Consider the following 59,630-nt stretch of genomic DNA (forward strand, 5'->3'; position numbering starts at 1 on the left):
AACAAGTACATTTTCTTCAGTAAAATATGCAGGGAAACTATCACTATCTGCAGCTGGGAAGTGGAACGACTGAACTAAGCTTAATCAGCATGTTCATAACTTAAAATAACCTCTTTCCAGGCCGAAAAGCTGTGTGATTCTCAGAGAAGTGAGCAAATTCTGCTGCACGGGAACAGGCCACCTGCCGAGTCATAATATAAAGAGACTAGAAGCGCTGATCACTGTGAAAGGTTCAGAAGTGAAGGTGAGATGAAAGGTCTTTGGATGCTGTTGGTGCTTGTGGCTGTAGCCAAAGCTGAGAGGGTCTTCAGTGGGTAAGTTGATCAGTGTTCTTGCTCTTTTACATTATTTAGTGGTGACTTTATTCTAGACTGATGTAGCAACAGGGTGTGGATTTTATTGACCCTTTCTACTGCAGGAGCTAATTATCTATATTTCTGCTTGAGTGGAAAATGTGCATGTGGGGAAAAACAACATCTGAGTCAGCATTTGGAACACCTACCCAGAAAAGGATATGGATCTGAGGTGTAAGGAGAGGTACTAGATGGACATTTTTACTTAATATATTTGACTCCAAATATTTTTTTTTCTTACCGTTACAGAACAACTTAACTTATATAGAAGAAATAAATTAATCTAAAGTTTGATCCCAGCAACACACTTCAGAAAAAAGCTGAGCTGGCTTTTGATAAAAAGGCCGGATGGTCTTTCTCATTGTTGACAAAAAAGCAGCTGAAACATGGGCTCATCTCAGTTGATGGCTTCATCTTTGTGCAGTACTGCTGTAGATTCTGGGTGGAGCTGCAGACTTGTTAAGTAAATATAGTTTTCCAAGGTGCTCCCAAGCCCACATGGCTGTATTTATCATAATTCCATGATGTTTCTTATGCACTGCAACATGGACCCTCCTAAATTCATTGCACTCACTTTGAGTAAAATACTCTGATAGTATTGGGCTTAAAATGGTGAGCTATGACTCTTCACCTCAAAAGATGGCATAGCCCTTATAATATGATTAAAATACTCAAGGAAACTTTGTGTGTGTGTGTGTGTATTTTTAATTTGTTTTTTTTACTGCTGGTGAAGAAAAAATTGAACCACCTAAAAATTACTACCAAAATACTATCCAACACATAATTAGGTCACAGAAAAAACTCAAACGATAAAGTTAAGAGACTAAAATGGATCTCTTTCCAGTGATCAGGTCATCAGGGTTGATGTACAGTCAGAGGAACAGATTCAGCTTCTTCAGGCTCTGGGGGCTGAAGATGAGCTGGAGGTACTATTGTTCCACTTGACTTTCCCATTTTCAGTACTTTTAAATCTTCGTGTGTCCATTTGTAGTCCATAGTGTGATTTCTCATTGCCTCTTTTGATTCCAGCTGGACTTCTGGCTTCACCCAGTCTCCACTGAACTTCCTGTAGACATCCGAGTGCCCCGTTCCAGTCTGAGCTCTGTGAAGGAGTACCTCCATGCTCACAGCGTCCCCTTCACTGTCATGATTGACAACCTCCAGGTTTGTAAACCTCTAAAGTCCTGAGTCAGGATTGGAGAATAAAGCAACACCAGATGTAAATTTTAGATCTCTTGTATCTTATTTAGGAGCTCCTTGATGAAGAGAAAGCTGAGATGGAGGAGAACCAGATGAAGGAGCGCAACACAAGGAGCTTCAACTTTGGAGCTTATCACCGTCTGGAAACAGTAAACTTTTTAAATGATCTCAACTTCAGAACTTTCTTCATAACTCAGATGAGCCTCATCGAACCCTGATTGGTTAGAAAAATACTGATGAATGATATTTAAGGTAGTGGATTGGCACATGCAAATATCCATCCATTCATCCAACTACCTGCTTATTCCAATAGAGGGTTGCAGGGAGGCTGTAGCCTATCCCGGCAGCTTAAAAGCGAGAGGCAGGGTACACCATAGAAAGGTCACCAGTCCATTGCACAGCATGTAAAAATACACAATATATTTGCTTGACCTAGTGTAATTATTTTAGATAGAGACTAATTTAAATGCTCACTCTTTCCACCCTGGATGGCCGGTGCCTGGCAGGGTTGGCGGCTGCCGATCTTGGCCCGCTGGGGCCTGTGCCTGGTGACCATCGGGGGCTCTGACTGGGGCCTTCTTCTGCCGCCCTCTGGGTGGGTCCGGGTGGTCTTCATGGTGGGGTGGCTGGGGTTCATGTTCTGGGATTGCTGCTGTTCGCCAAGGTCTCTGGGCCGCCTCATTCTACCTCTAGCCTCCGTAGAGGCGTGGTCGCATTTGCACGATAACACTTATTTCTGATCACTCCTCATTCCTCACACCGAGTTCTCCAGTGGGTTTATACATTACGAGCTACTTGTGTTTAGTTTTTCTTGTGTGTGTTTCTGCTTTGATTGTTGTTGTGATACTCCTGATGACTGCCTTGTTTTCTTGTAAAAGCTGTAGGAAACTCTCTATTGTGTTTCTGTACAGGTGTAGCAGTTGGTTGTTGTCTGGATTAAAGGGTTGTTGCCTTCTATCTGTTGTATCTTTGTCTCCACTTTCTTTTTTCTACTCTTCTTTTTACTTCTTTTAACTATTCTTTTTTTTTCTTCCCCCTCCGATCAGGTCCAGCAAGATTACATAAATTCCATAATTCATAATAAATAGATAAGATTTTTTTTCTTTTTAATCTGATTATCAACAGGAGCCTTTTACCCATACAGCTTCCTTTGACAAAGCCAATTTGTTTGACTCAACACAGCAGTCAGACCATCCTGCCATCATGCTGAACAGGACAAGTTTAAAAAAATGTTGTCTGGATGGCTCTCTTTTTCACAAAGGCAAACATATTAAATTTTTATTTCATGTGAACTTCTGAATATTTTTGCTGTTCAGTTATCTGTGTTGTACACCATGATCTTTCTCCATACAGATCTACAGCTGGATGGATACCCTGGTGGCTCAGTACCCAGACCTCATCAGCAAGCAGGACATTGGCAGGTCCTATGAAAACAGGCCCATGTACGTGCTCAAGGTAAGACAGTCCTGATCAGTTTCATACAAGAACACACCAGCCTTGCATATGTTTTAATATCCATGAGAGTGTTCTGGCATTGTAAGGTATGTTTTAGCACAGGACTGATAAGCAGTACCTCTTCTTTTCATAACTTGAAACCTGCTAGAGAAGACAAACCAATCATTCTTAGCTGTATGAAATATCTGCGTTCAGATCTATTGAGTTTGATTGTGTCAACTTTGTGTTTAGTTCAGCACTGGTGGCAACAAGCGCCCCGCTATCTGGATAGACACTGGTATTCACTCCAGAGAGTGGGTGTCTCAGGCTACAGGAGTGTGGACGGCCAACAAGGTACAGAATATCAAGCAGGCTGAGTAATTTGTCTCTTGCATAAAACTTTAAATAATATGTACAGACTTCTTTTTAGGAGTTCCGTAAAACCATGTCTTGTGTTTTTTGCTCAGATTGCCACTGATTATGGCAGTGACGCCTCCCTGACTTCTCTTTTGAACACTATGGACATCTACTTGCTGATCGCGGCCAATCCTGATGGTTATGTTTTCACCCACACCAATGTATGTGACCATTGCTTTATTCCAGTTTGAGTTCTTCCATTGTTTTCCAGAAATTAATAGAATGTGGGTTTGATTTTAAAGCATAAAAATTTTGAAGCATCATTAAAGTGGAAAAAAAAAATTTTACTGACTGATTGACAGAATCGTATGTGGCGGAAGACCCGTTCCAAGAACCCAGGCTCCACATGCATTGGAGTCGATCCCAACAGGAACTGGGATGCAGGCTTTGGTGGTCAGTATTGTACAAACATTAAATTATTTTTGTATTTAAATGAGACAGATGGTCATTTTCCTGTAAAAGATTAATATAATCTGGGATATCAGTTAGTGTTATTACTATTGAGTGCAACAAAAACATGAAGTTTTTGGTTGTTTCCATGACACCAGTGAGCATGACCACTCCTGAGTCCAATAAAGTCTTCCTTTAGATCTTTGTAGTCTGATCAGGGTTTAGATTTCTGTCTTTTTTCTGATTCTTTTTGGGTTATCCCACACCTCAACATCGATTTCCTCACTCCTGATAACTTTCATTACATCACCCTCTGAGAAAACAGGCATTTGAAAACAATTTGCCAGATTATTGCTTCTCCTGCTTTGTGGGCGTCTGTTCTTTTTGTTTGGTGGTTTTCATTTTATAGTCAGAACACCAGGAAGCTTCTTACTCCTTTTAGGATTTCCGTTTATCTTCTACTTACATAACTGTTCAACAGTAGCAAATTTCAAACAGGGCTGTGAGGAAATTATAAAATATTATTGTGATAAATGGATTAATAAAACTGTTTTTGTTTTTTTCTTTTATTGCTCTTAGTGGTCATTTTATTATGTGCAAGAATTGAACTGTTCCACAATAATTTCCTTCAGGAATTCTTCTTAAACTTTTGGTGTAAGAATATTATTAAGTATGGAAAACTTCACATAGGCATCATTGCATTACGTACTGTATGTCAAGTATGGATGACATTATCCTCTTGAATTGCACCACATATGAATCTAACATAATAATCTCTTCTGTTCAGGCCCTGGTGCCAGTCAAAACCCCTGCAGTGATTCTTATCATGGCCTCTCTGCTCACTCTGAGATTGAAGTGAAGAACGTGGTGGACCTGATCAAGAGCCATGGCAACTTCAAATCCTTCATCTCCGTCCATGCCTACTCCCAACTGCTTATGTACCCCTATGGATACACCTGCGGGGACGTGCCTGATCAACCTGAACTGGTATGGAAGGAGAAAAATGGAGTTAATGTGGAGAACATGACAAATGAAATCTTAAGACATCTTTCTTCTCTAAACAAAGATTCTTCCTGTGAAACTATGTTTATAGAGAAGTTATCACACATCAGAGATGCTGTGAAGTTTACTTTGTACAGAAATGTATCCTCAGGGAGACAAAAAGCTTTTGGTTTGATGAGCCAATCTGAGGTCTCATATCCTGCTTTTTAACTCCATTATTCACTGACAGCAATAGCTTGGGATTGCAATTTCTAACCTAATTAAAGTTTAATAACTAAAATTTTGAATAATTTCCCTAAAGGTCGATGAATTATGAACTCTTCTCTACTCAGATCAGTTCTTTCCCTTAACTCAGCCAGCTTTGCTCTTTATGCTTAAGCAGTACAAATGAACTCTGGGAATTTCCCTAATGGGCCCATAGTCCTGCAGTCATTCATGCACAACTAAACCCCCTTCCTGATAAAAACTAATAGCTTTGTGCTTTATTAATAAAACTGTTGTGCTGTAATTGCAAATGTTATGTCATACAACTCTCCTGTACAGAGGCTTTTTGATTTGACCTGGATGCTTTCATTTTTTTTTTTTTTTTTTCTGTTTTTCTTTTTTGAAAAGGGGCTTTCCTTGACTGGCCTTTCATTTGTAATACTTGCACAACATGCACCAGTATTATCTTTACATTTTTCCTAATTGCAATGTACTTTTTGCCTTCCTGCAGGACTCGGTTGGCAGAGCTGCAGTACAGAAACTCACTTCCCTCTATGGCACCAGATACAAGGTTGGAAGCATCTGCAAGATCATCTGTAAGTAACCGTGTCCACCTACTTGTTCATGCCACCACATCCTAACACGAATCCTAAAAATGACTTTATGCCTTCCTTTCCATTCAGATCAAGCCAGTGGTGGAAGCATTGACTGGTCTTACAATATGGGCATCAAATACTCCTTTGCTTTTGAGCTAAGGGACACCGGTTTATATGGTTTCATCCTGCCAGCCAATCAGATCATTCCCACTGCCACAGAGACTTGGCTGGCCCTGAAACACATCATGGAGTACGTCCGTGATCATCCCTATTAATGGCTCTATAATCATACATGGAGAATATGTCATCATCATGCCAATGATGCCAATAAACCTATGATGATAATGTTTGTGCTTCATTACTGCTTTTTGTCCTGCTATGTGAAATAGTTCTATGTAAGACATGCCTGTGAGGGTGTATTACAGACTGGTCAACAGCAACACATTTAATAGGTTTAGAAAATACCAAATTACGAACATACAAACTAAGATTATTTTGTTTATTATTGATAACATCACCTACTTTCCTGCAGTAAATGATGGTATATATCTAGTTCCTTTAGTCTTAGTTTTGGATTAGGTACAGTTATTATTATTATTATTAGAGTACTTGCATGTCATGCAAGCATTAACTATATATTTCATAATCTCATTACAGCCTTCATGTTTTTTCTTGTATAAAACACACACACAATTACATCTAAACATCTGTGTTATGCTTCTCAATTATTTGTGTTTCTTCTTGTATATATTTTCAATTGTTAGCCTGACCATATCTCTCTTATATCACTCTCAATTTATGTCCAATGATCATCTTATTAAGTACACCTTGCTAGTACTGGGTTGGACTCATCAGACCAGCCAATATTTTTCCATCTTCTCTTGTTTATTGCAATGGTTTCCACCTTATTTTTCCTTGAGGACCCCATTCCTGCAACTACCAAAAAACCACCAACCCTGATAGTCCCACCCACTCTAAAAACCATGCTTGGCTTTATGCTTTCATTAGCTAGCTTCTTGCCACAAACAATGGATTATGGAGTCTATTCTGTCTTTTGATAAAAACCAAAGTTAATTTTCAACATATAGCCTTATCCTTTTTGTTTTGTTATTGTGGATTTTTCTTTTCATTTTGTGCTTCATTAATGAAATGGTTTTTTTTAAGGATATATGTTTTAAAATATCATTATGTAGCAGATTTTGTTCACTTTCATCAATTCATTTTGGGATCCAGTTTCAAAAGTTATTGTTTTCAGGCTCCCATGACCCCGATTCCATGTGAACCAAATTTCCAACCAAATTAAGTGGATTCACCTCAACTTGCCTCTGTGTGGACATTGCTGTAATTTTAACAATCACATAGGCTTGGTAGTTAAATCTTTAAAGAATATTTTTAATTATATTGAAGATATATTCAAATATCTGACATGAGCAAAATTATATCGATTATTGTGGTTTTCTGCTGCTGTAGCCCATCTGCTACCTGTTAGTGTGAATATTAGTTTGGTTTTGGTTAACTTGTTACTTCCAACTCAATCTAATAAGATTAAAATATGCCACTGGGTAAACAAACAATCAAAACATTTTACAGAGACAAAAGCCTTCCCTGGAGTAAAAAATAAAGACCTTTGCCAGTACAAGGCTGTGTAATGAAAGCGGGACTAAGATATATTTATATATATATTTATGTTTTGACACCACTGTTTTAATACACTGATTCCAAACTTGTGATTTTCCTAAATTACTCGTTTATAGCAAAGTTTTTAACAGTGTTTTAATAGTATTATTGTTTGAATCCACTTGAGAATTATTATTATATTAAGAATCGGGTCTGCCTATATTTCCCGCCTCCGACGTTGTACTTAGAATTTCCGCCCCAATATTTAACAGAGAAACTGCTGGATGCAACTCAGTAAATCCGTTTAAGATGGGTTATCTTAAACAAATTGATATAGAAAACTTCAAGTCATGGCGCGGGAAGCAAGTTATTGGTCCATTTATGCGGTTTAACTGCATAATTGGACCAAATGGCTCTGGTAAGCAATCTTTAACTAGTTTACTTGCTAATTTTCTAGTTAGCTAACTGTAGTTGCTAAAACCGCTAGCTTGTTTAAAACAACATGAAAATCGTTGCCGCTGTGGAAGTACACGGTTTATACTGAAGGACCCGCTAAACCAACACGTTTTATATTCTCAGCTATATAAAAGGGTTGATCAGAGTCCAATAAGTGTTGGAGTTAAAACAACCTGACATACCATTTTACTTAATTAAAAATCAGACTAGAATATCAACTAGCTTACTTTTCGTTTGCTAGGATTAGCTTGATAGTATTTTTTGGATAAACTGTTAAAGAAAATATTTAAAACATTCGATTGTAACTAGAAGAATAGCTTTAAAATATGCACTGAAAATGTAAAACACACTAGGTAAGTCCAATGTGATGGATGCTCTGAGCTTCGCCATGGGGGAGCGGGCTGCTAACCTAAGAGTGAAGCATTTGAGAGAGCTGATCTATGGAGCCCACATCGGTCAGCCAGTGTCCGCCACCGCCCGTGTGGCTCTGCTGTACTGCAGCGATGAGGACCAGGAGACGGTCTTCTGTCGGATAATCACTGGTCAGTGTAACAATCCTCCATATTTATCTTAAGATTTCTGTGAAATACCTTTAAAACAATAATTACACATGGAAAAAACACTGTTAACGTAAGATACGGTGATTTAAACGTGTTTATAATGTGAAGTTAATGAACTTTTTTTATAATCTAGCCCAGAACACGGTTGCCACCATATATTAACTGCAGTTAAGTCAAGTCAGAAACATCCTAAACCTCCTAAACGTGATCTAATCTTTACATTCACCTTTTAACAAATTATTGTGAGTGTGATCCTAAAAAAAAGATGTAATTACGATCATAATACATGCTAGTTAAGCTGTTACCTCAACAGAAAACTTCACCTGTTTATAGAGCATTTGTTACATTAAGTCATGGTGTCTTATGTCTGAGATTAATAGATTTAATAGTGAATCTTAAAGCGTTCAGATCAGTATAATCTTAATTCGACTGTAATGCTTAATCAAAATTAAATTGGGGGGTTGACAACTGACAAAACCTATAAAGGACTGCCAGGGTGAAAGCCCTCTCTGATAGGATTTTATTTATGCTATTCATAAAATAAAAATGATGATGATGAATACAGTTGTCTCAGCGGATATCACTTTGCTTGGCATGCTTGTGGTTGAATTGTCTTAAAATATGTGTTGAATATTTTCAACTGTTCACTGTATTTTTTAGGGGATTCCTCTGAATATCGCATCAATGGTGTTCGTATTGCGTCTGCTGCGTACACTGAGGAGCTTGAGAAGATTGGCATTGTGACCAAAGCTCAGAACTGTCTGGTGTTCCAGGTAAATTGCAACACCACTGCACCTAAAATCCATCCTCTGCACCTATTTTATCATAGTCAGGTTCATGGGCAACAAGGGCGGCCAGTCACAACCTGGAGAGTTCATCAGTCTAATAATAATACATTTTATTTAAAAGGTTCTTTCAAAACCAACAAGAGCCCTGTACAATCAAAGCACAGAGCATTAAGCATAAAATTCCGATGACGAACAGGAAGATAAAAGAAAATAATATAAAAAAGCAGTTCTTTCAAAGGGGTAACAAGAAGGATGGGTAGCTCGAGCCATGTATTAAAGGAGAATAATGCACCCCCCTCATTATGCTGAAATACAGTATATACTGTACACTTGAAAACAAAACTGTGTTTCCTACATCAGTTTCCAACATGCACCTTACATATAAGCTAAATAAACAGGTGAAGTGAGTCTCTGCAACCATTATTCTGCAGGGCTGATTATAGCAGATGTTTGAAGGTGAAATTGTGTTTCCTACATCGAAACTGGTTTATTTTGACTTGACAGTGTAAGTTTGATACATTTAACTATAGACGGTTAATAAACAGGGATATAAATCTCAATGAATTTTAAATTGACACAGTAGTTTGTTCTTTAAAATAACGTTGTTTTTCTAATTAACATTCATGTTTCAAACAAACGTGTGATTACTACAGTATGTTTTAGCATGTAGAGTATTCTGTATACTTAAAACAGGTTGATTTATGAGACCTCATGTCTCAGTGAGATTTACCTTTATAAATAGAGGTGAAAAAAAAAAATCAGAAACGTCATTCATCATTGTTTATCACTCAGCCATCTTTTCTCTGCTTTGAGCACGGCCTGAAAGTACAGGAGCTTCTTTCCTGTTCCATACTGACATCCCTCCCCTAGCCAACAGAGGCAGACAACAGTGTACACTCATGCAACAGACAAAATCCAAGTAGGTTCATGGTAAAAATGTAAACTCAGCCTACATTTAGACTGGGAGCCTGCTTGGTGTGGGACGCTACAACAGTATCATTATACATAATGATAGTGTATCCTCCTAATGTATCATTAAAGACAACTATGAATTTTCATGAAATGAATTTTGCTGTATTTCAGTGGATAAATAGAAAAACCCTTATTCAATAAGATCGACTAAAAAGTTTACAGAATACGTTTTGTGGTTCAAGTATTCGGTGCAGTGTATATGAGAAATAAATTAACATAGTTTAAAAGATTATTGAAATGATGCTATAACCAGTTACAATCCCTAGAAATAATTTTAAAAAGCACAAACGGTGACCTATTATGTCTTTAACAAATGTACGAGTGATCATGGGCTAAGAAAATGACTTCTGATCATGTGCTCCTCACTAGGGGGCAGTGGAGTCCATCTGCATGAAGGACCCAAAGGAAAGGACCAAGATGCTGGAGTATATCAGCCAGTCTAAGGAGTATGCTGTGGAATACAACAGGAAGAGAGATGCAATGCTAAAAGCTAAAGAAGACACTCAGTTTCACTTCAACAAGAAAAAATCTGCCACTGTAGAGAAGAGGCAGATGTCCCAGGAAAAAATAGAGGTAAAGCAACAACAATGGTGTTAAAGTCTTTGTGTTTATGCTGCTGTAGATCTCATTATCATCTATAAAATCAGCAGACATGTCAGCTCTATTAATAATCAACTTGAGAGAAGATACAGTAAGTTTCTTAAAGAGACCAGGTGGCTCTAATTAGATTTTGTTACCAATCTGATTAAATCGAATGAAAATATCTCCTGAACTTATTCCAAATTATTCCTGCTTAGCTTTTTGCTAAAAATGTAACTTTAGCAGTCACTGGTAGCATGTAGTACACGCTGTAGTACACGCATTGTTTACTTTTTTCAGGATTTTCAGGTTTTTTTTTGTGTGTGTGCATGTGTTGTGACTGAAAATGGCAGATTTTTGTGGAAACTTAAGTGAAAGTTGCAACATAGGTTGTTGTAGTTTTTAGGGGTTCTTTTCTTACAAAAGAACATAAATTTAGTTAAAGTATTATTTATTATATTCCAACATTTTCACCATTCAGCAGAGTGCTGTTAAAGCTGCAACTTGTTCAAACAGACAGCACAAAATAAAAAAATCTGTGGATCCTATGGACTTATCATGATGATTTTACCTTATCTGTTCAAGTTTTCCACACATTTTCTGGCTGTGTTTTGTGGTATAAAATGTTTGGCAACTTTTGCTTGTCCACCACAATATGGCACACAGTACAAAACAGCTTTTCTCAGTTTTCATGGTTAACAACTTAGAAAGTAGTTTTAGGTTCTGGGGTCTTTATCAGACAACTGGTTGGCAGGAAAGAGAAAAAGAGGGTGTGACATGCATGTTGTGGACATATAAATAATCAGCTGTTGATAAATTCAAAATATTCTAAATCACCTGCTCGTGCATGTTCATTCTCATCTGCATTCAGAAACGTCCCCACTCAGCTGTATATGGTAACCACACATCCTTTCAGAAGTCATGTTTTGCCTTGGAGTAAATGAGAGGAGGAAAGAACTCGTTTCTGATTAGTTTGAAGACAACCAAACATCTCTGTTTAGTTCACTCATTTAAGTTCAGTTGACATTTATTTACAAAAATGAATTTAAAGCTGCATGGTGGTGTGGTGTTTAGCACCACAGCCTAACTGCAAGAAGGTTGCTGGTTTGAGCCTTGGCTGGGGGGAGGTTTGTACCTGGGGGGGTGGTGGCCTTTCTGTGTGGAGTTTGCATGTTCTCCACGTGTATGCATGTGTTCTCTCTGGCTTCCTTCTAAAGACATGCATGTTAAGATAATTGGTCACTCTAAATTCTCCCTAGGAGTGAGTGTGTGTGAATGGCCGTGTGTCTCTCTTTGTTGGCCCTGCGATGGACTGGTGACCTGTCTGTGGTGTACCCTGCCTCTCACCTGCTAAAATGCTGGGATAGGCTCCAGCTTCCCTTAATGGACGAAGCAGTACAGATAACGAATTAATTTAAAACTCACTTTCAAATGTTTTAAGCGCATGAGATAAATATGATTTCACAACTGAAACAATATACTGTGTAAAAAATGTGAACTAACAAAATAAATACACACTGCAGAGAAATATGACTGCAGTAAAGATTTGGCATCGAGGACAGATCTCTGTTACAAATGTTTAAAGTGAGAGAGCTTGTTAAATTGTCTCATATCAAATTGTATAAAAAAAAGAAAAAGACAGAAAAGAGGTTGCCATAGAAATGAGCCATGTCTGCAGCTGGAGGAGGACAAACATAACAGCATGTCTACTCCTGGATGATTCTGTGAAGCTCTTTGGTTAGCCTCAGTTGATTTTACATCTTCTGTAGAAATGAAGACACGTGATTTGATGTTATTTACACACACATTCGGAGCATCATTGCAGCACTATAATTTGATTTCTGTCTGATTTTGTATTAAGAGAAATACAGTAAATCTATATTTGTCCAGTAAGAAGACTGCATGCGGCATGGATGGTGTAATGCAGCTTAGTGATGGTCAGGGAATGTTCCTTCTGGCAAAGTTGTGTTAAAGTTGCGGTGATTGGACAAAATTGCAAGGACGTGCAGAAATTTGAAGGAACTGCTGAATTTGTTTTAATAGTTGCGATCGAAACATAGTGAAGTCTTGGTGGGACGACTTTTTTCACTTTTGGAGACAAAGTCATTCAAATTTACTAAATGTTATTATTTTTTTACAGATGCAAACATTTGAGTTTCCATCTTTTCCTGTACTTTTTTTTTTTTATGATTATCAGTCTCTGCTTTATTACTGCTTCACAACATGCCCACCACTGCTGAAATTTATCCTGTGTCACTAGCCTGATTCAGCTTCTCTTTCTTCCTTCTGCCCACCCTTTTTCCAGGCCCAGAGATACCAGGGATTGTTGGATGAACTTCACCAAAACCAACTACAGCTGAGCCTTGCTGAGCTTTACCACAATGAGAGGAGCATCGGTGGCATCAGTGACACATTGAAGGAGAAGCAGCTCGCTGCAGCAGCTAAAAACAATGACATGCTCAACTGGGAGCAGACGGTTAAAGCCCAAAAGAAAGAACATGGCCGCCTCACCAGAGAGCAGCTGCACATTGAGAAGGAGATCCGGTGTGTTTGTCTTTGTGTGTGGGGGCTTTTTAACTGTTACACAAAGCACGTTTTCATTTCACAGCTGTAAATAAACTGTGTCAGAATATCTGTATTTAAACCAGAATGTTCTGGTCTACTTTGACTCTGTTGCACAGTGGTCAGGAACGCATCATTTCCCAGTCTAAGTCTCAGTACATCAAGGCCAGAGTGAACATTTCTCATCACAAGAAAAAGGTTGAAGAGATCCGTGATACCGTGAAGAAGAGTCAGAAGCTGGTGGTTAAAAAAGAGCGGGAGCTGGCAGAAGGTCGGCAGGAAATCGCTGAGCTGCAGAGGACTTTGAAGAACTATGAGAAGCAGGCCCAGGAAGAGAGAGCTGCAAGGAGAGACATTGAGCTGGACAAGGATCAGGTGATGTTATGTATGCTCTTAAAGGATGAAATACACTCATGTTTAAATAGAAGGTTCTGTTTTTTGTTCTTATTTTTTCCTGTAAGTTTTTATTTAGTTTCGCATTAATCATCAAGTATCTTGAATCTGCAGATACTTTGAAAGCATAATTGAAAACAAACAATATTTGTATCACACTTTTGCTCATATTTCTATCAGTCAGAGAAATATAAAGAGCTGAAGGAGTTGGCCCGGAAACAGGGCGCTGTCCTGAGCCAGCAGGCAGAGAAGCTGCATTGGGAAGTGAGAGCAGAAGGTGAAAAGATGACTTTGGACCAGCACAGAAAGCAGGAAGTGGAGGTGTGGTACACATTTCTGTTAACACTGTGCATGTGTTTTCAGCTTAGATAGAGATTTAACATCTGCTGAAAACACATGCACTTTCTTACCTACATTTCATGCAACAGAATCTGTAATTAATAAATTCTAAAATACACTGTGCTGCACCTGGATTATCCTTTCTTGTAGGTTGCCATCCGAAACAGCCAAACTCATCTGGGAGATTTGACAGTTAGAGCAGAGAAGCTGGAGGAGTACACCAAGACCTGCAAGTAAGTCAGAAATACTGTCAGCCACAGTCATGGTAGCTGCTCTGATTGCCTATTGTCAAGCCCGGCTCGTGAGGGTTTGACAAGAAGGAAGCGGGACAACAAGGGATGCCAATTAAAGTATAATTTATTAAGAAAAGTGACCAAAGTAAATAAACGGAGATTGACAGTGTATCCTATGTGTATAATCTGTAGCATCAGTAGTGTATGGGAGTGTTGGTTGTGGGAGGGTGTTGTGTGTGAAAGCTAAAGTGGACAAACTAATGAGTGCACAAACAAAGGAACCGGAGCGCTGCAGGCGTGTAGCCTGGCGCAAGCCGAGAGCCTAAAGCCAGAGCGCAAGGTGTGAACGGCCTGGTATTTAATCCCAAGCGGGCCACGCCCCCGCCAGGTAGCGCGGGAGGACTGGATCAGCAGACTGGCCACCTGAGAAGAGGAGGACAGAGGCGGAGAGAGGAGGAGGCAGAGCAGGAGACAGAGCTGGAAGCAAAAGTTAAAGCCCCCATGAAACAGACAAAATACAGCCTGCTCTGGGGTTGTCACACTATTGAGACTCTGCTGATGTGCACAGCGTTCTGTTTAAAGGTACAGAGTGTAAGAATTACTGATGACTAGTGGTAAAGATGGGAATAACAAGTTGTGAATGGATGGTGAAAATTCTTCCAGATATAAGTGGATCCACCGGCCACAAGTGCAGGAATAACTGCTACAGCTAACTACTGTTGGTGCCTTTTGAGGTGTTACTTATCCCAAACAGTAGAAGATCAAATGAAGCCGGTACTGCAGTTTTAAAGCTCATAAGGTTGTCAGTTCACACACAGTTGTTCCTTTCAGAGACATCATAGTAAAATGGTGACACAAATATGGCAGCTGCCATGTATGAAGTCCCACAGTAGGTGGCTACAGATGGAATACCAGGAGTAGCAATAGAAACACAGTTTTTAATGATATATTACATTTTTCTGTCATCGACCTTTGATCTTGGTACACATCTTTAAAGTCGTGGAAGGATTGGTACCTCCATAAATTATCCTTCAAATAATAATGCAATAAAATTACTCCTTTTGAATATTTCTGTCATGGTGGCGATGTGGACGAAGGACCCGCTTGAATGATGGGGCCGGAGGCAGGTGGATGTGAGAAGAGATGATTCTGCTGAGTCTTTCCTCCAAAGATGTTTGATGTCCTTGTGTTTATATGGCACATACAGTCCGTGAGGGTTGCACATTTTGGGGCTGTATGTGTTTTAATGGCAGATTGGTGCAGATGACAAACTGAACGTCCCACAGGCCTTACGCAATAGCACATGCTGCTGCCCTGAATTCAGCTGTAGAACAAGCTGTTGTACAGTAACATCTAAAAGCTAGCTTCTTAACCTAACTTAAATAAATGCTAAGGTCTTCCCTGGAGGAGTGCCGTCAGCTGGAGAAGAACCTGAGTGCAGAGCTTGAGCGGGTCTGTCAGCGTAGCCAGGAGGTGAACCAGGAGCTGGGCCAGGTGATGGAGGAGCTGGGGAACGCTCGTCTGTACAGCCACGAGAGCAAACGCCAACTGCAGCGCAGAGAACTGCTCGAGAAGCTCCGCAGACTCTTTCCTGAAACTGTGGTAAGACACAGACAATAATGTGTGTGAATAATACCTTCAACTTCTGCTTATTCAGTCTGCTGCAATGCATCTGGCCCTCTTTTGGACTTGGGCGGTGTAGATGGAGTCCAGATCTGGTAGATGCCGGTCGACAATCCTCTGAGCTGTCCTCACCAACTCAGGCTAAGTTCCTTTTGTCCTGTGCTGTACAGCTGCCATACCACACCGCCACACTGAGACACAGGATGCTCTCAATGGTGGCTCTGTAAAAGTTAGTCCCATCCGCTTCACCTACCTGAAAAAGAAGATCCAACGAGGCCTTCTTCACCAGATGTGATGTGTTCACACTCCAGGAGAGGTCAGAGGAAATGTGGATGCTCAGGAACTTAATGCTGTCCACATGCTCCGCTGCCTCTCCGTGTATGCAGAGAGGATCTCAGTCCTCTTGGACCTCCTGTAATCTACTACGACCTCCCTTGTTGATGTTAAGAACCAGATTGGAAACTGTTTTGTGGTCAGATCATATAGGTGAGGCAGTGCTAATAAAAAAGGGATACCAAACAATGCTTAACATTTTTTATACGGCATATAAAGGCAGAATAAAAAAAATATATGAAAAAAAAGGCCAAAACAGGCCCAAAAGGGTTAAAATAATACAATTATATGAATTAATTGTGCAGATCCAACAAAACAAAATTAAGTATTCAACAGAAGTATAATTTATTCATGTTTACCCACAACTGGTGTCGGGTTTGGAAAAGAAAAACACAGAGCAAACTGGATTTGTTAGAATAAAACGTAAACTTGTAAAAAAAAACAAAAAAAAACTCCATAATAGAAAAACAGTTAATACTTTTACATGAGATCATTTTTTTTATTTCAGTTTTTTCTTTATGTTTAATAGAACACGTTCTGGCGCTTCTGGACTGATTACCTGTGTCCTCTTCATCATGCTTCTCATATTTTAGCATCATCAGACCAAGACGACTCATGGTATAATATCAGTGTTAGATTAATTTTTCACATTTTTCTAAAATTTAGTTGAATATCCTTCACTTGTTATTTTAATTGGCTGAATAGCTCAGTTGGCAAAGCATTCGTCTTCCCCATGGAAGACCTGAATCCAGTATAAGGCAATATAATCTTCCTGTCTGAGTCCTTAGGCTATACTCATACCACGAAGTTATACTGTCATCCACCCAAACAAGTGCTGATAAACCAAAGCACTAAAATAAACTAAAGTAGTTGAGGTTAAGATATCATTAAATGGTATTTATGATTATTACACTTAGTTTTTTTTGGATCAGCACATCTGAGCCATAGTAATTAACAGAGTAACTCATCAAGTTGACCATACAGGTACTTGTATTTGGTTCAGTCAACAAACGTCTTTCTCACTAAATTAAAGTATTTGATTTAGGTGGAAATTATTCCCTTAATTTTATAATGATCACCTAACATGATTTCTTTTTCAGTGTGCGGTAAAATTTCAAAGGATCATTTTTAAAAATTAGCCAATTATTTGTCAATATCCTCCATTCATTTCTCACTACTGTTAAGGTTCAGATCCGTTCATTAGATTTGTGTATTTTCTGTCCCAGTATGGCCGCCTGTGCGACCTGTGCAGTCCCATCCATAAGAAGTACCAGCTGGCGGTCACCAAGGTGTTTGGCAGCAACATGAATGCCATTGTGGTGACGACGGAGAAAGTGGCCCGTGACTGCATCATCTTCATCAAGGAGGAGCGAGGTGAACCAGAGACGTTTCTGCCCATCGACTACTTGGTTGTAAGTTGAAAGTGTTTCTCAGGCGAACAGACTTTCTGACATCTACCTGTGTAATAGGTAACTTATCACTGCTTTGTTCACAGGTAAATACCCTGAATGAACGACTGAGGGAAATTCCTGGTGCCAAGTTGGTGGTTGATGTTGTCCAGATTAATGCTGCTGCAGGCGCTGCCCAGCTGAAAAAGGTGGTTCAGTATGTCTGTGGCAACGCCTTGGTGTGTGAAACCATCAGAGACGCCAGGAGTGTGGCCTTCGACAGAGAGGAACGCTTAAGGGTAAAATTGCTTCTCACATGCATTAACCCTTAACGCTAGTGCTATCACTTATATTGTCAACAGTTTCTCAGGAATGGTAGTAATTCTGAGGTCAGTTGTGGTGGATAGCTTACCCTTTAGTTGCTCTACGGAGGTTTTCCAGGCATTTATATCCTGTCCCGGTTACAATCCAGCCACAGAGTGTAGTGTTTTGTCAGACTCTATTTGGTAAATCCACAATAAGTGATTTGTGATAAGACCATTATTTATCACACAATAATAAAAAAAAGATCACAATCATCACTGTGTTTTTAAAAGACTTCTATGTTGACCCAGAAGTTATGATGAAGCCACACCCTGTCAAACTTTTGACCAATTGGATTGCTTAAACTGATGGTCATGTCCAATCAGGAGCAGCCAAAGATCAACTAGTAAAAAGAAAAAGTCCTCTATGGCACATGGAATAAAGCATTTTTGATGTTGTGCCACCAAAATCGAGTTGAGTTAGAGTTGGATTTGTAAGGATAATCGATAAAGAGTAAATAACTGTAAATAGAAAAAAACAGCAGGAGGTAAAAAAAAGTCAAAATTTTTTGTCTCCTAAAAGCCAAGACTTGAGAGAATGATATGAAGATGAGAAAAGACTTGGTCACTGTTAATCTGTGTTGTTCCTACTAGGGCGGCAACGATTAGTCGACAATAAAACGAGTCTACAACAAACAACATCGTCTTCTTTTCCTCTCTTTGCTGAGAGTTGCACATGTGCAATAAAGTCCGCCAGGGGAAAAACATGGCAGGAAACAAAATGGCGGCAGAGGATGCAAAATGTCTTTGACTACTTCATGTTAAACTTACAAAATAAATTAAATACATGTGAGATTTGTAAAGTGGACCTTGGCTACCACGGATGAACATCTGCAATGCTCAAACATTTAAAGAGGAGGAAAGTCAGACTTACATAACAACCTGCAAGATTTAAAAGCTGAAAGTGAAATAAGTCGACTAAACGTTTTAATAGTCGCTGACTAATCAACCATCAGAATAGTCATTTGTTGCAGCCCTAATTCCTACAAAATACTGTCAGTAATAAATTGTGTTTTGTGTTTTTGGTTGGCCTTCATGCTGCTGTATCCATTGATAAACTCATTTTACATCACATTAGCATTTTAATCTGACTACTGAAAAAATAATGCCCATGTGTTGAATGTGCTTGAAAAGGTTGAGGTCTACATGCATAAAAAAAAAAAAACAGATGAACCAAAAATAGCAAAACATGGCTTGGAGTATTAAGAGTTAAAGAATGATAATTAAAAAAGGAGCAGCCAAATAATAGATTAAAGCTAAATCAGACATGTTAACGAGTTGTTTTGTCTACAGACAGTTACCCTGGATGGGACACTATTTAAAACTTCAGGTGTGATCTCGGGAGGTTCCAGTTATCTGCGGAGCAAAGCTCGCGCCTGGGATGAGAAGGACATGAAGCAGCTGAAGGAACGCAAGGATCAGTTGATGACTGAGTTGCGCGTGAGCTAATAGTCAATGCATGAAAATGACAGAAACTTAAAGTCTTGATTTAATTTATTTCTGCAAAAAAAAAATCTTTATTATAATTTTTATTGTTTATAATCTGTCAGAGTGCATGTTTATGGATAAATCATTTTTTGTCACATTGTTTTATCTGGCTTGTTTTGCAGGATTTGATAAGGCTGAAGAGGAAGGAGGCAGACTTAAAACAGGTCATTGCTGAAGCTCAGGGTGCTCAGACCCGCCTCAAATACTCCAAAACCGATTTGGAAAACCTTCAGAAAAAAACCATCCCAAGATGCCAAGCGGTACAGCTTCTGATCTCTGATCACATCAAGTTCAGTCAAATTCCAAAGCACAATAGAGAGTTTTACAAATGTGCAAAGGTGAACTGACATTTAACTGTTAGAACGTCTGTTATTTCTTCTGTCTTGCTGATTGATTTTAGGAGATCTCTCGTCTGGAGAGTGAACTGGCAAATCTGGACTATCAGATTCAGATGCAGCAGGAGAGTCTGGAGGCAAAGAATGAAGAAATGAAGAAGATTAAACAGCAGATTGACCAGGTGCTGCTGTCTGCACAGCTGTCACACCCTGTTACACCTTACTGACTGTTAGGGAAATTCTCCCCAACACAAGCACTGCAAAGCTAAACCTTTCAACACAAGAAGAACACAGAGCATTACTTCATGTATACAATTTTACTTGCAAGGAGTGTATGCACCACACGAGTTTCTTAGTGATTAAAATACAAACTGGTACAAAGTAGATACAAAGTAAATACCAAGTTAATTTCTAAAACTAATAAATGATTAGTTCAAAGTACAATATTGAATAAATATAAATCATGATGAAATATGATGAAAAAAATGATAATCCTTTTGATTTTCCTTACACTAACCTAGACCATATTTTCTCAGTTCACGTTTAAAAACTTGAATTAAGAAGACTAGAGCAGTACAAGGTAACAAACCTCAGCGTATGCTGAACAAGACAAATCTTGTGTTCAGACCCTGAGCTGTATTATATACAGAATGAATCACTTCTCAGCTGGGACATGGGCTGCTGCTGCTACAATGTTTATGCAGATTTATTCACAAGTTTTATGTAATTCTGCTAACAAACATATTTATTAACAATTTCATTCATTTAAAATGTCCAGCTAGAGATAGGCATCGCAACATTGCTGGTTCACTTAAACTGTGACTGCATGGTGTGTAACATCAGTTCACGCAGCAAACACTCTGGTGACTGTGGAGGCCGTTGGAGTACAGTGAACTCATCGTCATGTTCAAGAAACCAGCTGGAGACGATCTGAGCTTTGTGACATGGTGCACTATCCTGCTGGAAGTAGCCATCAGAGGATGCTACATTGCGGTCATAAAGGGATGGAAATGGTCAGCAACGGTTGTAGGTTGTGATGTTGCAGTAACATTTAAGAGGCCCAAAGTGTGTCAAGAAAATATTCCACACACTGTTACACCAACACCAGCCTGAGCTGTCGATTCAAACCAGTATTGATCCATGTTTTCATGCTTCCACCAAAATCTGAATGTTGCAGCTGAAATGGAGCCCAGACAACATTTTTCCACCTTTTATTGTCCAGTTTTGATGAGTCTGTTTGAATTGTAGCCTCAGCTTCCTGTTCTTAGCTGACAGAACCGACACCCAGTACATTATTCTGCTGCTGTAGCTCATCTACTTCAAGGTTGGCAGGGGTAATGGGAATCTGGCAAAACAAGCAGCCAATGATATTTTTCAGTGTTGATGTAGAATAACATACAGAAGTTTACCACATGCTACAGTCATGATGCAGATTTATAATTCTGTAAATGAGTGATGGTTAACTTTCTTTGTCAGACATGTCGCAATTTCATCCTTTGTCATACTGATAGAAGTAAAATTGGATGTATTGATCAGTGATGTTCTTCTATCTGACCTCAGCCTGCATCAGTTGCTGGCTTGACTGTGCTGAGGATTCCCAGTACACAACCTCTACTGGTTACTGATTAGTTGAGCGAAAGTATAGATCAGTGGTTAAAATGGTTATTTTAATCTTTTGCACATTTTAAAATGATGTAAATTTTTGTTTAGGAGCACTTTTGAAAAAAAGTGTTTTTAATATAGAAAAAGTTGTGGGTTCAACAGGACGTTAGTGTGGAAAAACGGTGTAATGTGTTCTGTTCAATAATATTGTGCTGAAATTACAGATCAATTATAAGGAACACCTTAAAAATGTCCAGGCTCAGGATTTTTTTTTTTTTTTGTGCCATCACCTCTGGGCTGGACGTGCTGTGTTCAGAGATGGTATTCTGCATGCTTTGATTGGAAACAGTGCTTATTTGAGTCCCTGTTGCCTTTATGTCACCAACCAGTTAACTATTGTCCTCTAACCTCTGACATCAACAAACCTTTTTGGTCCCGACGACTGCTGCCCACTGGATATTTTCTCTTTTTCAGACCATTCTCTGAAAACCCTGTGTGTGAAAAAAATCCCTGTAGATCAGCAGTTTGTGAAATACTCAGACCCAGGCCTGTCTGGCAGCAACAACTATGTTATGTTCAAAGTTACTTAAATCTCTTTCTTCCTTATTCTGATACTCAGACTGAGCTTCAGCAAGTCATTTTGACCATGTCTACATGGCGAAATGCACTGAGTTGCTGCCATGTGATTGGCTGATTAGATATTTGTGTGACCAGGTGTACCTAATTTAGTGACTGAGAGTGCACGTATCCCTATATAAAAATTTAATGTTAGATTATTAAAAAAAGTTCCTATGACTGGAAACTCTATGTATTTAACAGTACAGATGTTATGTTTAGATGGAGGACCTGGTGTTTTCTGACTTCTGTGCTGAGATCGGTGTGGACACCATCCGACAGTATGAACACGAGCACCTGAAACAGCAGACAGAGCATGACAAGAAACGGTACAACAAGCACAAACAACTTTGTTTCTGTGCTAAAGCAAACCTTCAGCTCTGGGAGCTTTGGGGAGCTTAGTACTCATATTTAAGTTCTGCTTATTTGTCTGCTCTAATACTTTAATACATCTCTCCCTTGAGGCTGGAGTTTGAAAGTCAGTATGTTCGCCTGAATGCACAACTTGAATATGAAGAGCACTGGCTGGAACAGGAGAGGAAGAAGCTTAGAAAAATGGAAGAAATCATCAGCAAGGATGAGAGAACTATGTCTGAGCAGAAAGAGGTAATCACTCATGCTGATATAAAACATTTTACTGCCATTAAGCTCTTTGTGTATTTTTCAATGAGCTATTTAAAAAGAAATGAAGATCATGGACTTTTCCGTGAAACATCAAAACATTCCAATAACTAAACAAACAAGTGGTGTTTGCAGTCTGCTTGGTTATTACAAACACTTTGAGCCCAGTGTTTCTGTTTACCTGTAGGAGGAGAAGAAGCAGCTGGAGGCAGTGGAGGAGGATCAGAAGAAGCTGCTGGATCTGAAAAACCAGCTGCTCTCTAAAAACAGCCAGGTGGCTGCTGAGAAAGCTGTGCTGAACCAGAAAACTCAAACCCTTCAGGAGATTAACAAGTAAAACTCATTCTTCCATCACTGTAGCAGTGCCATTTACACCTTCCTTTTGTTTTTAGAAGGTATGACTGTTTAGGATGATCAGTTATATTTTAACCACCAAACGGAGTTTCTGACACTACATAATAGATTCAACGTGTTCATCTGCGTCTCAAAGAAAGACATGAAGATAAATTGTAGCATAGGCTCTTTTATTCTGTCTTTATTTCTTCTAGAGAGCTGGTGAAGCTCCAGCGGGAGGTGATGTCTGCAGAGGCGGCCTTGGAGCAGAAACGCTTGGCGAGACACAACTTGCTGCTGGCGTGTAAAATCCAGGGCCTGCCCATCATCCTGCTGTCAGGGAGTCTGAATGAAATCAGTGAGGTGCAGGTAGGACACACTGATGCAACCACCTCATTCTGAAGGACCCCTAAAAACAAACGAGAACCTAAATAATCAGAATTTAAAAAGTAAGGAAATGAAAATAAAGTCTTGCCTGATGATGGACTTATGCAGCTGGATGTAGATTCGGAAAGCACGGCAGCATCTGTCGACATCTATGAGAGAGAGGCGCAGCTCATCATCGACTACTCCGAGCTGGAGGCAGATTTTACGGTGAGATATCAAATCAGGTCAAATCTTCGTCATTATTCTGTGTCAGTGTTCTTAATGTGCATGTAATGACAATCCCTGTGGACAGAGTCTGCAGGCTGAAGGGGAGATACAGAGTTACCTGGACCGGCTGAAGGAGTCAATCTCCTCTGTAGAAGGAGTCCTGCATCGCACCACGGCTCCCAACCTAAAGGCCCTGGAGAAAATGAGGGAGGTGAAGGAGAAATTACAGGGAGTGATGGAAGGTATTTTGCTTCATTTACCCATCACCGTAGTAAAGTATGAGATGCATTACGTCTTAAAATGGATTAAGTATTTGTTGGTTTTGTTCATGTCAAAACGTCATCAGTGTTAAAGCGACTCCACTAAATAAACAGGAAATTCAAAAGTTGAACTTTTTCTGCTTGGCACAGCATGATGAGCAGCTTTCCTCCAGGATTTGTTGAAATTTGGGGGGAGGGCTTTGCGTGTGCTTTGCAAATTCTTGGCTTTTAAAGACATGGCCTTGCCGCGGACCACGATTCATGTTAAATATAAAATAAGCGCGTCAGTTGTTCATTGCACGTAAAGACACAGCGTACAGTGTAGCTGTCAGATTAAATTTAAATTATTTAGACATCACGTGTGTTGCTGTAGTGGGTATATTACCTGTTACAGCTACAGAGGTGAATACATGATTCAGCATTGCTGATTTAAGGTTGCTGATATTCACATCCCGTTTATTAAGAATATTATGCAAGTTATATGTGTAAAAACCCAAACTGATGAGTCAAAACTAATTATGATGTAAGAAACACAAATGTACTGTCTGTATTTGTATTTCAGACTATCCTTATTTTTAAGTGTAATTTTATTGATTTCTTCATTATGATTAGATTAAATTAGATTAGATTAGATTAAACTGTTGCTCACTTTGGTTCGGTGCAGCGTCTACAGTGATGCGGACTCTGCATCGGTCTGTCGTGCTGAAGAAGGAGCTGAGCCAAAAGGCAAAGCTCTCGGTTTACCGATCGATCTACGTTCCTACCCTCACCTATGGTCACGAGCTGTGGGTAGTGACCGAAAGAACAAGATCGTGAATACAAGCGGCCTGTGATGGACCGAGCTGTCTCAGTTGTCAGGACTGACCTGACAACTGAGACACAAGGGTAAACTTAAAGTGGCTGATCTGCCCAAACAAAAGACACAAAGGGGTAACACACAAAAACCTAACTAAGCTAACAAAGGAAAACCCAATTTCCCACCTCTTGATGCTGGTGTGTGATCTGGTCCAATTATTTGGCTCCACCGCATGGCCACCTGCTGGTTCCCATGCCAAGGGACTGGAGCCACTGAAACAACTCAAAAGAAAATAAATTATAACACCACAAAATAACCCAAAATGTGCACCAGTTCTAGAATATATGTGATGTTACTTATTAAAATAAACAAATGTCCAACAGAATCATATAGTGCTCTGTAAATTAGATCCAATATGAAAACTATATATAAGTGTGTGTGCGTGTGTGTGTAGTACTGTCCACTGCAGGTTACCACTCAAGTGTGGCTGTAAATGCAGCCATCACACGGCCGAAATGAGTTTTCTCCGCAGGGTGGCCGGGCTCTCCCTTAGAGATATGGTGAGAAGCCTCCTGGATGCCTCCCTGGTGAGGTGTTCCGGGCACGTCCCACCAGGAAGAGGCCCCGGGGAAGACCCAGGACACGCTGGACGGACTACATCCCGCGGCTGGCCTGGGAACGCCTCAGGATCCCTCGGGATGAGCTGGTGAATGTGCCTAGGGCAGTTGCCCCCACGACCCGACTCCGGATAAGCGGCAGAAGATGGATGGACGGACGGACGGATGGATGGGCGGATGGATGGATGGATTGCTCACTTTGGGCAGGTTCCTTCAAGGAAATTGAGCACCCTGAATAAAGAGTTAAAATAAAACAACACTGAAGAAGACGCAGAGAAAAAAAACTACTGCACTTTTTAATTTTTCTCTCTGTCAGTGCGCTCAGGTTCAAAATTATTAAAATAAAACTAAAATATAAATATTGAGTTTATGTGCTACTATATGTGGCAGGAACTGCAGCAACCTTGTGACATCATTACCCAAAGTAAACAACAACAGTTATTTTTTTAAAGGTTTCTAAAAAACTGAACAGTATTTTTAAGGTGAGCTTTTTATAGCTCATCTAAGCTGGAGTTCCCTGTAAAGCACCGTATGTGAACTTTTGCATGACAACATAAATTTCTAACCTCTGTAAAAACAAAGCTGTTGGTCTCACAGATTTAGAGTTTTGCTTTAAGCAGCATTTTCCTGAGTTACACTTTAACTTCAGTAGACTGAATTGTGGCTTTAGATGTTTTTACTATAAGTGAGTTAATGAAGCGTCTTCTGCTCATATAAACAAAGTATCCCGGTGCCTAAACTTCTCCACAACGCTGCTGTTGGATATTCTTGTGTATAAATATAACTTAACCCGACTGATTAACCTTCCTCTTCCTCACTCAGCCTTTGATGCCAGCACTAGAGCAGCCAGGAAGTGCAGCAAGGAGTTTGAAGGAGTCAAAGCCCAGCGCTCCCACCACTTCAACCGGTGTTTCGAGCACGTGTGTGTCGTCATCGATCAGATCTATAAACGAATATGCAGGAACAGCAGCGCCCAGGTAAGACAGCAGAGTTAGTTTATTTTTCTCAGTTTATCGACACTGAGGTCTCATTTTTATAAAAAAGTTAGAAAGACTTAACTGTAACTAGTCAGTAAGTTTAATCAGGGAATCTATAAGTTAATGTGAAGCAACAAGCTCTCTGGAGCCAGTGGCCAGATCTACTTGTATAACCAGATAAACACATTAAAGTAAGTTGTAAAGAGTTCATTATTCTGTCATTAATTTTTAATTGTCTTTGAGCATTTAAGAAGATGTCATGAATTATGATTTATTAGATGACAAACTCCTTTACAAAAATACTAAAATTGACTCTACATCTACCAGGCCATTCTGAGTGCGGAGATTTCAGACGAGCCGTATTTGGGTGGCATCAACTACAACTGTGTTGCGCCAGGGAAACGCTTCATGTCCATGGACAATCTGTCTGGTGGAGAAAAGGCCATCGCTGCTCTGGCTTTGCTGTTCGCCATTCACAGGTAACACTGGACTAAGTACTTTAGAATTACAGTAGACACTGGAAATTTACAGAAAATGAACGAAACCGCTAATTATGTGCTTTTAAATTTTTGATTTTCCTAATTATGTAATCACTTGGGAATTAAATGAAAAACAGTTTATACTCACTGGACACTTTATTAGGTACAATCATACATACATTATTTGCTAGTTTCCAATGAATGTTTCCAACACCCTGTTGAATCTGTGCCATTAAGAATGAACCATTTAACACTAACATGTTTGATACGTTCTTTTTCTGAGACCTTTTGCCTCATTTTATGGTGAAAGCTTTACTCAAACCTGGTTGGATACTGCCTGAGACCTGTCTTCTGCCCCCTGGTGGATACTTTTTGCACTACAATCATTTTGAAGTTACAGGAATAAACGGTACACATGGGGAAATAAATTTTTTTGTGATCAGTTCATTACCATTTTTTTTCTAATAAAGACTTCAGGTTAGAAAAAAAATCTATTTTCTGCCCATTAGTTTTTAGGTCAGGCTCTAAAGAGTTAAGGCATTTTTAAAGGGAAAAAGGGGTCCAGCCCAGTACCAGCCAAGTGTACCTAATAAAGTAGCCGGTGAGAATTTGCCTCCACTCAGTAAAAATTCTTTATAAGCAATTATCCTGTTAATTAATTAAAAACTGTAGCTCAGACATATTTCTGGATTAGTGTTTGTGCGGATTTGCAACTGATGTTTGAGTTATTCCTCTCAGCTTCCGCCCAGCTCCTTTCTTCATCCTGGATGAGGTGGATGCGGCACTGGACAACACCAACATTGGCAAGGCAAGAATCCAGCTGTGCTCAAGGTTTTTCTGCTAGTAAACAGCGCTGTGGCTAAAGCATTGATCAAATAGTTTTCATCAATAAATTGGTTGTAGGCTTTGTTTTTAGCTAACAGATTCATTAAGAAGCAGCTGTCAGATTTTTTCTTTTAAGAAAAAGGGAATTACAGTATCCACTACTATCACATCGTTTTCACTCATAATAAAATATCTTGCCCCTTACAGGTTGACTTGTAAAACTAAAGTTTTAAAAATAAGAGAGAGCAAATACACTGTTCATGTGGACATTCAACAATGAGGTATGTTGTATTTTGGTGAATCTTTTCTGCAGGTGACCAGCTTCCTCAGAGAGGAGTCCAGAGAGAACATGCAGATCATCGTCATCTCACTGAAGGAGGAGTTTTTCTCCAAGGCCGATGCTCTGCATGGAGTCTATTCAGATGTAGGAAGCTATAACAAGTTTTACATACTTAATTCATGTCAGTACATTTTCTGAGTTTATCTCCTCCTCACAGTTCGATGGATTCATGTTCAGCCGCATCCTGTCGCTAGACCTGCGTCCCTACCCTCTGGCTGAAGAAGAGAATGCTGATAGAGAGAGTGCAGCAGATAGAGGACAGGAGTAGTGTAGCCTGGAATCACCTGCATGAGGCCAAAATTAGTTTGTTTCCTGTTCATTTTACGTTTTTTTTTTTGCCATTGTTCTTAGTGTTTTTATCTCTGGAGTAGTTGTCAGGATAAAGTAAGTTGTCTAAAATGCTAAAGGAAGACCACTGTGTTCTGCAGTTGGCAGTTTATTAGTTAACTGAGTTTTCTTTTTTACTGTTTTGGATTAAATTTCAGTCTCAAGATATTTACTAGATACTTCATTGGATTTTCAAGCTCGTTTAAAGCTACTTTTGTGGATTGATTTCTCTAAATGTAAAAATTCTGGACAGTTTATACAGTAACAGAAAAAAAGCTTAAAATTTGACCACAAATTCAAAAGAACATGTTTTTGTTTTGTATGTTGGTTTTCCATGGGATGTCTTAAAAGTTGTTTAATGTTGGTATTTTAACGTGCTTTTATATGGGCTGTTTTGTGTGCAGTTAATGTTTTTAAGCATGCTTTATGTTTATTAAAAATATACAGCTGAAAAAACTGCTTTTTTTATGTGGAAGTCACATTTTCAGCACAAAGTCGTTAGAAACTAAAGTTTTATAGACTAAATGAGCAGATTATCATTATTATTGCTGTCGATCTTTAATTATCCAGTCTTTAATAATAAATCTTTTTTTATATATATATATAAAATGTAGATGGTCGTTAGTAGTGCAAACATGAGGGACTTGGACCTTGTCGAATTATTTTCTGTGTATGTAATGCGACTTCCGCTACAGCAGGGGGCAGTAGTGTTACTGTTAATAGGGGCTAGAGGAAAACACGGGTCATTATTTACGGAAGTAACGCTTTTTCTACAACAGAAGAGTAGTTATTTTGTGCTTGTGTTTTATGTAACTTTGCTCTGTTTTCATGTATACCCCATCTCTCTGTTACAAGTCTGCTCAGAACATAATCAGCTTCAGAGAAGCATCAGTAATAACTTAATTTCTTCTGAGTGACTTAAGAAAATTAGAGGAAATCTTGCCCGCTACAGCAGCATAGCTCAAGAGCACAGAGCCAAGAAGCTCCTGTAATTTTTGTTTCGTTTGCAGTCCGGGAGTGTTTCAAAGTCGTTTGACGTTTTTACTAAGTACTTGCCGTCTGGAAACCAGTTCTTTGGACTTTGGGAACGTTGACCAGAGTTGACAGCGAGCTAGCTTGCTAGCTCAACGTTAGCACAATGGGAGCTGAGCAGAGCGGAGATGCGGAGCATAAACACTCCGATTACAGCTCATCGGGTAAGATTGCTTTTCAGGGCGTAATTCCTTGATTTTATCAATGAGATAATCAAAGCTTTGCATGTTTTTGTACCATTTCAGTGGTACCTTCCCCTGCTAAGCAGAAGGCAAAGATGGATGATATTGTGGTCGTGGCCCAGGGGACTCAGTCAATGAGAAACATCCACAACGACCCTGATGTCATCAAACTTCAAGAGATACCCACGTTTCAGCCACTTTTAAAAGGTATGTAATCTCCCAGTTGCTGTCATGTACTCTAGTGTTGTTTTCAGTCGTCAGTAATTAAGCACACCAGTCTAAAGCTATATGCAGTCCAATAAAGTTCATATTCTACTGTGATCAAGGTTTAACTGCAAAGACTGAGTAGAACACACACAAAATGCCTTCACAATGCGTTCATAGATCTTTGAGCTGCATAGTGTTATTGCAGCAGAAACAGATGGTAAAAGAAAGTATGAAACAGGTGACACTGCTCCTTGAGTCAATAAAACATCCATGTTACAGATGCTACAGATCAGTGGGTGTTTAAGCTTAACTCGTAAACAACAACCTAAAATGTTAGTAGTTGCTTTGGCAGCTATTAGACCTTTCCTTATTAGTACTCTTAATCCTTGTCTGTGCCTCATTAACCTGTCAAAACATGCATTTTTGACTGTTAAATGGAGTCTTGTTTGAGAATATTGTAACATACAAGACACATTTTTGCTGAGAGCAGTTAGAGGGTAGTTCTCTTTTGTCTGTTACCTTCTCATAATAAGAGCCCCCCCTTACAGAGGGTGGCATGAGATACGTACAGTACAGTAGATCAATGCACACACTAGAAAGCAGCAATCCTAACATGTAGCATACCCAAATCACAGAAAGAAACTCAGCTAAAACACTCTACCTTCTCCTGTAACTCTGGCTTTATTTTAAATTATGCATGAAGGCCCTGGTAGTTTCCATATAGATGAAGAGAGTTTTATATTAAAACATTGACTATAAAACTGAAGATGAATATAAGATTAATTTGGGGGCTATCTTTCCATTCCCCTTATTCTGACCATTGATAGAGGTGTCTGTTATCAAGATTAGCCAGTGGGTACCTGAGACTTTCTTTCAGGCATTACCTTACTAATTATTAGATAAGTCAGGGTGCTGTCCTCTGGTTTTTCACTGAAAGTAATTTGGTTTTTCTTTTAGGAGGAGATAACCAATAAATCTTTTGACTGAGTTCAAGGTGAATTTACTCTAACACAGTAACAAATGTCTTGATTCTGACACTTCTGTAGTAATCTTACACTTCTCGGCTTTCTTTCAAGACCAAGATTATACATACAGCTCTTGTAGTTGTGAAGATATACTTTATTTATTTTGGGAATGACATTTCGGACAGGAGACAGAAAAAAGTAAGCCTCAGAAGAGGTTGAATGACCAACCTTATTGAGTTTATTATACTTTTCTATGACCCAAAAAAGTCCCAAAAGTCATAGTCTTTGTGACAATGTGTAGACCTAAGAGTAGTAAAGAAAAGTTTTGTTTTTTTTCCTAATCAGGAGAGACACTTTTATCAGAAGGCACAAAAAACTACCAAATGTGGCAGTCCTGAAAAAACAAACAAAACAGCAGCAAACAAGCAAACAAACCTTGTTTTTCCTTGACTTTTTGTTGTATCTTTTTAAGTTGTATTTGCACTCTGTTTCTCTCCTTCTGATTTCCTCTTTTCTTTGACTAGAAAATAATTATTTGTTTGGGAACATCTTTGAGTAGATCAGGACTACTCACTTCAGTTCCAGGAGGGGTTGCAGTCATGCAGGTTTTCAATGTTTCCCAGCTTTAACTCAAATTAAATGGATCTAACAGCTTATGGAGTTCTGCATAATGACTCATTATTTTGAGTCAGGTGTGTTGGAGCAGGGAAACACTGACAACCTGCAGGACTGTCACCCTCGTAGCACTGAACTGAGTAGCTCTGGAGTAGATGTTCTGTTTAATCCTGCAAAGCCAAACAACATAAAGTGGAACATATATGGGCCAATGGCTCCCCTGATCTCTAAAGTACTCCGTGAACAATGGACAAGCATGCTAACACACACACACACACACACACACACACACACACACATGAACTGTGAGAAACGTGCACTTGGTCGTTTGCACTAATCATGTTAATTCTTATTTTGTACATGGTGTCTTAGATTTATACACATGCACATACTCCTGTTTATAATGTTTTATTGTATTTTATTATTTCTATGTCATCATATTTTATTTTACATTCTTATAATGACTTAATTTTTTGGCTACTGATTTTATTTCTGTTTTTCTGTCTTGGGGAGAAGCAACACATATGTAGAGTTAGTGTTTAGATTATATATCAACCTTTAAATTTCTGTTATCAACTTTATTTTTTAGAACATTGTTCACTATTTCTTTTTTGTGTCACATGTAGAAAATTGGATCTAATTTTCAGTCTTCAAATTCTGAACAGCTGATTCCTGCTGAAACCCACTGTTAGAAGGTGGATAATGAGCCATATTTCCTGTGTTGGAGCTCTTTTGCCTCTTTCAGATCCTTTGTGTGGGTAATTGCGGTAATTACAAAGTGCCACGCTCTTGTGAAATAGGACTTGGATCCAGCATGTCCATCCATTTAAGTTATTTTTCCTCTGTTCCTTCTACAGGAGTGTTGAGTGGCCAGACGTCACCCAGCAGCGTGTGTTTGGAGAGGCTAGACGCTGCTCAGGTTCTGCAGCTCTGCATCCGATACCAAGACCATCTGCACCAGTGTGCTGAGGCCGTGGCTTTTGATCAAAACGCCCTGGTGAAAAGAATCAAAGAGGTTAGATTTCCAGCTACAACATGATGCACATGATGTACTTCAAAATCATGCTGAAATTTTTGCCTCTTATCTTTCTTTGCAGATGGATTTGTCCGTGGAAACCCTGTTCAGCATAATGCAGGAGCGCCAGAAACGCTACGCCAAGTATGCCGAGCAGATCCAGAAGGTCAACGAGATGTCCATGATCCTGCGTCGCATCCAGATGGGCATCGACCAGACGGTGCCGCTGATGGAGCGCCTCAACAACATGCTGCCTGAAAGTGAGCGCCTGGAGCCCTTCAGCATGAGGACCGATGGGGAATCTGCCACCAAGTAGCCTGTTGAAAACAAACACAGCTGTTTGATTGAGTCCTCTGTGCTGGAGAAAGTGCAGGTCCGTCCAGCTGGGAGAAAACCTAAGACTCGCAGTGGTTAAAGAAAGCCTTCAGCTGTTCAAGTGTTGCTTTTTAATCGTGGAGAGGGTGCTTGAATGAAGGTCCCTGAGACTACTTGGTCAGCTCTTTAGATCAACAGTGTTTTACTCTTTTATTTATTGCTGAGAGCTTTGCTGAGCACATACATTAATAATCAATAACACCCTAGTCAAGAGGGTCACATTTATTCCTGCAAGCTGCCCAGATCAATCACAACGCTCTGCTGCTGACCCCTGAGCAGCCACAGTGCTCCTCAGCTTAAAAAGGAGTTGCTTTATAAGTGTTCCCGAGCTGCGTAGATGAATTCAGGCAAGTCAGACTTGGGATTTTTGAGCTCAGGCCAGAAGAAACAAACATGCGCTCTAGAGTTAGATCTGTTTGCTCTAAAACTTATCCTGCAGGTATTCTGCAGGTTCAGAGACTCCAGTCTAGATGTGAGCAACATAAAAACATGTAAAACAGCTGTTGTGGAAACTTGTGAAGACATCCTGAAACATGAAACTCTGAATGGATTTATTTTGGATTGCGGACCTCTCTTTACAGATCATTGTTGTTTATGGTCCTGATGTCCATCTTGCTTCTTCCTGGCAACAGAGACTGATCATGGTCAACACGGGAAGCATGAATACACTGAACAGAAGCCAGATAAGAAACCTTTTTAACTGGAGTTTTGTGTGCAGAGAAAATAACTTTTATTTCGATGTTAATATTGCATGCAACACAATAAAAATGATCAAAATTGACTCAGCAGACTGTGGTTGAGGATTTTAGGAGATTTAATCAGGAAAAGGATGCAGAGATGGAGGCAAAACAACTTTAGATTAACAATCCTCAACTTTAGAGTAAATTTCTGCATAAACTTTGTTTGTCACAGATGCCAAAAATCCACAGAATTATAAAAATAAACAAAAGTGGGAGTTGAAGAAGAGCCTGGGCTGTTGATTCTTCATAGAAAACTAATATTGACATCACTGCATCGTTTTCTGCTTTGCATTCTTCATCATAATTCATGCTCTCTGTGTTTAAGCCTTTAAAGGGAAAGACATTTTTTACTATATTTGGTCAGCCTGTTTTTTTTTTTATGTAAAATTATATGTAAAACCTCAACCCTCTACTGAACCTCAACTTTTGCAATTTTCTCACTGACGCACCCCCTGTTGAAAGCTAATTTGGCATCCATACTGCATCCTACTTGTACTGTGATCTCTCAGTAAAACAGTCTTATCTTGACTCCTGTCTTAACTCATGTTCAATCTCTCTTTCTTTTCCTCTCCTCCTTCAATAATGTCTTCTTGCTCCAGAACTGCTCACCAGTAGACGTCACCGTGATGTCAAACAAGTTCAGAACGCAGAGTTTTAACGTTGGAAAGTTACACAGGCTTTAAAGCACGGTCAACAAAAGGACTTTATTCAGGATAGCATCAGTTGTCAGATTGTGAGGCTTAAGTTATGTAAAATGAATTAATATTAATAGATAGAGCAGCATAAAGGCCAACCAAAAACACCAAAAAGAATTATTACTATAGCAGTATATGTAGAAATAACAGATCAAGCCTTTTCTCCTCTGCACATCATTCTCCCAAGTCTTAGCTTGCAGGAGAAAAAATATTGATATTGAAACAAACAGATTTTTTTTGTAGCTATTTAAGTTAGTTATGCTACTTTTTATCTACTATCCTCACAAAACCAACTCCAATCTCAATTTTGTTCATCACAAACATCTTTGTTTTATTCCAGCCATAGAGGACCATTATGTTTGTTCTTTTCAGACCGACTTGCTGACCTTACAGTTACACATTACATTGGTGGAAAGTTTGACAGGAAGTGGCTTCATCATAATTTCCAGGTAAAAATAAAGGTCTGCTAGCTACAGAGTAGTGATACTGATCTTTTTTTTTTTGCAATAAAATGTGATAAATAATCCTGTTATCATGGATCACTCATTGTGAGTTTACCATATAGAATCCCTAAATAAACACCTCACCTGGACAGGATATAAATGCCTGGAAAACTTCTGTAGATCACCTAAAGGAAAAGTATTCATCCCACTTTAAACCACAGAGTTACACACTACCGTTCCTGAGAAATTGCTGATAATATTAGTGATAGCGCTCAGAGGTTAAAAGGCCCAGTTGTTGTTTTGTGTGACTTTTTTTAATCTTGACAACAGAGGTGAGAGGGAACTTCTGGAGCCAAAAAAACTAAAACTTACATCTCCACTTATCCATCCAGCATCACTAACTAGGTTCACTAACTATTTTTAATGATATATTCAATTTTTCTGTCATTGACTTTTGATTTTGTTACACTGCACATTTAAATTCAGTTTTACAACGTAGAACAAAACTCCATTTACTTATATCTGCTGGAAGCAGAAACCTGAAGACCTGGAGAGATTAAATTTAAGCTAAACTGCTATTAAAGCAAAGTGGGTCAATATTTTTAGGGTGAGTCAGTCCAATTATATAATTATCCACTGCTCAGTTTGCAGTTTTTTCCATTGAAAAAGGGAGAAATGAAGAAGTGGAAAATGTAGTTTTCACAGCAGGTTATCTGTGATATCCACTAGGGGGCGCCAAACATCAATCCAGTTTCTTCATGGTTAAAAAAATGTCGCTGTTTCAGTGAGTTTTGGAAGATTTTCAACATCATACTGTTATCAGTGGATATTTCTCACCATCCATTCAGCTTGTGTGTTGCATTTTTCATCAGCAACATATAAACATTTGAAATCCTAATAACACCCAGAAAAGAAAAGGACCTCCTCCCTCTGGCTTGCTTTGAAGTGCACAATTAGCCCTCTTCATTGACATATGGGACATAAAGCCCAGACAAGTTTTCTCTTAAATTTAAAGCAGAACTCCTTTGATATGTTATCACCTTTCAAGTGTAAATGAAAATGGGTGAAAATGTCTTAAATAGCCTTGGGGGTATTGTATGAACACTGGAGCTGAAATGGAAATTGTCACCGTATTCTGCATTGAGGAGGTGTAAAAGTTCCTCTGTGTGTTTGTAATGAAGAGCAGCTCCTGACGCTCTGAGCTGGATATTAACGCTGCAAGATGATTCAATACTATCTGCCGCCAGGAAATTCATTCTCTGAAATGAAAAAGAAATCCAATTTCCCCTGTATACTTCTCATTTGAATATAAATCAAAGGCTGGTTTGCTGCTTTATTCCTTTCTGTTTCACACGCTCAGAAACATGAACATAAGTCTGGGCTTCTTATCCCTGCCATCTACGTAGTTGAAGTACAGGAACAGAAGTTTGGGTTTGTAGGATATTTAGCAAATACAGCGTGAAGTTTCATTGTGTGAACTTTATCATTTGAATCTGTGGCTGAAACGGTCAGATAATTGATTTCCATAAAGTTAATCGGCAGCATTTTTGTTAAAGAATTTTCAACAAACCTGCCACAAATTCTTATTTGTGAGTATTTAATGTATTTATTGTGATCTATAACTGAGTGTTAATAACTTAATGGCTAGAAAATGAATCAGCGATCATTGATTTGATTCATTTAATCATTTCTGAAACGCATACAGAAGCTCTAAGTTCGCATTTCATTTGGATGAATAAAAGATCTTCTGCTACAGTTTGTTATAAAGAATTAAATAAATTTGGTGTTTGTGTACGAAACAAGAGAAACACACATTTTCCATTGCACCATAATGTATTGATCTGTTAAATAATAAGCTAATTAGCTGCTATTAAAACTAGTAATTGCAGCCATATATAATGTGTTAATGATTTGCTAAATAGCTTTGAATTTTAGACAGAGGGTTGTTTAATCTTTAGCTTTGTTTATGGCACTGTGCTAAAGTCTTGATCCACCCTCCCTCACCCTCTGTCAAAGCTCTCCAGGCTTTCTGCAGATACTTCAGTTTTTCTTTGAGTGCTTCAGCTCATGCTTTGCACCTTACCATATTCAGTAGAACAAATTTTTCATTCGTTGACCTGTGAATCATTGAGAAATAAAAAGGCACTTAAGCAAAGAAATGAAGCAGTGTGCTGTCATGTGACTGCAAAGAAGTCATTAGAAATAGTATTTTTAGGCACTTTGTTACTGGCAGCCTGTGGCAAAGACTCATCATTTGCTCCCATTTCTTTAACTGGATAGTGTGCAATGTGTCCTTAAAAATTTAGGAAACTGGACAAGAAAAAGTGGCAGCATAAAACACTATCTACAGCAGATGAAATTGGAAAATATCCAGCAAAGACCTGACACAGGACATGAGATGCATCTGGACCTTCAGTTCACTGAAGCCTCATCAGACATGCTCTCCATCAAAGGTTGCAGTCAAAAGATGTTATTAACCCTTCAACATTTCACTTAGAAAAGAGGAAGAGAAAAATTTTTCCTTCCATTTTTTCTTTTCCTTTGGAAAATAACGATAAGAATAAATGACTGTTTTTAACAAATGGGAGAGCTGACAGTTAATCATATATTAACATTTGTGAAATGGTCAACATTTGAAACAATAATGAGATTATAAACACTTTTAGCATTAAATACCCAAACCAAGTAGTAGAGATGACTTAGGCTGGTTTATTCTTACAAATTCTAAATAAAACTCTTTAAAGTCACCGAAAGATTCAGATCATTCAGGTTCAGACTGTTTAGAAGAGGACTCTTCAAGCTCATTAGAGTCATGGTCCATTTCTGTTGATACTTTCCATGAAAATTTCCCATTTTTTCCAACAATACATGAAGAAATGAGAGTTGGCGGTAAAAGGTCCAAACTATTGACAAGTTAATTGAATAATGAAGGAAATAAGCACTTTATTCATCATGAATAATATTATGTATTGCTTACTTCAAAGTCAAATTAGTCAAATTCAAATTATACTAAATTTTTGCTTCATATAAGGAAAGCTTCCCCCTCAGGTGCTGCGTGAGAAGACTGACACCATATTTATCTGCACTAAATAGTAAATTACAGCTTTTGGTGAAGTAATTAACAATTATCTGAGTTCACATTTTCATCCTGTTAAGAGCTTAATGTTTGCAATGCATGAATTCAACCAAACCTAACACATTTGTTCTGCACAAACTGCTCTGCCTGTGATCTGTTTTGTTGAGTCAAGAAGTGACCGATTGTTATGAAATTAAAACAATAAAAACAGTTTTTTTCCCCCTTTTTTTTGGAATATTTGTTATCAGAGGTTTATCTGAGAAAAGAACCTTTTTTCAAGCTGAGATTCTCTGTCCAGCAAAGACAAAGGTGCTCTAATAAGATGCTGCCTGTTGTTGTTTTCATTACGTTGTCATCGGTTAATTTATGCAAATCTCAGCTTTCTATTCACTCAGCCCAAAGACATTACAGCAAATTTTTCTCAGGTAACTCTAACACAACGTGCTTACGAGTAAACATCAACTAAAGTTGTGCCTAAAAAATGAGTAAATTCTTGTAGAAGTAAAATAATAATTGAAATGGTTGGCATTTACTTTGTGAGAATACAATTGAAAATGTTACAACTTTAAAAAAATATAAAGTACCATTTTTGCTTGTTTCTTCATTATGTGTCTGAAAGACATGGTGCGCCCCCAGCTTATTCTGTGGAATAGAAGATATTTCAATTCCAGCTTCATGATGGAGAAATTATTTCACTTGAAACTTTGTTGAATGATCTGACATGATAGAAATAGAATTCTGATAGAAATAATGAAGGAAGAGGTTGACTTATCTTCTGGTCTATAAGACAGAGGTCTTCAACAGGGAGTCCATGACCCCCAGGAGGTGTGTGGAGGTACTGCAGGGAAGTCATGACATTTTTTGTAATTTAGACAATTTTTGACAGTATTTTTTAAAAATATTTTCTTCCCCTATTTTCGCCTACAGATATAAATCAATATTAACGTAAATCCAACATATTGTGGTGAATGGATGAACGGAGGCAGGGTGTCATCTTTCAGTCAGAAATGCACACATTCTTGAGAAGCCACTGGTGAAAATGCAAAAAAAACGAGGTGGCACCAGCTGCTAATGCAGCAGTTGATAAGGACCAGCACAAACAAGCCAAGACCTGAAAATATTCAGATAGTTATTTTTCCATGCTTTCCATTTACCTTATCTTATTGACATTTTCGCTGAGCTAAACAAACTTAATGCCATGCAAGGTCGCAGTACACATGCCAATCATCTGCATGATGGTCCCTGTTCCATCTTTTCATCCATCCTGGGGACCTTGGTCTGAAAAAACTTTTCAATTTCAATTTCTTTCTTTGAAAGAAGTTAATGAACATTTCATAAGACATGAATGTAAACGCGTCAGATTCTAGCCCGAGGCTATGTTGAAAACTCCATCATGAGATATAGAACACAAAGGGAGTAGGAATGATGACAGTGAGTGGCAGCAGTACGCTGTAGACTGCTGAGGAAGAAAAGAAATCGTACTCTGATCTTTCTTCAGTGTTGGTTTAGGAAAATAAAGATGTTTGTCTCCTATCATTGACCCGGACGAATGTTTTGTTCTGCATTGTTTTATTTTATTTTATTTTATTTAAATTCCCAGCTCAAATGATCTTTTTCAAATGACGAATAAACCCTGACGCTTGTCTCCGAGGTCTGCAGACACCTTTTTAATGACCTGTTCATTTTGAAGCAGGCAAACATACAGAGTAGCGGGTCCTCAGGGCAAAGATGGAGAAACACCCACGTGTTCCAGATCAATCGAGTTACTTGATTCATTTTTAATATCATAAAATCAATGAACTTCATACACACCAGCTCTTTCAAAAACCAACACTGAAAGAAGATTCATGAAAGTGAACTGAGTCAGACACGTGCAGTTTCAAGGTTCAAAGGTTTTTTTGTCATTCCCACATGCCAAAAACATGAAAAGAAGATTTGTTACCCAAGGCTCGGTGACTCCACAAGGTCAGACAAAGAAGAGTAACAACACTACTATAAATGATGAATAAGTTAAAAACAAAGTGTCCAGTTAAACTATTGTTTTTTAACCATCTGACAGCTTTAGGGAAGAAACTGGACCTCATCCGGGAGGTTCACACCTTGATGCCGCTCAGTCTCTTGCCTGAGGGCAGAGGGGTGAACAGTCCATGAGAAGGGTGGGAGGAGTCACCCCTGATGGCCGAGGCCCCGCTCCTGCAGCGGTTTGTGTAGATGTAACCAGTGGATGGAAAGCTACACTCGGTGATCTTGCCGACTGTTTTAACAACCTGCTGCAGTGCTTTCTTGTCCAGTGCTGTGCAGCTGCTACACCACACTGAGTTGGGCTGTCTCCACCCCAGCTGGAGCTGAGGGCTGGAAGGCCTTGAGCTTCCTCGGGAAGCAGAGACATTGGTGTGCCTTCTTCATCATGCTGGTGATGTTACTAGTCTGGGTGAGGCTGTTCCAGATGTGCTAGCGCAGGTACCTGTAGCTGGACACTGCTGAAGGGGGAGGATGGGGGTGGTGGTGACTCATCAACCTAAACTCCACAATCAGGTCCTTGATCTTTGTGACATTTATGCAGAGGTTGTTTGCTCTGTACTACCTCTCCAGTTGGTGGACTTCCTGTCTGTACGCTGACTCATCGTGGGATATTAGTCCCACCACGGCTGTGTTATCTGCGTATTTAACAATTTCACAACTCGGGTGAGAGGCTCTGTGGTCATATGTCAGCAGCGTGAACAGCAGGGGGCTCAAAACACATCCCTGGGGGGAGCCTATGTTGAGCATGATGGGGGAAGAGAGGCGATCTAGATCCTTACAGTCTGTTCTGTCCATAAGAAAGTCCAGCACCCAGTTACACAGAGATGGTTTTAGGCCAACTTTGTGGAACTGATTCATCTTCTGCTCCATGAATAATGCTGACAATGTGGCAATACTGACTTTTTAAATCATTTTCTCACAGACAAAATACATACTAACCATCTTCTAAATGATTTTACTCATAAAAGAATGTACTTCATTTATTTAAGGCACAACTTTACATGAAGCATGGATATTTACTTCTTACTCTAATTTTTTTTCTTTCTTTTATGAGTCATACAACCTTTATCCTGCACTTCTTGTGCTTTCTATGTGACCTATCTCAGCAGGTTAAAACCATTCTGCCGAGCTGTAAACACTATTGCTGGAATGATGGTGAGAGGCTTCTGTTTAGATGATTGCCTGTATCGACTGTGTTGACTTTCACCCTGTAAAATTACCCAGTGCTACCTTTTATTTGACAGCCAGTCACCTCTAGTGATAGATCCCTGACGTACCCTCTTCCTTCCTGAGTTTACCTCTCCATCTAGAGATGTGAATTCATCCTCATACCAGATCTGTTGCAGGAGGGGAGACATCCAATAACGCACTTTGTTACTTCATCGCACAGTCACACTCTGAAGGACAATGAGTTGCCACAACAGACCAGAGTGACGTGTCCTTCCAGTGAAATGCCACTGTTTCAGTAGTGTTTGGCAGCATGAATGTTCATGTCAGCTGCCTGCTCATTGGTTTCTATAACATTTAACGCTACATAGAATGCATGCATGAAATATTTATCTGCATTTATGTGCATCTGAGTCCACTTTTCACTGAATAAAAGGTCTAAGAACAGAACTAAAAGACAGACTCAAGCCAGGATAGTGACATTTAACACAAGGGGATACTGAAATTGGTTGAGCACTTGCTGCTGCTCAAATGTGGGATGGTGTGAGACTCAGATGGTGATTCAGTGCCACTGTGGCAGCTGCCATGAAATCCAAGCGACAGCATCATGTCTCATCTGAGACGGACTGTAGCCAAACAAACAGCAGCTCATTACAGCATCCATCTGCACTGAATCAGAGAGGTGATGCTGGCTCATCGTGTGCAGGAGGAAGGTGTGCTTGGAGTTTTAAACTCTTTCATGTTTTTTTTGTGCTGCTGGGGTCACAATGATCTACAAAAGTTACATGAACACTGGATACACTGACCCTTGAGTGTGGAAGTGAGTCGACCAGGTGATGGACGGCAGCTCAGCCGTTTCTTTGGTTGGAAGCGTGAGCCTCACATGGAAAGGAAGGTCAGGAAAACAATGTGCTGCAGTGCACGGATGTCAGTTTTCAACTTGGAGTTACAGTCCAGGTCATTAAAGTTCCTGATCTTACTATGATGTAATGTTATCAAAGTTGTGCATGACATTCACTGCCCACTTTATTTATTGTGCACTTGCTTGCTAATCAACCAATCACATGACAGCAACTCGATACATTTAGCTTTGTAGACATGGTCAAGACGACTTGCTGAAGTTTAAACTCAGCATCAGAATGGGGAAGAAAGGGGATTTAAGTGACTTTGAACGCAGCATGGTTGTTGGTACCAGACAGGCTGGTCTGAGTATTTCAGAAACTGCTGATCTGTTGGCATTTTCACACACAGCCATCTAAGGTTTACAGAGAATGAAAAAAAGAAGATATCCAGTGAGCAGCAGCCGTCTGTGCCAGACAGGAAGTCAAATAATCTTCTTGTTACAACAAAGGTGTGCAGAATAGCATCTCTGAACACACAACACATCCAACCTGGAAGCAAATGGGCTGCAGCAGCAGAAGACCACACAGGATGACACCCCTCTCAGCTAAAAACAGGAAACTGAGGCTACAAAACATTGTCTGGTCTGATGAGGCTCCATTTCAGCTGCAACATTCAGATGGTAGGCTCAGAATTTGGTGAGAACAACATGAAAGCACAAATCCATCCGACTTTCTATCAATGGGTCAGGCTGCTGGTCGTGTGACGTTATTGGGGATTTTCTTTCTTGGCACAAATGAGGTATTACCACTGAAGGCCATACCCTCTCTAATTAGACAATTGCACATCACCTAAAGTGATGAATTCAATATTTAAGTTAGTAACATTCAAGCTACAAAAATCAAGCTAAGCTAAAATAATTTTTAAACTAAGAAAGTACATCAGAACTTGTGCATTCAGTTAATACTATTGCTGTTGGTCATAGTTGTTTAAATGAAGTGTGGTAAAGAAGGAGTAAAGGCTGCCATCACAGTATGATGTGAGGTGCATTTTTGTCCTATTTGAACCATCTTTTAAACCAGATTCATTTAAATGCTCATCAAGTTCTTTGCAAGCCTGCTAATGAGGCATTCATTTCAAGTATGGAAACCTCTAAAACATGCAGGACCCTGAAGACCAGGATGGACAAATACTCATTTAGAGAGAGGGAGGACATGCAAACTCCACGAAGAAGGGCCCCTGTTTAAACCCCCCTCTCCACCCTGCCAAGGTTCGAACCGGTGAAGCAGGAACACAGTGTTCGTTTGTGTGCATTTTTTGTTAAGTTTTAATCTCTTTTGGGACATTTTGGTAGTTTTATAGTTTTTTGTCTTCACTTGTTTATTTTCTGTCTTTTTTTTATTTCTCTGTCTCAGCTTTTTAAAATGCATCTCTTTTGACCGCTTTCTGTCTCTGAGGTTATTTAATGTTTTTTTTTTACCTGGCTTTTCTTTTGGACATTTTCTGTTTGCTTTGTTTTGTGTCACATTGTAATTTTACGCCATTTTATGGTAAATGATATGACATCCTTGTTAATGCAGCCTCAACTAAAATATAAAAACATGTCCTTGGTAGCCTAAGCTAAAAAAAAACACAAAAAAACAAAAAACAAAAACAAAAAGCAACAGAAGAAGAATGAAAACATGAATTATTTCACAAGGACCAATTTTATTGAATTTATAATTCATAGAGCAGTGTAGGAAGCCCAGAGAGGGGAGAGACACCTCCATTTCTGCTCCGTAAAGTTTTAATCTTTCTGGTGAGAAAGCCAAACGAGCCACTGGGACTTCTTCCCTCTCAGCACAAAGCTGCAGGATGTTTTTTTTTCTCAGGTACCACAGCTCTGACATTTTGCTTTTAGCTGTACAACCCTTGGTTACAAATATGCTTTTTGTTTATAGCATATTTTTTATACATTTTTTACAGCTTCTAAATGAAATATAAACAATCTTTGCAATTATTTAGACAAAACTACAAGTGGAATACATTACTTTCAGAACATTGTAATCAATTAGATCATGAAATGATGACGGTAACTTTGATAAACATGATAGCTCTCTATACCTGTTCTTCTTATAATTCCTATAGATCTTTTTTGTAAAATGAAATTAATGTATGTTTTACATGTATTTTCCAAAACTTCAGCTCAATAAGTCACACATGTTATAATCAAGGAATTATATATATATATATATGTATATATATATTCTATAAATAAGTGACACTGAAAAACTTAATATCTCTTTAATTTAGCGTCCTTAGTCAATTCTTATAAATTAGGATAAAATTTCAGTTTTTGTACTTTTTTTTTACCTAATAACACAAAATATATTTTTATCAAAATTTAGGGACTTTTTTTTCTTTAAGCCCCCGTTTCATTTTTTCAGTTCTTTTCTGACCACCTCTTGCATTTACCCCATACCCAGAAAAAAAACAATGCTGCATCATCTGCTAAAAAATACATTTTACTTTAAATAGTTGTGAGGGAGAAGCAGACACCCCTTCACTATGCAGTGTATGGTCACACATTTACACCCCACATACACCCTGATGTCATTTATTTGTTTATTATTTTTGTTAATGTATTGATCCACTAAAGATGGATCCTATTTGGCTGATGCATTGATTTGCTTATTTTCGGTACATGTTTTGGTTTGCCTCTAATCTCTCTGAGGTGGTTTGGGGAGATCAGCACTATCATGGAGGCGCGTACATTAGTGTTGCTAACCAGGGTCAGGTGTGCCAGATTAGCTGGAATAGTGCTAAAAAACACGTGGCCGGAGGAGGGGGGGAAAGATTGAGGAAGTTGTAGTTAAGTTTTATTTTGTTGCTTTATTAGTATAAGTTGTTTTGATTTAAGTAGATGGTTAAAGAGGGATTTAATTTTGTGTTCTATGGGATGGTGATTACTGCTAATTTGTAGTAAATGTTTATATATATATATATATATATATACACACCCTTCACATTTTTGCTAATATTTCATTATTGCTTTTCATGGGACAACACTATAGAAATTAAACTTTGACATAAAGAATTTTAAAGTTTTGTTTTTTAAATTTTGGTGTCCTGTATATCAAAGTTTATTTCTACAGTGTTGTCCCATGTGAGTAAGCTCAATCAAGACTGGAGTTGGATGTTTTTTTTTTGTTTTTTTTTTTGGTGGTATACCTTGGTGGACATGGGCATTCTGCAATTCTTAAGGTTTAATCCTTACAATGGTTTAGATATATTTACAATATAATTCATCAACAAAATAAAAAAAAACAGTTTAGGTTCTACAACTCATCCCTGAGGTACCCCATGTGCTATGTTTTCAAATATCTGATTTTATTTAATTTTTTTATTTAAATTTTTTTATTTTCAAACAACTTGTAATCCAACGAAGTCACACCCACCGTATTTACAAAGTTTTTGTATTTATTTATTTATTTTAAAAGAATTTCAAGATCTTTGGTGTCAGATGCTTTTATGAGGTCAATAAAAATGCTAAAAAAAATTTTATATTTATCCATTGATTCCACTAATGCCATTGATGTTTAGTGATTTGCCCTGAAACCATACTGAATAACTCTTAAAATATAATATCTGACAAAAAATTTGTCCGGCCCTGAAACAAATATTTCTTTTTCTAATTTTGAAAATTGTGACAGCAAATATGCTAATCTGTAGTTTATGTAGTAAAATTACTACTAGTAATCATACTATTGATGGTAAAACCTGAGGCTGAATGAAAGGTTTTGAATCACATGTGCATGTTTCGGTTCTAGACAGAAGTCATGCAGAAGCCTTAATGTTTTATAATCGGATACAATAAAATATGGCCTGTTATGAAAGCAGCTGCAGCCAGTGAGCAGCACACAGTTCATTGTGGCTTCACTGAAGAGAAAACACATATACTACTTCCCTTTGACAATAGCAAGTAGAAGGAATCCATTATTCACTGTTATTTATATGCAAACTCATCCTCTACAAATATGCCCTCCTCTTCAGTCTCCACTTGGCCATTTGCTCCCACTTTGTGTGGGTGTGTGTGTGTTTGTGTGTGCTTGAGTTTAGAGGGAAAAAAAACATTCTCCTATATCAATTATGGTGAGTGGTCTCTTCACATTGATTAGCACATAAGAGGCTGAGCCAAAAGCTTTGTTGCAGATACGCAGCAACCAGAAGGGTTGGCGAGTGTTTGTGTGCATGTCGATGAAAAAGCTGCAGATGACCCTTCAGGTTTGATCAGAACAGAACCAGTTGGCTTGAAATGAAATGTCCTCTTGTGTTTGGCTGTTTTCCAAATATGGACAAATACTGAAATAATTTACAACAATCGGTATCACTTTCTCCCCAGTGTCATATTATCTGCAGCTGCCTTGGCTAAACATCACAGGGAAGCAAAGGGCTTTCTGCTGCCTCTGTTTGAAAGTAGGCCGAAGTTAGTTATGTAGGCTATGTATTAGATTCATTATATCTGGTACTGTGTCCTCATCTTTGTGAATAAATTCTTTAAAAGCCAAACACCAACAAAAAACATGATTTTCCTCTATGCTAGAGTCCTTAAAAATAATAACACACCAACACTGACTTGCACTGTGTCAGTCACCATGCAGCATTATTTACGAGATGAACATGATGCTGCATGGGGAAGAAGTAAATCTGGTCCTTAGGATAAGAAATTCCGAAGAAAGATTTTACTGGTGCCTTGTGGGTCGCTTCAGTTTGCTATCCTTGCAGGTTATTAGTGGACAAAAAAAGTCTTCTCCATTCATTAATAGCATTTCCCTTTTTTTATGTGCAATGAACAATTGACCCAGTGATTTCATACTTAATGAAAAATTTTGTCGGGCAACCGCTGTGGGGTTGAGCACGCAGCGGTGTGTCTTTATATACCACATGTGTTGTATTCTTTTTCAAACTTTCTCACCACTTCAGTCAGCTGTTATTCAAAGCTATCCATTCACCCTCGCATTAGTGGAAATGCAGAGAACAAGCCGCAAAATGTCCCCAATCACGTCCGCGACAACAAAATTATCATTGCTGTCGGGCTAAAACCTCCTATCTCCAAAATTTGTGATTTTTTTTTTTCTTCATAAATCAGTACTATTGGTCGCCCTTTATGTCTATGTAGTTTTACAAATATTTAACTAAAGATATATGGTTTAAAACACAATGCCAAATTTTATATTATGGCCAATCATACAAAAACCATACAGTTTTATTTATTTCTTGAAAAATAACAGTTTTGGACATAAGAGGTTTGTGCCCGACAGCTGCAATACTGTTAATCTGTGAGAAAGTACAAAATTTACGTAATTTTTTTCTCTTGGTCTTGAGAACAGGAAAAATGTTATCATGTCTCGCTAAACATGTAACAGGCTTAAGAGCCATGATTTCCAACCCAGGTCATCAAAGCCCACTATCGAGCAGGTATTAGATGTTTCCCCTCTGCAACACACTTGATTCAAATTAAATGGACCAGAGCTGGGGATCCCTGCCTTAGTGAGCATTCACACTAGCTTTTTTAATTAAATTTGATGTCTGGTTGCTGAGAAAGTCCGCTTTGTGTGGGGTGTTGTGAATTTGCAAACAAATTCAGAATTCTTCAAATCAACTACGTGAACTTGATCCGTCTACAAACGCAGGTCTCGGTCTGTTTCAAGTGGGCCAAATACAGGAAGCAGACTACAAAACAAAGGGGTGGGGTTTGTGGGTTAAGTGCACGGCACCGTGGGTAAACACAACCGACAACATAAGCTCATGTGGGACATGTGGGACGATGAATGGGAGAAAAGACTCACGGTTAGATGTGAAAAAATTCAGGAAAAGTTTTGATAGAAATATTCTCAACCCATAACCACTAGGTTCTGATGCAGCTCCATATTTAGCTGTTATGTATCAGAAAACTCAAATGGTTCTGCACTAACCAATAGATGACTACGTTTTCTTCTTTGTTGTGTGTCTTCTCTTCTTCTTAAGTAATTCTTGGTGCAGCGCCACCTCTGGAGGACAGTGGATTACATTATTTTCAAGGTCAGATTTGTTTAAGCAGTGCGGTGGTAGAGGAACAATGCTGTAACGCGAGACTTGCTGAAACCCCCCTCCCCTGGTTTAAATCGCAAGAATCACACATCTCCCAATTTCTCTGGAAAAATAAACCACCCCGGATCAGTTTAAAAACTTTACAGAAGCCTAAAGATATGGGAGGATTAGACTTGCCTAACTTTTAACATTACTTCTGAGCTAATAGCTTGCAATATGTCCTAAAATGGCTTAAGCCTAGTCCACTAGATGACCTGTGGATAGACATAGAACAAACATTTTGTGATAATTTGGAAATTTCTAATCTTCCTTTTTTCAGCTTAAGTATAAAAAAGCTAAAATGCTTCAAAAGGGTCAACATCAGCACATCTCTGATAGCCTGGTGGGAATTTCTCAAAAAAACCAACTCCTCAATAATACCATGTAAACTCACACCCATCTGGAACAATCCAGATATTCTACTAAACAAAAATAGGCTAAATTTTAACCGATGGATTGACAAAGGAATTAAATACTTTCAACATATTATCCATAACAGAAACATTTTTATCTTTTAATACACTCTCATCACAATATGGGATTAACAGCAACAGATTCTTAGAATATCAACAACTCAAAACCATAATACACATGAAATTCCCCCTTCACCAAACAGACCTAGAACTTCCTCCAATGGTAGCAGATTTTATGGACCTCTGTACCCCAAAGTTACTTTAAAAAATATACAGATTAATGTCAAAAATAGATTATACAAATTCCCTACCTACTTCGAAATGGGAGATAGATTTATCCATCAATCCTAGTCAACCATTTTGGCTACAAATATGTCTTTAATATGACAGACGGCTCAAATTTACAACCCATACAATACAAAGTCCTCCATAGAACGCATTACACAGAACAATGGATGTTCAAGATGGGTCTTAATCACTCAGATATCTGCACACAGTGCACAGGTAACACAGCAGATGATTACCTACACGCTTTTTGGCTTTGTGCACCTGTCCAGAAGTTCTGGAATAAGGTTTGTGAGGATTTATCAACATGGGTTAGATGTAACATTCCTGCATGTCCTAAACTTTGTTTACTGGGTTACTTAAGTGACATCAATATATAGACACTAACAAAGCACACTTGGTCCTCACGGCCTTATGTATCGCAAAGAAAACTATTCTAGTGAACTGGAAGTCTAAAACCAATCTAAATATTAACCAGTACAGAAATCTTCTGTTGGATCACATCAGTCTAGAGACTGCATTGGCATCCATTAAACACCAATCAGTTAACTCTCAGTCTCCCTGGTCCCCGCTGCAAAGCTGGAAACGAACTGCATATGCATATGCACACTAATGCAAAATCAGATTAGTCACATCACGCAGTGGGAAGGGGTGCTGGGGTCTTGTCGTTCCTTGAGGGTCGGGGGTGGGGCTGGGTGGGGGACCTTGGCGGTCTATCGGCCCTGCCAGTTTCTCTTGGTTGGTGGTCAGGTGGGTCATTGTGTGGGAGACTATGTGTCCAACCGGATCCGCAGCCTTGGTGGCCTAGGGGCTGGTGCCCCCTGGGGGGCAGGCTGGGGGGCAGCCAGGGATCCGGGGCTGTCGGGGGGCTGGCCCGGGCTGGCCTGGGCTGGGTGGCCGGGTGGGGGCAGGGGCCCTGGGATCTGGGGGCTGCCTCCCTCCGGGCTGGGGAGACTGTGCCTGGGCCTCGAGGGGCTTGGTCGACCTGAGCATGCCATCGGGGCCAATCCAGTGCCTGGCAGGTGCCCGGATCTTCTCCCAGAGATGGGTGGGGACATGCACCACTCGTGAACATTTAAAGGTTCAGACACAGACTGCCAATAGAGCTCACTAGAGCCATATTTAGGGTAGCTGAAATTAAGGACCAAAGCTGAATTTGAGGTAATACACTTTAAAAACTGTGTATAATTATGGGACATTTAAATGAAAGATTTCAATAAAAAAGTGGGGAAAAATTGATCTGTGATGTTTTTATAGGAATTTTTGGGACATTCTTTTCCTAGTCTGACCAGAAAGTTCATACATTTTTTCCTTGTGAAAAAATATAAATTGGAGTTTTAAAGTTCTTCAAGAGAACAAAGAACAAAACATCCCTTATAGGGTAACATAATCAAATATGTGGCAAGCACATGAGTAAAAAGTTATCTGAATGGAAAAAAGGGTCAGTCCAGACCTTTCACCAATAGAAAACAGTTGGAGTATCATTAAACAGAAAATCCAGCAACAAAGATCTAGGACTGTTAAGCATCTTGTGTCCTGCCCAGATTTTTACAGACAATTGTTAAAAGAAGATATGAAGCTACACAATGGTAAACATCACCCTGATACAACTTTTTTTTGAGATATTAAATTAAAATATGAGCAAATATTTTCACCAAAATGGTAAAATGTCTTAGTTTCAACATCTGATATGTCGTTTATATTCTACTGTGGCTTTATGAGATTTGCAGACCATTGCATTCTGTTTTTATTTACATGTTACATAGTGTCCCGGCCTTTTTTAAACCAGGATTGTAATTAACACACACTGTTGGGGAAAATTAGATGGAGTCTTAGGTTAAAAAAGATTGTTATTCATTTAGATATGATGTTGGACATTGTTAAAGGAGTGCTGACAGAAGGCTGAAAAGCTACCCTCAATGCATCAGAAATGATAATCCCCTGCCGTGTCATATTAGTGAATTAATTAATCTGTGTCACGTTAAAGTTTCAAACACTGTAAATCCAGCTGGTGCATCTGGGAGCTCATCTTTAGGGTTTAAATTCTCTACTGTAACATTTGCCAGTACTATTAGGTATCTATTGTCTCTCTTCAGGAATATTTTAAACTCTTTACTGAATCATCTGCTCGGTTTCAGAAATTATGACACAAATCGGAAGGGAAGCTTTTCCAATTAATGTGTGGACTCACTGGGAGCTCCTGCAACACTTCAAATTATCAGCTATGAAATATTCACACCTCGCCTCTGTGGAGACGGAGCAGAACACGGCATGAACTCCGGCAGCTAATTGGCTGACAGTTCCCCTTTAATGCGACCTGTAACTGTATTCACCTTTTACACAGACAAGGTTGACATTAATTAATACTTTTCAAGCTTTTCATGCATGTAATTGTGCTGATGAAAGCTGGAAACGAACTGGCAGTGTAACCATCTGGGAGCAATGACATTATCCAAATATCCATGATGTTTGTGCATATGCACACTAATGCAAAATCAGATCTGCACACAATTGATAAAAAAAAAAAAAAAAAAAAAAAAAAACATTGATTATTTCTTTTCTTTTCTTTTTTTTTTTTTCCTATTGAGAAAAAGCTTGTGCAGCTACATGCTCCTGCTAACTGTTTATCATTACTGCAAACTAGCTTGGAGGAATTTCAGCTTTTTCCTTTGTACAAATCATCTTCAACTCTGGGAATTTGGTGGGTTTCCCCTCCTTAACTTATAAGATCCAAGCAAAACATTTCAATTGGACTAAAGTCAGCATCATCCCTGCGTCATACATGGAACATGGGCTGGGAAGTATATTTATACCCAGACTAATTGTAAATTCCCAACTTTCACCTTCAAATGCAATTATAATCCGAGAGATTCTCATACTTTTGCCATTCACAGATGTGTAACGGGGTTATTCTGTCAAGCTTTCCTACAGTACTTGTATTAAATCTGATGATGTTTCAGGTTATATTCACTCAAAATATAAAGTTAACCACAAAGTTAACTGTTGATCCCCTACAAAGACTGATATATGTAATAGTGCCAAAAAAATTTTTTTTCTAACATAGGTTTAAGCAACCTTAAAAGATGACATTGATTAATATTAAATGTATTTTTCCTTCTGTTTTCTTTTTGCAGTAATTGTCTTGCTACCCCTTGAGATTTGTTGATTATTGATTTCTTTTTACCAACAGAATCACAGAAACTGCACGCATTTGGGCTTGCATTTATTATTAATACTATTACTATTTTGCCAATCTACAACACAAAACAGAACAGCTTAATCTTTTATTTTAATTTCTCCTTTAAATGGGAGACAACAGAACTATCAATCACATCCAGCATTTTAGTAATGAACAGCCCAGCAACTCTTATTGCTTGTGTTTCTCTTGCTCTCTGTGGCTGTCTGGCTAGTTTAAACTCAGAATGTTGTTCAGTTGTCTTTACTTAATCTGTATATTGATCATATTAAATAAAGTTTGCTCTCTGTTCCTGGTCAAACTAATATGTAAAATTGAACTTCAATTTTTACAGGATCTGTGATGATATGAAGGATGCACTAATGAGCATTTCTTGGGTAACTTCAACATTTCTCTATAAACGATTGATACTGTACATTCACCACTTTAATAGGTACTTATTTAAGTAGCACAAACAGTTGACAGACTGGTGCTCTCTGCTTGCAATGTCATTGCTATAAATACTTGTACATACATTGCAACTCAATACTTGTGGAGACACGTTTATGTCCCTACCAATATCAAAATCAAACCTATGTCCTTGTCAGCAAGCAAAGAAAAGTATGGTCAAGTGTTAGGGTCCAGGGGAGGAATTGGGATCTGTGGACTGAAAGAAACAGAAAAGGGGAAAAGATGTTTTTGTTAAGTGATTTAAACAAGGTCAAAATGTTAGTAAACTTCAGCTGCCACCTAAAATCAGATTTTTCTTTCACTTCAGCACACTTTTCTTTTGGTTGCTGTTTGTGAGTGGCTCTGTGATTTCTAAATGTGAAACTTAAACTGTTGAAGTTTCAGTAGGAAAAGGTTTTTATTGTCAAATCACTAATGATTGCTTATGTTTGTAATAAAATCTCTATATTTTGGATATAACAGATTCCCTTGAGTTGAACAAAGTAACTGGTTTACATTCACCTCCATCCATCCCTCCCTGTACGATTTCCTTCCCTGTCTGAGATAAAAAGCTAATCTCTGCTTCACCTCCACATTACCATGTCTCAATTTACTTTTGCACCACTTATTTAGATTATGCCACTTTTTTTCCGTCATAGCTCAAGATATCATTGTTTATTGTCTTTCAGCCATTTGCTGCCACTCAAATGTTCCCTTGGAGGCATAATCTGTCAAAGCACTCATAAAAATGCTGCTCGAGTAGGTTGAACTTTGTATTTTCATTGTTCAGCCAGGGGGTGTTTTCATAATCAGTGCTGCTGTAATATAATTACTGACAATCACCTGTCACACACACATACATAGAAAACAATTCTTCAAAAACATGTCACTATGAATACTTCGCTGTCAGAATTTAACTGTTTTATTGAAGCTGTCTTTGTTTGCTCCTATGCACACAACAATGGCATATAATTACAAATGTAATAACACGCAATCATTAGCGAATCATTTTGGGGAAAATGTGGAATGTATGGGAGCTTCAACTAACTGTTTTTTAACTAAATTGACTCCATCTGAAATATTGTTCTCAGTCATCATCCAGGCAAGTGTTCAGTGTTTTTTTGGAGGCTTTGATTGCAATTCTGCACCCCAAAAATCAAAACCCATCACCAATGCACCTATGTTATTGAACAATGGAAAATTAAGATGGAAGAATATCAATGGCAACAGAAATAAGTTCCAATTCAAAGCCAAGAACAGAAATCTAACCACTGTTTCCATGACTCTTTGTACTCCCAGTGTGAAATCCCATGAAATACGGAGGAGAGAAATACTGGCTGTAGGTATTCCTCCTCCCTGAGCCACCACCTTATCATGGTGGAGGAGTTTGTGCTTCTTGACGATCCTAGCGGCTATGTTGTCAAGGGCTCATGCCCCTGGTAGGGTCACCCATGGCAAACAGGTGTCTTGGGGAGGGACCAGACAAAGTGCGGCTCAAATCACCCCTATGATGAGGAGAAAACAAGGACCAAGGTTTCTCTTGCCCGGACGTGGGTCACCGGGGCCCCCCTCACGAGCCAGGCCTGGAGGTGGGGCACGGAGGCGAGCTCTTGGTGGCCGGGCCTTTGCGCATGGGGCCTGGTCGGGCTCAGCTCGAAAGGGTGATGTGGGCCTCCCCTCCCGTGGGCTCACCACCTATAGGAGGGGCCATAGGGGTCAGATGTAGTGTGAGCTGGGCGGCTGCCAGAGGCGGGGATCCTGGCGGTCTGATCCTTGGCTGCAAAAGCTAGCTCTAGGGACGTGGAATGTCACCTCTCTGGCGGGTAAGGAGCCTGAGCTGGTGCGCGAGGTTGAACAGTTCCGGCTAGAACCACTGTCCTTGAGGGAGGCTGGACCCTCTTCCACTCTGGAATTGCTCCCAGTGAGAGGCTTCGAGCAGGTGTGAGCATGCTCATTGCCCCTGTGACTTGGCACCTGTACATTGGGGTTTACCCCGGTGGACGAAAGGGTAGCTTCCCTCCGCCTTCGGATAGGGGGATGGGTCCTGACTGTTGTTTGTGCTTATGCACCAAATAGCAGTTCAGAGTACCCACCCTTTTTGGAGTCCTTGGAGGGGTTGTTGGAGAGCACTCATTCCGGGGACTCCCTCATTCTGCTGGGGGACTTCAATGCTCACGTGGGCAACGACAGCGAGACCTGGAGGGGAGTGATTGGGAGGAACGGCCCCCCTAACCTGAATCCGAGTGGTGTTTTGTTGTTGGACTTCTGTGCTCATCATGGACTGTCCATGACGAACACCTTGTTCAGACATAAGAGTGCCCACATGTGCACTTGGCACCAGGAGACTCTAGGCTGCAGTTCGATGATCGACTTTGTAGTTGTGTCGTTGGACTTGCGGCTGCATGTTCTGGACACTCGGGTGAAGAGAGGGGCGGAGCTGTCAACTGATCACCACCTGCTGACCTCAACTCGGGACGTTGTGAGGCGGTGGAGGGAGGACTTCGAAGACCTTCTCAAATCCACCAACACGTCTTCCGATGAGGAAGCAGACTCTGGGGTAGCTGGTGTTTGCTCTCCTATCTCTGGGGCTGAGGTCGCTGAGGTGGTTAAAAAACTCCTTGGTGGCAAGGCCCCAGGGGTGGATAAGGTCCGCCCAGAGTTCCTTAAGGCTCTGGATGCTGTAGGGCTGTCTTGGCTGACACGCCTCTGTAGCATCGCGTGGACATAGGAGACAGTTCCGCTGGACTGGCAGGCTGGGGTGGTGGTCCCCCTCATCAAAAAGGGGGACCGGAGGGTGTGCTCCAACTACAGGGGGATCACATTCCTCAGCCTCCCCTGTAAGGTTTATTCAGGGGTGCTGGAGAGGAGGGTCCGTTGGATAGTCGAACCTCGGATTGAGGAGGAGCAGTGTGGTTTTTTGTCCCGGATGTGGAACAGTGGACCAGCTCTACACCCTCTTTAGGGTATTTGAGGGGGCATGGGAGGTTGCCCAACCAATGTGCTTTTTGGACTTGTGGATTTGTGCCTCGGGAACTCTTGTGGAGGGTACTCCGGGAGTATGGAGTGCCAGACCTGCTTGTACGAGCTGTCCTGCCCTGTACGACCGGCGTCAGAGCTTGGTCCACATTGCCGGCAGTAAATCAGAATCGTTTTCAGTGCGGGTTGGACTCCGCCAAGGCTGCCCTTTGTTACTAATTCTGTTAATAACTTTTATGGACAGAATTTCTAGGCGCAGCCGAGGTGTTGAGGGGATCCGGTTTGGTGGCCTCAGGATTGGGTTTCTGCTCTTTGCAGATGATGTGGTTTTGTTGGCTTTGTCGGGCCGTGATCTTCAGCTCTCACTGGAGCAATTCGCAGCCAAGTGTGAAGTGGCTGAAGTGAGAATCAGCACCTCCAAGTCCGAGACCATGGTCCTCAGCCGGAAAAGGGTGAAGTGCTCTCTCCGGGTCTGCAATAGGGTCCTGCCCCAAGTGGAGGAGTTCACGTATCTCGGGGTCTTGTTCAAGAGTGAGGGAAGGATGGAACGGGAGATCAACAGACGGATCGGTGCATCGTCTGCAGTGATGCGGACTCTGCATCGGTCTGTCGTGGTGAAGAAGGAGCTGAGCCAAAAGGCAAAGCTCTCGATTTACCGGTCGATCTACGTTCCTACCCTCACCTATGGCCATGAGCTGTGGGTAGTGAACGAAAGAACAAGATCGCGTATACAAGCGGCCAAAATGAATTTTCTCCACAGGGTGGCCGGGCTCTCCCTTAGAGATAGGGTGAGTAGCTCGGTGATCCGGGAGGGGCTCAGAGTAGAGCCGCTGCTCCTCCACATCGAGAGGAGCCAGATGAGGTGGCTCGGGCATCTGGTTAGGATGCCTCCTGGATGCCTCTCTGGTGAGGTGTTCCGGGCACGTCCCACAGGAAAGAGGCCCCGAGGAAGACCCAGGACATGCTGGACAGACTACATCTCTCGGCTAGCCTGGGAACGCCTCGGGATCCCTCCGGATGAGCTGGTGAATGTGGCTGGGGAGAGGGAAGTCTGGGTTTCCCTGCTTAGGCAACTGCCCCCGTGACACGACTTCGGATAAGCGGAAGAAAATGGATGGATGGATGGATTCGACGTATACCTCATAGCATCATTGCACTCATAGCATACTTCAAGGTCCTGTATTAATCATTTACTGTATCACGTGTTGGATGGATAATGCATGCAGATCACTTCACTTACAAAACATTATAGCAACCTAAAATGGTCTTTTGGACCTTTTTTGGACCTCTTTGGTCCTGGAGAAAGTTAGGCTAGTGTCAACTGCTGTTTATCTTTTTTTTTTTTTCATGGTTTAGTCATTCCCAACCTGGTGATCAGGCTTCTTTAAAGAAATATAAAGATAACCCTGAGGGCTTGTAATATAAAAAGTTGGCAGAGTAGAGATGCAAAAACAAAAGATGTAAAAAACAGGTGTGCTATTATCTTCTTAATTAAATGAAATTAATAAGATGGGATTATCTTAAAAAAAATCAGGTTTTGAGGGGAGATACCATGCTCTTTGGTGAAGCGTCTGGTATTAATTTTGAAACATCTGAAATGGGAAACAACATGCCTAAACTCTACAAAACTTCTTTTTGTTGAATGTGAACAATGTTAAACCACTGGTTTCATCCATCTATTTTCTACTGCTTATCTGAAGCTGGGTAGTGGGAGTAGCTGTTAGGCAGGGAAGCCCAGATTTCCCTATCCCTGACCACTTTAGCTAATCCAGGAAGTGCTCCTCACTAGGGAGGCACCTAGAAGGTTTTCAGGAGGCATCCTAACCAGATTCCCGAGCCACATCCTTTGGCTCCTCTTGATGTGGAGAAGTTGCAGCTCAACTCTGAGGCCTTCTTGAGTCAATGGGATTCTAAACCTATATGTAAAAGAGAGCCCTGACACGCTGCAGAGAAAACTCCTTTCAGCCTCTTGTACCCACAGTCTCATACTTATGGTCACTACCCACAGCTCATGACCATAGGTAAGAGTAAGGATGCTGACTGACTGGTAAATCGACAGGTTCACCTTTTGGCTCATCTTCTTCAAGATGACAGTCCAATGCAAAACTGCAAATATTCTTCCTACACTCATGACCAGGACCCACAGACTCTTCCATGTGGGGCATTCCTGTGAAAGGACACTCCACCTTTGTCCAGCAGAGGACCATGGTCTCAGATTCGGAGCCATCCAATCTTTTCACAAAGTGTTTCATTGTTCAGTTTTATCCAAAATTCTGGCCAGCGACTCCCTCTTTCTGATTAATGTGGATGGGTTTAAAGAAACCCTTGTAAACAATATTTAGATTAAGAATATATTATGTATCTTAACTTTGGATAATTTTGATATCTTTAATTATCAAAGCTCAATTTTTATTAAAAGGCTTAATTAAAGTTGTTATCTTGATAAATCTTTGCCTCAGTAATGTGAAATGAATTAACTTTCAGGAGATAATTATGATAATCAGATCTTTACCTCTCAGAGTTGCTGAGTAGGTTTTGAGAGTTTAATGAACCAGTGTACATATGCTTTGTGGACTTGGAGAAGGCTTATGACCATGTCCTTTAGGCTATTCTGTGGGGAAATGGGACAATCAGCACCACTACAGGATTTTGGGAACCCTAACTTTAACCCAAAATCTACAAAAGAGTATGAAAGGTGCAAAGAAGCCAACTCAGTTCCAGAAAAAGGATTGAAACCTTCAACATGTACAGTTACAAGTTATCAAAAAGCCAGCTGGAACAATAAGTAGGCTGCAGAAGAAGAAATGTTGGTGATTGCAAGATACAAAGACTCCTTATAATGCATATGTATACAGCCCAAAGTTATGTGCCCCAGCTAGCCCTTCGACTAAAACAGTCACATATAGTAGGTCGTTTGTTCATATCCTGTAATACAACTCATAATCGCATCCTGTAAAGCAGTGCTTCCTAAACTTTTTGAGCCACAACCCTCAGGTTAACATACAATAATTTAACAGACTAATCTTTTTGCATTAACACATTAATTTTGACAGCTTTTGACAGGTTTACGGAAAATCATGACATCAGTAGAATTACAGAACGATCATGGTTGGGACTAAAATGCATGTTTTCTTTTTTTTTTTTTTTTTTTTTAACAATGTGACCATTAATGACATGGATGCCGTTTTACAGGCTGCAATGGTTACCTGTATACTTTATGTTGTAACATCAGGTCTCTGCAGGTCTCCTAGAGGGACATTTATGAACAACTCAGAACATCACCTGCCTGCACCCAGAGAAGTGGTGCATCCGTGTGTGTTTCTCTTGATTAACATGTACAACTTCATAGCAGTCTTCTGAAAACTAGAATAAAATTATTTCAATGAAGTACAGGGAGAATTAAATTACCAATGTGTCTGATTTAAGGGTACAACATCAACATTATCAGCATGTCATCCAAAGTCTAACAGCAGAATCTTTTCATGTCTCAGCCCAGCATGAAGTACAACTTAATCAGGTTTTTTAAATTAGACGTTTTCTGATATGCTGTGTGTGCAGTTTCCTCATTCAAAGATGCAAACACAAATACATTTTATGTTTCACATTCTAACATTAAAACATACCACACAATTTCCACGCTCTTACAAAAATCTGATGTTAAAACTAAAGACCAAATGTTATTTTCCTTACGTGGCAGGTCAATGCTTAGCAACATTTCACAATATCTCCCAAATGAGTAATTCACTCTCAGCTGCACAGCAGCTCCTTGTCTCTTAGCCCATTAGTAATAATTAGCATGAGAAGCATGGCTTGTTGCATCATGTTAAGATTGACAGCAACATGGAAAGGCAGAATTTAGAGTCGTATTGACAGCTTTTCACCAGAACTTACCATGCGGTTGTTGGTAAAAAGAATTCCTTTCTGTTGATATCCTTGACCCACTTCTGTCGAACTTCCCTGTCTTCTGCCCACCCAGAGAATCTATGCAAACCAAGAAATCTCAGACAGGGGCAATCTTTTGTGTCCTTTGCATTCAGTTTTTTTTTCCACAACTGAAGTTTTACACTGTTTTTAGAGCAACTAAGAACCATGCAAGTCCTCCCAGATTTCCCTGACATTATTAAGAAATAAGCAGTAGCATTAAGAAAATGATCTGACTCTTTTCACAATTACTTCTGGCATGCACACCACAGAAATGGCAGATGGCCTACTGCTGGTATTTGCCCCTATTAGTCTGTAGTCCACCACTGGAGCAGAGACAGGAGAAAAAACAGAACTCTTTAGAAAAAAAAGATAATAAACCGAATTTTGCAAATATACAACATGGGAAAGATAATGTGCTTCTTGAATGCTGAAACATACAAAATAAGTCCAATAGAGCCCAAACTGAAATTATGTTGTAAATATCATGTTAGGGGCTAAGCAGAGATAAAAAAAAAAAAAAAACATTAACCAAATGCACTTGACTGCAGTACTTTTTTCACAATGACAAAGAGATCCCACTGGTTCAGAAGTGACCTAGAAACTTTGAAAATTCACACATGGACACACCCACCAGACACAAACATCAGATATGACTTTTTTCTTGTGTATTTGTAGGTAATATGGTTGTTAGTTAATCTCTATCTGGCTGCAAGACTTACCATGTGCCAAGTTGTCATAGTTCTAATTTTGTTTGCCAGCAAAATATGATAAGATCTTCATTTTAATGCGCCCCAGATGGAAGAAATAATAATTTGCATCAGTTATCTGGGAAAGGAGACGAGGCTGTTTTGTAGTGGTAGAGAAAATTCTATCTCTCGCCCTCTTTTTCTAATCCCACATTTCCATTTGATTTAA

At 39.5% G+C, this 59,630-nt stretch overlaps 3 protein-coding genes across 3 annotated transcripts; all 3 read left to right on the forward strand.

The window, feature by feature from the left end:
* Positions 1-206: 206 nt before the first annotated feature.
* Positions 207-5,941, forward strand: LOC121648012 (carboxypeptidase A2-like). Its single transcript, XM_041997897.1, has 11 exons — positions 207-314; positions 1,198-1,279; positions 1,383-1,517; positions 1,604-1,702; positions 2,907-3,008; positions 3,240-3,341; positions 3,455-3,565; positions 3,707-3,797; positions 4,582-4,781; positions 5,512-5,596; positions 5,684-5,941. The coding sequence occupies exons 1-11, from the start codon at positions 250-252 to the stop codon at positions 5,869-5,871; spliced, it is 1,260 nt and encodes a 419-aa protein (XP_041853831.1). The 5' UTR covers positions 207-249; the 3' UTR covers positions 5,872-5,941.
* A 1,517-nt stretch (positions 5,942-7,458) lies between these two features.
* On the forward strand, positions 7,459-28,460 carry smc1b (structural maintenance of chromosomes 1B). Its single transcript, XM_041998221.1, has 25 exons — positions 7,459-7,631; positions 8,023-8,211; positions 8,890-9,002; positions 10,359-10,562; positions 12,874-13,112; positions 13,250-13,505; positions 13,704-13,844; positions 14,013-14,095; positions 15,490-15,697; positions 17,278-17,463; positions 17,547-17,738; positions 19,095-19,241; positions 19,412-19,549; positions 19,690-19,806; positions 22,064-22,170; positions 22,306-22,447; positions 22,650-22,795; positions 23,011-23,164; positions 23,291-23,389; positions 23,475-23,631; positions 25,885-26,039; positions 26,367-26,518; positions 27,257-27,326; positions 27,657-27,767; positions 27,841-28,460. Exons 1-25 carry the CDS (start codon positions 7,523-7,525, stop codon positions 27,949-27,951), a joined length of 3,726 nt encoding a protein of 1,241 aa, XP_041854155.1. The 5' UTR covers positions 7,459-7,522; the 3' UTR covers positions 27,952-28,460.
* A 288-nt stretch (positions 28,461-28,748) lies between these two features.
* borcs5 (BLOC-1 related complex subunit 5) lies at positions 28,749-33,669 on the forward strand. Its single transcript, XM_041997943.1, has 4 exons — positions 28,749-29,206; positions 29,288-29,431; positions 31,869-32,026; positions 32,109-33,669. The coding sequence occupies exons 1-4, from the start codon at positions 29,149-29,151 to the stop codon at positions 32,340-32,342; spliced, it is 594 nt and encodes a 197-aa protein (XP_041853877.1). The 5' UTR covers positions 28,749-29,148; the 3' UTR covers positions 32,343-33,669.
* Positions 33,670-59,630: the final 25,961 nt, after the last annotated feature.

This window comes from Melanotaenia boesemani, chromosome 10, assembly GCF_017639745.1.
Source record: "Melanotaenia boesemani isolate fMelBoe1 chromosome 10, fMelBoe1.pri, whole genome shotgun sequence".
NCBI lineage: Eukaryota > Metazoa > Chordata > Actinopteri > Atheriniformes > Melanotaeniidae > Melanotaenia > Melanotaenia boesemani.

Coding starts and splice junctions, on each gene's coding strand:
- LOC121648012 (XM_041997897.1), top strand. CDS start 250: ATGAAAGGTCTTTGGATGCTGTTGGTGCTTGTGGCTGTAGCCAAAGCT. Junction 4,782..5,511: donor TGCCTGATCAACCTGAACTG/GTATGGAAGGAG, acceptor GCCTTCCTGCAG/GACTCGGTTGGCAGAGCTGC. Junction 5,597..5,683: donor AAGCATCTGCAAGATCATCT/GTAAGTAACCGT, acceptor CTTTCCATTCAG/ATCAAGCCAGTGGTGGAAGC.
- borcs5 (XM_041997943.1), top strand. CDS start 29,149: ATGGGAGCTGAGCAGAGCGGAGATGCGGAGCATAAACACTCCGATTAC. Junction 29,207..29,287: donor CTCCGATTACAGCTCATCGG/GTAAGATTGCTT, acceptor GTACCATTTCAG/TGGTACCTTCCCCTGCTAAG. Junction 32,027..32,108: donor TGGTGAAAAGAATCAAAGAG/GTTAGATTTCCA, acceptor CTTTCTTTGCAG/ATGGATTTGTCCGTGGAAAC.
- smc1b (XM_041998221.1), top strand. CDS start 7,523: ATGGGTTATCTTAAACAAATTGATATAGAAAACTTCAAGTCATGGCGC. Junction 13,845..14,012: donor ACAGAAAGCAGGAAGTGGAG/GTGTGGTACACA, acceptor CCTTTCTTGTAG/GTTGCCATCCGAAACAGCCA. Junction 22,171..22,305: donor ACAGAGCATGACAAGAAACG/GTACAACAAGCA, acceptor CTCTCCCTTGAG/GCTGGAGTTTGAAAGTCAGT.